Source organism: Salvelinus sp. IW2-2015, linkage group LG15 (genome assembly GCF_002910315.2).
Source record: "Salvelinus sp. IW2-2015 linkage group LG15, ASM291031v2, whole genome shotgun sequence".
Taxonomy (NCBI): Eukaryota; Metazoa; Chordata; class Actinopteri; order Salmoniformes; family Salmonidae; genus Salvelinus; species Salvelinus sp. IW2-2015.
Window position 1 is genome coordinate 12,016,558 of NC_036855.1, and position 72,089 is coordinate 12,088,646.

Genomic DNA, 72,089 nt, shown 5'->3' on the forward strand with positions numbered 1-72,089 from the left:
TGTCACTGGTCACCCCCAAAGCCAATTCTTCCTTTGGCCGCCTCTCCTTCCAGTTCTCTGCTGCCAATGACTGGAACGAACTGCAAAAATCTCTGAAGCTGGAGACTCTTACCTCCCTCACTAGCTTTAAGCACCAGCTGTCAGAGCAGCTCACAGATCACTGCACCTGTACAAAGCTCATCTGTAAATAGCCCATCCAATCTACCTCATCCCCATACTGTATTTATTTCTTTATTTTGCTTCTTTGCACCCCAGTATCTCAACTTGCACATTCATCTTCTGCACATCCTACCATTCCAGTGTTTAGTTGTTATATTGTAATTACTTTGCCACCATGGCCTATTTATTTCCTTACCTCCTTTTATCCTACCTCATTTGCACATGCTGTATATAGATCTTTCTACTGTATTATTGATTGTATGTTTGTTTATTCCATGTGTAACTCTGTGTTGTTGTATGTGTCGAACTGCTTTGCTTTATCTTGGCCAGGTCGCAGTTGCAAATGAGAACTTGTTCTCAACTTGCCTACCTGGTTAAATAAAGATGAAATATATTTATTTTTTTAATCATGCCGTGGGGATGTTTTTTCAGTGTCAGGGACTGGGAGGCTAGTCAGGATCAAGGCAAAGATGAACGGAACAAAGTATAGAGAGATTCTTGATGAAAATCTGCTCCAGAGTGATCAGGTCCTCAGACTGGGGGACAAGTTTCTGGCCAAGTTTCTGAATGTCCTTGAGTGCTCCTGCCAGAGCCATGACTTGAACCGATCGAACATCTCTGGAGAGACCTGAAAATAGCTGTGCAGCAACGCTCCCCATCCAACCTGACAGAGCTTGAGAGGATCTGCATAGAAGAATGGGAGAAACTCCCCAAATACAGGTGTGCCAAGCTTGTAGCGTCATACCCAAGAAGACTCGATGCTGTAATCGCTACCAAAGGTGCTTCAACAACGTACTGAGTAAAGGGTCTGAATACTTATGTAAATGTGATATTTCAGTTTTCATTTTTTATAAATTAGCAAACATTTCTAAAAACCTGTTTTTTGCTTTGTCATTTAGGGGTATTGTGTGTACGTTGATGACAAAAAATTATTTAATCCATTTTAGAATAAGGCTGTAACGTAACAAACTGTAGAAAAAGTCAAGAGGTCTGAATACTTTCTGAAGGCACTGTAATTTTTCTTCATATGACAAGGATTGAAAATATTTGCCAGTAGATTGTCAACGTGATTCATGACAATGACTGCTTGTGTAGCTTGYTAGCCTCTACTGCCTCAGAAACCCGGATCCGGGAGCACCCCCCACCCCCCACACACTGATTAGCATAGCTAGCATAGCTTCACAAGTAGATAGTAGCATCTAAATATCATTAAATCACAAGTCCAAGACACCAGATGAAAGATACAGATCTTGTGAATAAAGCCACCATTTCAGACTTAAAATGTTTTACAGGGAGACAAAATATGTAAATCTATTAGCTAAACACGTTAGCAAACATACACCACTATTCTAACTCCATCAGTTTCTTACTCCTTCAGGTGCTATCACCAATTCGGCTCAACTAAGATATTGATAGCCACTAACCAAGAAAAAACCTCTTCAGATGACAGTCTGATAACATATTCATGGTATAGCGATAGTTTTTTGTTAGAAAAAGTGCATATTTCAGGTAGAAATCACAGTTTACAATTGCACCGACCATCACAAATCGACTAGAATTACTAGATAGAGCAACGTGTATGACCAATTTACTCATCATAAACACATTTCATAAAAATGACAAAGCATAGCAATGGAAAGACCCCGTTCTTGTGATTTCAGACCATATTTCAGATTTTCTAAGGCGTTTTTCAAGCGAAAACACACATAAATCGATAAGTTAGCATACCACATGTGCAAACGTTACCAGAGCATCGATTCCAGCCAAAGAGCGCTATAACGTAATACCGCCAAAATATATTAATTTTTTCACTAACCTTCTCAGAATTCTTCCGATGACACTCCTGTAACATCATTTTACAACAATACATATACAGTTTGTTCGAAAAGGTGCATATTTAGCCATACAAACGTGGTTATACAATGGAAATAGTCACAAACTCAGCTCAAAATGAGGAACGATCAGCTTTCAGAGTGATTCTGTTTAATCGAAAGCTAATCATATACTTGACTAAAAATACAAGGGTTGACAGGAATCGAAAGACAATTAGTTCTTAATGCAACCGCTGATTTACATTTTTAAAAATTATCCTTACTTTTCATACAGGTTCGCCAAAGTGAAGCTATACCAAAAAATGGCGAAATAGCGTTTAAAATATTTCGACAGAAAAACTATTTATCATATTAAATATTGCTTACTTGAGGTTTCTCCATCAGATTCTTGGCAAGTGTAATCTTTCTATGTTATAAAACGTCTTTTGGTCGATAGATGTCCTCTGTCTTCGAAAATATCCACTAACGATCGAACGGGACCCCAAAACGTGTCCAAAGTTTCAGAGTGACATCAAAGAAATAATTCCCAAATCGCACTAAACGGATTAGAATTGCTATAAAACGTTCAAATTAACTACATTATGATGTTTTTTACCACTATAACGTACTGAAAACATGTCCGGAGATATTGCTGGTTAGAACGATTTGGAACGAAGGCAAGTCCGATGTCCTTCACGCCTTCAGGCGCGCGACGAGAAAGGGAGGTCCTATACATTTTGGTCTTTTATAATGGCTGTGATTGTCCAATCGATTCCATTCAAAACGTGATGACGTAAGACACCCAGAGGAGACGTAGGCAGTGTCGGTTCTTCATAGCATTCCTGTCGCCTTAAAAACAGACTCCAGATCAGGGGTAAAAATTTCTGAAATCTGAACCCTGTCATGAAAAGTGCTGTAGATATTGTTCTGTACCACTCAGAGACAAAATTCCAACTTCTATAGAAACTAGAAGGTGTTTTCTATCCAATAATAACAATAATATGCATATTGTACGATCAAGAATTTAGCACGAGGCAGTTTAATTTGGAGACCCAAATATGCTAATGCGGAACAGCACCCCCTATAGTTCCAAGAAGCTAGCTAAGATTTTGAAAGTATGATGTTGACATGATCAGTCCAATCAAAGCTACGGTAGATATAACGTGAATTTACATCATTTTAACCTTTATTTAACTAGGCAAGACAGTTAAGAACAAATTCTTATTTACAATGATGGCCTAACAAAAGGCAAACGGCCTCCTGCGGGAATGGGGGCTGGGATTTAAAAAAGTAAATAAAAATATATAAATATAGGACCCAACACACATCACGACAAGAGAGACAACACAACACTACATAAAGAGAGACCTAAGACAACAACATAGCAAAGCAGCAACACATGACAACACAGCATTGTAGCAACACAACATGACAACAACATGGTAGAAATACAACATGGTAGCAGCACAAAACATTGTACAAACATTATTGGGCACGGTCAACAGCACAAAGGGCAAGAAGGTAGAGACAACATCACGCAAAGCAGTCCAATGGCATTGAGTCTTCTTGGATGGGCATTTCTAATGTAAATCTATGGCATCACTCAAGGGGGTTTGAACTTTCAAGCTCTCCCTGTAGATTTTGCGGTGACGTAGTGTCCCCATGATTGGCACAACACTGAGCCAATCACGGCGCAACTAGAGAAGATTACCAAACCCTACACTCTGTATTTTCCACTGGCTACCCTCCACAACAGAAAGCACTGAGCTAGGCTGAAACACCTACATTTTGGAGCTGCCTTACTCAAGAAAGCAAAAAGGAGACCATGTTTGTATTCGGCTTTATTAACTAAATTTTTTTAAACAATGTTTGCAAACTGATATGTGACATGTATTAATGCCAAAATAACATGCAAAACAGGCAACAACAAGAAAAACGTTTTTTTGTTTTTTTTGCCAAACAGGTCGCCACTGGTGCCTCTATACTTAGGCCTGAGGAATGTGGTTAAAACTCACTTAGGGTCAAATGTTTGAGAGCCTTTCTTTGTCCAAATTGAATGAAAGTATTTTTTTCTGATATGTTCACCTTGAAAGTGGTCTAAAGTTGAGTTGAGTCCATTCTTCATTCCAATCATGCTCATTAGTTTCTCATATGGCTCATATACTGTAACAGGATCTATCATGTAAGAGATGGCATGGAGCCTTAACATGAAACCAGTTCAAATTTGAATTAATTTAATTGATTTATAAATTACTTGAGCTTATACAACTGTATTCAATCTGGGTAGCCTAGTGATTAGAGGAATTGGGCCAGTAACCGAAAGGTTGCTGGATCGAATCCCCGAGCTGATAAGGTAAAAATCTATCATTCTACTCCTGAACAAGGCAGTTAACACACTGTTCCTCGGTAGGCCGTCATTGTAAGTAAGAATTTGTTCTTAACTGACTTACCTAGTTAAATAAAGGTTAAATAAAAATCCACAGTCTGAGTTTTGTAAAACGGCCGCCCCACCACTTGTTTTGGTAAACAGTTGAGGGATGGGGCAGGAGAGATGTAACCACTCAAATTCATAGACGGAGCTTCGGATGCAAGGACTAATCAACCATGAGATGCTTTGAAGCTATACAATGTTTGTTTACAATTACATATTTACAAACAATGGAGTAAAACAAGTTTATTTTGGTTTCAGTTGGGTTTAGGCAGTTATGCTAAGCTTATGAGGCAAGTTACATTCTTCAAGAATCAGTCTTTGTAAACAGTGTATAGCTTAGAAATGTGTTTAAAATTATACTTTTTTATCTCAATCTATGAATTTGAAAGTGGCCACATATCTCCAGTCCCATCCCACAGCTTTGTACCAAACCAAGTGGGTAGGGCTGCCGTTTGGCTGAAACACGAATTAAGGATTGTACCTTTAATTCTGGAGAGAATGCCAGTGATTGTGACCAAAATAAAACAAAAACAAACTAATAATAACCACATACACAAACTTCCATCAGATTTTATTCTCAGTCGCACTTTTCAGATGCTAAATTAAGACAAAAAAGACTAACAAATGAAAAAATGTACATTTCACAAGACACGTGTTAACAGGCATCGTTAATATCGGATTTCAAAAAGGGGTGTATTGTCATCTGAATAAAGACATGTCTCTTAAATGGCTTCACTGCTGTGACATCTGTGGAATTCTTCTGGGAACATATACTGGCAATCAAGTTACAATAATGTAAGAAACAATTCTCATTCAAACACATAGTCATGGCTTTTCAGTGATAGTTTTATCTCATAAAATAGAACATCACAGCATCAAAATTAGAATTTTACAGACGTGTCTTATCTTTCATATTAACCTCTGAAAGAAGTCTGGTAGAATACAAAGACTGTGTCTAATATATTTTTTGAAATATATATATTTTTTAAAGGTGATGCTACTCGATCTCAGAGTATCACTGGCAACTACTTACAGTAGGAAGGGGAAAGGAGAGAGAAAGTGAGAAAGAGATCTCTTAAAACCCCGGAGTTACAGATGAAGAGGGGGGGGTGGAAGAGTGCGTTGAGTAGTAATGAACCCTGAGTGAACGCTGCATAGTGCCCAAGGCTCTGATCACTTATATAAAACAACACTTGCTCTATCCCTCCCTAAGCGTTTAGTTGAATTAATAACTACAGATAAGGATATTAATAAAAGGCATTTGTAATTATGTTTCACTTGATGAAGGTGGAAGGACCAATCACTGTCCCTAATAGTTAAAATAATACTGGGAATGGCCCTGTACCAATACCGTTTTCCAATAGGCATAGATATTCTAACATTACATGCATATTGAGATATCATAAAAATGCTAAGGTTACATATAGAATAGGTTTATCTTAAATATCTACAATAGGATATAACATACTTCAAATAAAATCTTAACAACTTCTAGGGAAATATCAATCCATTTGATGACCAATGAGGAAATGGATGTGAACAAATCCTTGGTTATGGCTACTTATACTATACTAATACTATTGCACACTTTGTACCGGCTTAACTCTGTCTTGACTCTTCACAGCTAGGAACTGTGTTTGTGTTTACAGTGGTAATGACGCCACTGCCAGGTAAAGATGTTGTGTTCAGTCTGTATAGTAAATATGTCTTGGTGTCTGAGTATCCATGGTTTCTGTGCGTTATGATGATGTGGGCAAGGTGTTGCCCAGTCAAGCCAGTTGTAGCCTTATTGTAGTTGGTGCCGTATGGCTTAACGGACAGGACGGATCTAGAGGCGTGACGAGACACTGATCCTGTAGGGGCGGGGCTTCATGGTGAGCCCAAAGTCGGTACTGAGGTCCAGCTCCTGTCCCGGAACATTCTCGATACACAGCCGATGGAGCAGTGTGGTCAGGAATACAAACATCTCCAACCGAGCGAACCCATCACCCAGGCAACGCCTTTTCCCCATCCCGAAGATCATGACCTTCTCTGTCAGGTCTTTGTTGAGCAGTCCCTCTTTACCCAGGAAGCGCTCGGGGCGGAACACGTCCGGGTCACCCCACAGATCTCTACAAATGAGGAAAATGACAGCCAACCATTCACAACCACAACAAAGTTGTGTTCATTAGAGCACACAAAGGAAAACGTTTCGTAACTTGGAAACAAAAATGAGCAGAGTCCAGATAGTCAGTCCCTCACTTTAGTCCCTCCCTGCTGGTTGGTGCCTAGTGAACATGACCAAGACCAGTTGAACACTCAAACACATGCAAATATATTGTGAGAGAGCTGACATCTCCAAAAGGTAATGTCACCTCCTCAGTGTTGGGGAGTAGTGAACTACATGTAGTTCAACTAGTAATATAGCTACATTTTGCTTTATCTTGGTGGTAGTTTAACTCAATTCAAATCTAGGTAGTGTTTTCAGTAGTTAATTACTTGTTTGCCATGTAGTGGTGTAGCTATAACTACTGGAACTACACACTACTTTTAAAAAAGGGGGGGGGAATTAGGCAAGAATTTTCTTTCTTTTTCGGCATCAGACCTGTTAAATTCTCACTTAAAATATAGTTTTTTTGTTTAATAGGCTAAATTACACAATCTGTTAACATCTAAACTCAGATAAAATCTGACTCCAGAGTGATCTGTTCTTACAATTTGTAGTCTATGACATTTCAGATTTAGATATGATAATTCTTCACAAAGTAGTTTGGATGTAGTGAACTACTTTTCCAAAGTAACTTCAGTTAAGTAAACTATATGTTTCTTAAGGGTAGCTTTACTGTAGCTTAACCTCTTCCATTCTGAAGTAATTGGTAACTTGGCCAGCTATACTTTCAAAGTAACTTCCCCAACACTGCACAAAGGACTAAAATGTAACATAAATTGAGATGTGTGCTTTAAAACATATACAGATAACACTCACATGTCATGATTAACCTGATACTGATTGATGAAGACACAGGTGTCCTTTGGAATGAAGTATCCATTGAGTGTGATGTTTTGTGTGGTGCTTAAGGGAAGAAAAGCACGGGGGAAAAATACTATGTAAATCTCAACTTTCCCAGAGATAACGCTTTGACCTGAACATGCTAACAGACAGGCACCATGCAGATGTAAATATTACAAATTGTTACTGTGACTGTTAGTCAGAGCCTCACCAGTGTGGTATGGTGAAAGGGACATAGGATGTGTGACGGAACACCTCGTATAAGAAGGACTCGGTAAAAGGCATCCTGGGCTTGTCTTCAAACCGAGGTAGTCTGGATGGGCCAATGTGGTCGTCTGAACCAGAGAAAGGCAAAAACATACAGTCACAATCAAAATACCTCGGTGAAGAAAGTGACAAGAAAATAATGTACCTGAAAGTGAAAATAGAGAGAAAAGGATCAGCGACATTACAGAGGCAATCAGAACAAGTGAGACCCAGGAAGAAAGAAAGACGATTGGATTATTGCCATCTAGTCTTACATTTCCATTCGCAAGTAAGGGGATGATTTGTGTGGCGTGATTCTCGTATGGTGCAATACCCCTGCGTGTGATCCCCTTTGTTCCTGTCAGAGTAGACTGTCCAAGTATCCAACATCTCTCTCTCTTTTCTCTCTCTCTGTCTCTGTGAATGTATCGTGCTTACTGAACAGACTGTACCAGTTTTCTCAGCCCACTTCAAAAATTGCTCCGGCGTTGGCGAATTCATGACCTTTTGCGTGTTACCATGGCGAGCAATGGTCTCTAGCCATTGAGGACGGAATGGGGGGGTAGGGTGGGGGGACGCGTCTCTCAAAGATTAGATCATTGTGTGGAACTGCACAGACGGCCTATCAAACTGGCAAACTGGCTGGTACTGTAGGAGACTCTGCTCATTAGGATGTGCTGTTTGACAACACAGGAAGTACTTTCATTCATAAAACTCCTGAACTCTCACCTATTTTTATAAAACAAAGTGATTATTCTTAACAAGTAAAGCAGACACACAAGCAGGCGTACAAAGAGACTAAGTATAAGGAGACAAGAAGTCCATTTAGCGCTACAAGGGCAGACAGTACAGTATTACAGTTTTCTATAGGAAAAGTACTGTTCAGTCATACAGGAAGAAGTATTACTACACAGGATGTACAGTACCAATCTCCTGGTGTATTTTGACCTGGATGTCAGGAAACTTGATGAGGTATAAGAGGCTCCACTGTAAACCAGCTATGATGGTATCGAATCCTGTAATGTAAAAAAAACTCATATGTAACGTTAGTTACAATCGTCGTTATCACCGTCGTATCTATGCTATGAACGCCAACTTAATGAAGTTGCTCTAGAGTTGGTCTGTTCAAACGTATTGTTCAACCCATCACTGCTGGGAATGGTGATCCTCCAGAAGAAAAATACATCTGGATTTGGAAATCGAGTCTCAGCAAACATACTACAGCCACAGCCCTGAAATCGCCATAATACCAAGGTCTGTTTATAAACTTCTTGTAAAGAATTAACGTACTGTGTAATAGCCTAGTGTTAATATGCTGTTTATAAGCAGAGCTTCAAATCATTTGTTGCCAAACTTCTCTGTTCCATCTCTCTCACCTGCTCCAAAGATGTCGATGACAGTGTGTATGATCTGGGAGTTGGACAGCACTGCGGTGTCTTCATCCTCTTGCCGCTCCTCACAGAGGGCAATCAGAGCATCTGTGATGTCACGTATACAGTCCTGGAAACACACACATCATCACAGCTTTAGTTAACACTTTACTTTACACTCTACTTAATACCTGCAGCTGTATTTGTATTTGTATTTATTAGGGATCCCCATTATCGCCAGCAGCATACCACCCTGCATACTTCCCTGCATTGCTTCTGAAGCTAAGCAGGGTTGGTCCTGGTCAGTCCCTGGATGGGAGACCAGATGCTGTTGGAAGTGGTGTTGGAAGTGGTGTTGGAGGGCCAGTAGGAGGCACTCTTTCCTCTGGTCAAAAAAAAAAAATCCCAATCCCAAAGTGTAGGGTGCTGTCTTTCAGATGGGATGTTAAACGGGGGTCCGTCATTAAAGATCCCATGGCACTTATTGTAAGAGTAGGGGTGTTAACCCTGGTGTCCTGGCTAAATTCCCAATCTGGCCCTCAAACCATCATGGTCACCTAATAATCCCCAGTTTACAATTGGCTCATTCATCCCCCTCCTCTCCCCTGTAACTATTCCCCAGGTTGTTGCTGTAAATGAGAACGTGTTCTCAGTCAACTTACCTGGTAAAATAATGGATAAAAAAAAAAAATCTGCTGCCAAGGCAGATAAAACAGTACATTGTATTACACCACTATATTTCTGCAATACAAAATGTATAATACTACTGTGTTGAGTGTGTATGCTAGCACTTGTGTGTGAATTCTTGTGTGTGTCTCTTCACTGTTCCATAAGGTGTATTTTTATCTGATTCTACTGCTTGCATCAGTTACCTGATGTGGAATAGAGTTCCATGTAGTTATAGCTCTATGTAGTACTATGCGCATTCCATAGTCTGTTCTGGACCTGGGGGTTGTGAAGAAATCTCTGGTGACATGTCTTGTGGGATATGCATGGGTGTCCGAGTTGTGTTCTAGTAGTGTAAAGAGCTCAGTGCATTCAGCTCGTCAACACTTCTTACAAAAACAAGTAGTGATGAAGTCAATCTCTCCTCCACTTTGAGCCATGAGAGATTGACATATATATATAATTAATGTTAGCCGCCTGTGTACTTTTAAGGGCCAGCCGTGATGCCCTGTGGTGAGCCAATTGTAATTTTCCAAAGTCCCTCTTTGTGGCACCTGACCACATGACTGAACAGTAGACAAAACTTGCACCCGTAGGACCTGCCTTGTTGATAGTGTTGTTAAGAAGGCAGAGCAGCGCTTTATTATGGACAGACCTTTCCCCATTTCAGCTACTGTTGCACCAATATGTTTTGAACATGACAGTTTAATGCTGTAATGCTTTAAAACGTATTAAAAGCACGTACAGTACCAGTCAAAAGTTTGGACACACCTACTCATTCAAGGGTTTTTCTTTATGCTTACTATTTTCTACATTGTAGAACAGTAGTGAAGACATCAAAACTATGAAATAAAACATATGGAATCATATAGTAACCAAAAAAGTGTTGAACAAATCAAAATATATTTTAGATTTTAGATTCTTCAAAGTAACCACCCTTTGTTTGATGACAGCTTTGCACACTCTTGTCATTCTCTCAACCAGCTTCACCTGGAATGCTTTTCCAACAGTCTTGAAGTTCCCACATATGCTGAGCACTTGTTGGCTGCTTTTTCTTCACTCTGGGGTCCAACTCATCCCAAACCATCTCAATTGTGTTGGGGTCGGGTGATTGTGGAGGCCAGGTCATCTCATGCAGCACTCCATCACTCACCTTCTTGGTGAAATAGCCTTTACACAGCCTGGAGGTGTGTTGGTTCATTGTCCTGTTAAAAAACAATTGATAGTCCCATTAAGCACAAACCAGATGGGATGGCATATCACTGTAGAATGCTGTGGTAGCCATGCTGGTTAAGTGTGCCTTGAATTCTAAATAAATCACAGACAGTGTCACCAGCAAAGCACCCCCACACCATCACACCTTCTCCTCCATGCTTCACGGTGGGAACTACACATCATCTGTTCACCTACTCAAAGACGCGCCGGTTGGAACCAAATATCTCAAATTTGGATTTCCTCCGGTCTAATGTCCATGGCTCGGGTTTCTTGGCCCAAGTAAGTCTCTTCTCCTTATTAGTCTCCTTTAGTAGTGGTTTCTTTGCAGAAATACTGACCATGAAGGCCTGATTTACGCAGTCTTCTCTGAACAGTTGATGTTGAGATATGTCTGTTACTTGAACTCTGTGAAACATTTATTTGGGCTGCAATTTCTGAGGCTGTGTCACGTTCCTGACCTGTTTTCTCTTGTTTTGTATGTGTTTATTGGTCAGGGCGTGAGCGGGGTGGGCATTTCTATGTGTTGTGTTTCTATGTTGGGTTAAAGGGTTGCCTGGTATGGCTCTCAATTAGAGGCAGGTGTTTGGCATTTCCTCTGATTGAGAGTCATATTAAGGTAGGTTGTTCTCACTGTTTGTTTGTGGGTGATTGTCTCCTGTGTCTTTCGTGTCAGTGTATGTGCACCACACGGGACTGTTTTGGCTGTTCGTTCGTTTGATGTAGTCTGTTCCTGTTCGTGAGTTCTGCGTGTAGTATGTAAGTTCCATGTTCAGGTCTGTCTACGTCGTGTTTGTTATTTTGTAATTTTCAAGTGTTTTCGTGTTCATTTCGTATTTCAATAAATATCATTTATGTCATCATACCTCGCTGCGTGTTGGTCCGACCCATGCTCCTCCTCTTCGGATGAAGAGGAGGAGGAACGCCGTAACAGGCTGGTAACTCTAATGAACTTATCGTCTGCAACTCTGAATCTTCCTTTCCTGTGGCGGTCCTCATGAGAGCAAGTTTCATTACAGTGCTTGATGGTTTTTGCGACTGCACTTGAAGAAAGTTGTTGACATTTTCCGAATTGAGTGACCTTCATGTCTTCAAGTAATGATGGACTGTCGTTTCTCTTTACTTATTTGAGCTGTTCTTGCCATAATAAGGACTTGGTCTTATACCAAATAGGGCTATCTCCTGTATACCACGCCTACATTGTCACAACACAACTGATGGTCTGAAACGCATGAAGGAAATAAATTCCCCAAATTAGCTTTTAACAAGGCACACCTGTTAATTGAAATGCATTCCAGGTGACTACCTCATGAAGCTGTTTGAGAGAACCACAAGAGTGTGCAAAGCTGTCATCAAGGCAAAGGGTGGCTACTTTGAAGAATAGAAAATATATTTTGATTTGTTTAACACTTTTTTGGTTACTGCAAGATTCCATATGTGTTATTTCATAGTTTTTGTGCCTTTGCTATTATTCTGCAATGTAGAAAATAGTAAAAATGAAGAAAAACCCTTGAATGAGTAGGTGTGTCCAAACTTGTGGCTGGTACTGTATGAGCCTTTATAATGTCTAATAATAAGGCTTATATGTTATGTCTCTCTAAGTAAGCCTATACATGTGGCTAGTCCTAACCTAGCCACTCCAGGTTATATCTGTGTCATATTCCAAATACTGATTTCAAATTAAATGTAATCCTTTCAAATTCACAAAACCCTCATACACAACCCGCCAATCAAATGTACCATCAAATTGTGAGAGTGAGACTGACAGTAAATGACAGCATCTTCTAGAAAACATGTGAGCCTGGGTCTTCCACCAGATTGATAATTCCTCATTAAAGAGTGCGTGCGAGCATTTTAGCCCCTGCGCAAGAACAAAGGTTCACTTTAGCCTCACCCGATATATATAAGCCTGGTCTGGCCTGTCCTCCTACCTAGAGTATAGGTCTCTTATATTGTAGCTCAACTATTTCAATATTTCAAATAACTACCTGTTCAATGTATTCCCTACTGTAATATACAACCTGTTATATGTAACCTAAAATCACAAGCAAAAACATGCTTTCCAAAAAGGAACTTTCCTTTCTACCTAAATCTACCTCTGCTCATGCTATATCTCCCTCACTCTATCCCATCTCTTCCTTTCTTTCCCCCCTGCATTATTCCTTCTCTCTCTGTCTATCCCTCTAGCACTGAAACAGATCCCTCAATGACTGGCTGGTTTTCTGTGCCTCTGTACCAGAATCTGATTGCACAGATCATATCTTTCTAACAGTTTACTTATCTACCAAATTCAGTCTAAATGTCATATGAAAATAGAGATTTCTCTACAAGTTGTCTGCAAAAATGATTACTGTCAACTTTCTGTTTCAGTGAATACACATTACAGAATATACGCCTCTAGGCAATAGTTTTAATAGCACATGTATCAACATATCTTACCTCTGTCTCAAGCTGTAACAGTAGAACGGTTGAATGTCAATTGGATATCTTATCATACATTGCAATATTATCATACCGTCTGCTTTCAGGGTCTGTTCATTAAACACCAAACAGAAGAAAACTGAAACAGGGAGGGACTACGTGGACTTGTCCCAAAAAGGACTAATTTTTAATTTTCCACTGAAAAACTTTATAAAACGTTTTCTGTGGCATGCTCTAATTTGCATGACCCAGGTGTGGCTCAAACCTTGTCAAAGGTCTCCAGGTGCTCCTCAATGTTGTGTTCCATGAAGCTGTTCATTCTCCTGATGTGCTGGACCATCTTACGCAGGGACGGGCTCGGCAGGTAGCGGAACACAGGGAAGAAGTCGGCCATGTTGCCTGCAGCGAAGATCCGCAACACCTCATTGTTGATGTGCACAATAGTGAGGAACTCCTTGTCATTGTAGTCATACCTCTTCCCGAAACACAGAGCACACACCACATTGGCCACCGACATAACCAGCGGGACCACAGGGTCCAGACCTAGCCCCTCGCTCGCCTCTGATCGCTCCCAAATGGCCTCCACCATCCCAGCTGCCTCAGCGCACACGTGCTCCTCTAGCAGACAGGTGGTGTCGGGACCCTGCGGCTCTGCCTGCGAGAAGGAGCGTAGGGCGTTCTTGCAGAGCTTCTTGTGGAGCACCCAGGCGGGGCCATACTTCTCACTGAAGGTCATGCTGGTGCCATTGGCCACGGCAGAGAAGGTGAAGAGGTCAGGGCGTCCAGCGAAAGCCTCACCCTGCCGAACCAGCGCCTGCCTAATGGTGGCATAGCCGCTAAGCACCACCACAACAAGGGAGCCCATACGCATCTGGAAGACGTCTCCGTACTGCAGCCGGAGATGCGTCAGTGACAGGTGGATCTGGTCGCCCATCTGGAACAGGTTACCCACCAGGGGCCAGGGGGTCGGCCCCGGTGGCAGGGTGCCTTTGGGGTGTCCCGCACCCTCTCGCTTGCGGCCCCTGAGAGCCACTAGAAGCAGGGTGAGGGTACAGAGAGCCATGGTGACTCCGGAGAGGGACATACTGAGGCCATCCTTGGGGAATATCCCAAATGTCAGCCTCATATTGCCGTCTGAGAGCTCCCCAGCCAGGACAGAAGCACTAAGACACAAACTAGAATCTGGAAGAGAGAGTGAAAACAAATACTTTATCACTTTCATAAACATGAAAGAAAAAGAAAGAAAGATAATCTGTTCAGAATAGTCCTGTATGAGAACACAACTGTTTAGGTTTTTATTTCACAGAAATAAGAATCTATGATTTTATGGCAATAAGAAAATAAAGTGGTATCTCCCAATGAACTACCAACATGTAGCCTACTTTTGTTTAACAAGTAGTCAATGCATAAATTTGATGACCAAAAGACAATGATATGTTACTCACCAGACGCGAGCAGTGAAAGTTCTCTTAAGTTGGAGACTGTCTAATGAGTGCAGTTTGACCTACTGCAATGCAAATTGCCGGGGGACGCAAAACTGGATACACTTTGCAAGAGGACTGGCGCTAGTCAGGGCCAAGTACCACGAGAGGCAGCGACAAGATCAGCCTATTTAAGCAGACACTGCAAACTGGTGAGCATTCAATTGAACAACTTCATAGAGCTTGATCTAGCATCCCAGCCCATTATCAGCCTGAAAATGTCACCCTGGCACGTTTTTGCAAAAAGTTAAAATGTCACAGTAGCTGATGTTTTCTCAATACAATGCAGTTAATGGAAAAAGATGAGTGTCACAGGGTTGATGTTTATCTCAGTACATTCAATGGGAAAAGATAAGCATCAGCCAATTTAATCTTGTCAATAAATTGCAGTCAATGGGAAAATATGAGCTTTAAAGAGTTGATGCCTAAGTGAAAACATTGCATTCAATGGGAGAAGATTAGCATCACAATATGGATACATAGAGAAAGGCCTCACAGAAAATACACACTCCTCTCTCGCTCTGTCTCTCTCTTTTTTAATCTATTTTTCCCTCCTGTCTATCTCTCTCTTCCCACCTCCCTTCTTCAACCTCTCCCTCTCTCTCTCCCCTCTCTCTCCCCCCTCCCCCTCCCTCTCCATTATACCTACCTTCATTCTTCCCTCTAACCTATTTCTGTCCCTCCTCTTTCTCCCTCTTCTCTTTCCCAACTCCACCTCTCTCTCCACTTTCCCACCTCCACAGACAGGATATTCACTCATAGATATGCATCAAGGGTATTGGACCATGAAGTGCATTTGGAAAGTATTCAGACCCCGTCCCTTTTTCCACCTTTCGTTACATTACAGCCTTATTCTAAAATTTAATAAATACATTTTCCCTCATGAATCTACACACAATAGCCCATATTGACAAAGCCAAAACAGGTTTTAAGAAAATAAAAACAGAAATACCTTATTTACATAAGTATTCAGACCCTTTGCTATGAGACTCGAAATTGAGCTCAGGTGCACCCTGTTTCCATTGATCATCCTTGAGATGTGTCTACAACTTGATTGGAGTTCACCTGTGGTAAATTCAAATGATTGGACATGATTTGGAAAGGCACACATATATAAGGTCCCACAGTTGACAGTGCATGTCAGAGCAAAAATCAAGCCATGAGGTTGAAGGAATTGTCTGTAGAGCTCTGAGACATCATTGTGTTGAGGCAACGATCTTGGGAAGGGTACCAAAAAATGTCTGCAGCACTCCACCAATCAGGCCTTTATGGTTGAGTGGCTAGACAAAAGCCACTCCTCAGGAAAAGGCACATGACAGCCCGCTTGGAGTTTGCCAAAAGGAACCTAAAGGACGTTCAGACCATGAGAAACAAGATTCTCTGGTCTGATGAAACCAAGATTGAACTCTTTGGCCTGAATGCCAAGAGTCAGGTCTGGAGGAAACCTGGCACAATCCCTACAGTGAAGCATGGTGGTGGCAGCATCATGCTGTGGGGATGTTTGTCAGTGGCAGGGACTGGGAATCTAGTCAGGATCAAGGGAAAGATGAACAGAGCAAAGTACAGAGAGATCCTTGATGAAACCTGCTCCAGAGCGCTCAGGACCTCAGACTAGTGCGAAGGTTCACCTTCCAAAAGGACAATGACCCTAAGCACACAGCCAAGACAATGCAGGAGTGGCTTCGGGACAAGTCTCTGAATGTCCTTCAGTGACCCAGCTAGAGCCCGGACTTGAACTCGAACGAACATCTCTGTTGAGACCTGAAAATAGCTGTCCAGCTCAATACCTTGACTTTGTTGTCCTTAAGCCACTTTGCCACAACTTTGGAAGTATGCTTGGGGTCATTGTCCATTTGGAAGACCCATTTGCAACCAAGCTTTAACTTTCTGACTGATGCCTTGAGATGTTGCTTCAATAGATCCACATAGTTTTCCTTCTCATGATGCCATCTATTTTGTGTGTGCACCAGTCCCTCCTGCAGCAAAACAACATGATGCTGCCACCACCGTGCTTCACGGTTGGGATGGTGTTCTTCGGCTTGCAAGCCTCCCACTTTTTCCTCCAAACATAACAATGGTCATTATGGCCAAACAGTTTTATTTTTGTTTCATCAGACCAGAGGACATTTCTCCAAAAAGTATGATCTTTGTGCCAATGTGCAGTTGCAAACCGTAGTCTAGCATTTTATGGCGGTTTTGGAGCAGTGGCTTCTTCCTTGCTGAGCGGCCTTTCAGGTTATGTCGATATAGGACTCGTTTTACTGTGGATATAGATAATTTTGTACCTGTTTCCTCCAGCATCTTCACAAGGTCCTTTGCTGTTGTTCTTGGATTGATTTGCACTTTTCGTACCAAAGTACGTTCATCTCTATTAGACAGAACGCATGTCCTTCCAGAGCGGTATGACGGCTGCGTGGTCCCATGGTGTTTACGCTTGCGTACTATTGTACTATTTGCGTATCAGTTCATGAACCATGTCAAAAATCTCTTCCCAACTATTTTGGAATCTATGTGGCACGGCTGTCAATTTTTTGGGTCCTTAAATTAAGCTGGTATACTTTCTTATTGATCATGATTTTCTTTAATCAATTATGGTCTTCAATGCAGGGCCGACAGACAAGTTCCTTACCTTTTCCCCTGTCCACTTTCCTCTTCCATTTTTGCAGTAATGCTGCAATTAGTTGGTTGTAATTCTGGGTAGAGCGGACATTTCCATATGTTTTTGTTAGCTGCATGTATGACATAACTCCACCAGTCGTAATTATGATATAATTTACGAAGAGTATACCTTTTAATTTTTTTTATTTCTAAGAATAATGTTTTTTTAATCAATTAGTATATTTGAGTTTAAACACGATATTTTTGTAGTATTTATCTGTCTTTACTGGTGGATTACATTGAAATTGCAACCAACTTTCTATGGATTGTTTTAAAAATAGCGATATTTGGGAGATGATTTCCTTTTCAAATAACTGAAAGTGAGAGGTTGTAAACTGAATAAAGGGGAAAAGGCCTTTCTTGAACATAGGGTACACATTTTCTAGAGAACCAGTTTGGATTTAAGTATAATTTTTGTATGACTGAAGCCTTTAGTGAGAGGACCAATGCTTTTCTGCCCTCCGAATTCATATTCATTATATAAATAGGCCCGTTTAATTTTGTCTGGCTTGCCATTCCAAATAAATTATAATCTTTTTTTCTCATATAATTAAAAAAAACTTCACTAGGTGGAGGCAAGACCATAAGCAAATTGTTAAACTAGGATATGACTAAAGAGTTAATCAGCGTGATTGTTTTATACAAATAGAAAGGTATTTGCCTTTCCATGGTAATAAGATCTTATCTATTTTTGCTAACTTTCTATTAAAATGTTTTTGAATGATATCATTTCTTTCTTTCGGGATATGTATACCAAGTATATCCATATCACCATCACACCATTCTATTGATAAACTACATGACAATGTAAAAGTTTTATTTTTTAGTGACCCAATATGAAATATAGTAAGTACACTTATCATAATTTGGTTGTAATCCAGAGAGGTTAGAACATTTTTCTAGATCCTCTATGAGGCTGTGGAGGGATCCAAGTTGTGGATTTAAAAGAAAACATGAATAATCAGCTTACAATGACACCTTTGTTTTTAAGCCATGTATTTCTAATCTCTTGATATTATTGTTGGATCTGATTTTAATAGCTAACATTTCGATGGCCATAATAAATATATATGCCGATAGTTTTACTCCTCTTGACAGTTTTCAACTTTCTGAGAAGTAGCATTATTTACTATTTTACACCTAGGGTGTCACACCCTGATCTGTTTCACCTGTCTTTGTGCTTGTCTCCACCCCCCTCCAGGTGTCGCCCATCTTCTTCATTATCCCCAGTGTATTTATACCTGTGTTCTCTGTTTGTCTGTTGCCAGTTCGTTTTGTTGTGTGAAACCTACTGGCATTTTCCCCCCTTGCGCCTGTCTGTTCTAGTTCCTGTTTACTAGTTTTTCCCGGTTTTGACAATTCTGCCTGCTCTGGCCCTGAGACTGCCTGCCGTTCTGGACCTTTTGCACCCTATCTGGATTACTGCCTTCTGCCTGCCCTTGACCTGTCGTTTTGCCTGCCCCTGTACTAGTAATAATCTTTTGTTACTTTGACACGGTCTGCATCTGGGTCTTACCTGAAACGTGATAGTACGAACTGGCCAGCACGTCATCCGGATCCATGGACTGCCAGTAGACGTGGTCTACGACCAGGGTCCTCAGTTCTCGTCCCGGTTCTGGAAGGCATTCTGCACACTCATTGGGTCGTCGGCTAGCCTGTCCTCCGGGTTCCACCACCAGTCCAACGGCCGGGTGGAGTCCCGCAAACTCCCCCCCTGCTTCATTGTCTCTTTCACCATCTCCAAGATCATTAGCCGCTCTGCTGTTTCTCTTCTGTTGCCCCATACCCTCCGTATCCATCCCACTTTTCATGTCTCTAGGATTAAACCTATGACTCACAGCCCTTTGTCTCCTGTTTCTGCCTGTCCTGACCCCGAGCCTGCCTGCTGTTCTGTACCTTATTGATTCTGCCCTGGATTACGGACCTCTGCCTGCCTTTGACCTGTCTTTTGCCTGCCCCCTGTTTGGGTCAATAAACATCTGTGACTCTAGCTGTCTACATCTGGGTCTTATCCTGAGTTCTGAGAGACAAAGTATTCTGAGGAATGTTCAGAGTGGTCTTTTTATGGATTATTTGAGAAATGATAAGTATTAAATCATTGCACAGGACTTGACTTACCCCTAACCAATAGAGCTAATAAATGCTTAGAAGATTTCCTCCACCCTAGTAATGCATTTTGAAATAAGACCATACCCTGTCAAATAGAACCAATGTTGAACATGATTTTCATTCAATGGGAGAAGATTAGCATCACAATATGGATACATAGAGAAAGGCCTCACAGAAACATGATTTTCTGTTAACTAAACTTAAAAGGCTCCAATCTATTGTACTCCCGATGGAGTTTTTTTAATATCCCAAATGATGACATTCTAAACCAACTCGTGAGTAGGCAAAATTGATACTGCATCTGTTTCCCTGTTATCTCAGGTGCCAAACTTATTATGGACCAAGTGCGACATCTCCTGGGGATGGAGACAGTGCAACCCAGTTACAGTTTTTCTCAATTGCTAAAACACTAAAACCCATTGGCTGAACAAAGTTCTCAGTTGCCTGGACTCATTTAGCTAATTATGCAGTCTGTTATGCAGTCAATACCTTAAACCATTTCACATGGTAAAACACAATTTGCAGATCTCACTTAGACTTTTCAGCAAAACTCTAAACACATTCTCATTCTCAAAACACATTCTGCACTCTAATGCACATGTCATCCATACTGGTAAACACAAGTGGCAACAATCAAATACAAATAGAGAACACATGTCATTGATTGAACACAACCACTCAAAATTGATTTAACTTGTTTCAAATGATGTGACACAACCAATATAAGCCAGTTCAGAGAGCAAACAGGTTGTTGAAGGTGGGAAGGAGAAATTCTGAGAATGGATAGAAGAAACAATGTGAGAGGACGAGGACGAGTTCGTATGCGAGGTGGGCGACGAGGAGGAAGAGGAGGAGGAGGGCAAGAAAGAGGAAGAGGACGAAGAGGAAGACAAAGAGTGGAAATATGTGATGAAATTCGAGCATTAGTTATAGACCATGTTCTTGTCCATGGACTGACAATGAGGGAAGCAGGACTTAGAGTGCAACCCAATTTGAGCCGATTTTCTGTGTCCACCATAGTAAGGACATTCAGAGAAGAGAACAGGTACAGTATACTACTGTATTTTTGTAATTGCAAATTTACTGTACTACACTATATGCAGCTGTTTCAATAGACATTTGTAAAGTTAATCACTATGTATTGTACTGCATGAATATGTTTTGTAACTGCACAACTACTTTTTGTAGAATTGCAAGGCTGCCACATGCAGGTGGAAGGACTGCTGTATTCACTCGGGAGCAAGAGGCCGTTATAGTTGGCATGGTCCTTCAAGATAATGCAATACGACTCAGAGAAATCCAGGAACGAGTGATACAAGACAACACACACTTCCAGGGAATCGACAGTGTGAGCATTTCCTCAATTGACTGTGTCCTCCATCGTAGCAGGATGCGAATGAAACAAGTATACAGAGTACCTTTTGAGCGCAACTCACCAAGGGTGAAAGAACTGCGAGCTCAGTATGTGCAAGTAAGTGTACATTCATAAACATTTACTGTAATCCAGATTGTCTACAGTACTAACATATACTATGTGAATGACATTACTCTTCAGTACATACAATGTATGTGAATCAGAAGCCTAATTGTACTCTACAGTATAGCACTGTCTCTGTATGACTTACAAAATCCTACATACAGTATATTGTATTTCTACACAGACAATATTTGACTTGGAATCCTTGGACAGACCCCATGAGTTTCCATCTTTGTCGATGAAGCAGGCTTCAATCTAACAAAGAGGAGAAGGAGAGGCCGAAACATGATTGGACAGCGGGCATTGTTGAAGTCCCTGGTCACCGAGGTAGCAATGTCACAATCTGTGCTGCTATCAGCAACCATGGTGTTCTACATCATGAGATATTTTAAGAGATATTTTTTTTGAGCAGCAGGTTCAAGAGCAGCAGGGTCAAGAGCTAAATGAGAATCCCATTCCACCTATGTGATTGTGTGGGACAATGTCAGTTTCCACCGAGCTGCTCAGGTAAGGGAATGGTTAAACATCAATGGGCAGTTTAGAACTTGTTCCTCCCTCATACTCGCCTTTCCTGAATCCGATTGAGGAGTTTTTCTCCTCTTGGAGATGGAAAGTGTATGATAGACAACCCTACACTAGAGTAAATCTGCTGCAAGCCATGGATTTAGCCTGTGGTGATATAGGTGAGGAATCATGTCAGGTGTGGATACGGCACACAAGAGGCTTCTTCCCCCGTTGCCTCAGGAGGGACAATATTGCTTGTGATGTCGACGAAGTGCTCTGGCCTGACCCAGCCCAAAGACAAGAAGAAGCACATTGATCACATGTTTACTCCTTTGATTTTTGTCCTTTTAGTATTGTATACTGTAGTACAGTGCATTGTAGGCTGTATACTGTACAATGGACAATTGTATGGCCCTGAACATTGTGCTTTCCATTTATTAACAGTACTGACTGCTCAATAGATTTTGACTGGTTGCGGGTTCATATCAACAAAGAACAAGAATTACAGTATCACAGAGACAAAGGACACGTTTGTGAGATGCAGGGTACAGTACTGTAAAATAGGGGTACAAGGGGGAGGAAGAACAAAAAATCTAATTGCAAAGAGCAAAGCAGAGTAGTAATTTCTCATCAATTTTGAGCTACTATGATAGAACATGTTTTCGTTCATCAAAAGACAATGACGGAAAAATATGAATATTTTTTTAGATTAAAAATGTACTTCTCCTGAGAATTGTATGTTTTGAACAATGTGTTTTCCATTTTTCGGTGTATTGTTTACAGACTGCTTGAGAGTGTATATCATTTTGATCACTTTGTTTTATGATTTGAGAGCAGTGTTTGATTTTGAACACAGGTAAAACTGTTTTGAGGCGAATGTTTCATTTTGCGAGAGGAGTCAGAGGTTATGTAAATAGTGCTTGAAGATGAGGTTTTGTGTTTAACGTTTTCAGGAAATGGAGCAAGGTTTCAGAAATTGTGTTTTAGCAATTGAGAAAAACTGTAATACATAATGGTCCCTACAAGGAATTACATATGAATCTTAAAATAATAGACATTTAATAAATATTGAAGAATATCCAACAGAGATTGGAAATAACAATATAGAGTAACTTTTTGAAGGTATACTAAAATGAAAACAATGCTTTCCAATATGGAGAAAGTTATCATGTTTGTTTTGTTTTGTCTTAACCCTTGCAATATGGGGAAAAGCTACATGTGGTTTGAGAGTGATCTGTGTGTTTAAGCAGTAGTGATGAGGTATTCCTATTGGGAAGAAGGGAGTCCTAGTTGAAGGAAAGATTATGGAGACTAGTGAAAGTAACAAAGACTGGTTATTGGCTTTCAGATAGCAATCCAATAATGTAATATCTTAGTAATTTGAAGGAGTAAAACAGAGGGATTGAGCATTGGGCCTGATATCAAATTAGAGGCTGCTCACTCTTCCAGGCTAGGTCCATTGCTCTCGTGTTTACGTCATCTGTTGTTTGGATTAGAGATAACCTTCCTGTGGAACAATAGATAGCTGCCAGTACACACTGAACTCAAAAAGGCTGTGAGAGGCACAGTGGGGAAATTTGGGACAGTTTGTAAATAATTGTATGTCAACGCAACAGGTCAAAAATATTAAGATTACAAGAGAGCAGTAAATTCGATTAATGATGAAGAATTTTTGGGACTGATTAAGATGTAGCATAGTGAAAACGAAGTACATGTTTATTTGATTTTTTCCAGGACTGATGGAATGTCCGCTACCAAGTTTTCTTTTCATGTTTATCAATGATTCTGTATCTCTCCCTTTGAAAGGACTTCCTGAGGCAGGTGTCTTGGGAGAGCAGTTAAAAGTTTTAAGGGTCCTCCAAAATTAAGCAAGGCCTGGCCATGTTGTTTGTGTTTACCCTACAATTTTTGCCACACACATGCCAGCATCCACACACAACCCACCTGTTAATGTATATTTGTTAGTGGTTCGTACTCTGTTTGATTTAGGAGTGTGGGCTCTTTTTATTTTGTTTTAGTGGGTTTTTCACGGGTTAGAAAGGATGCTGTACACAACTGAAAGTTTCTATTGTCAGAGTTTGGTCAGAGTTTTGGTTGCGCACATGTAAATTCTCTTGATTAGAAGAAATGTACTGAAAAACCTAATGTAAACCTGATACACACAATGTTTGAAATGTTTGAAATATCTTTAAATAATGTCTGAGGTACAGGGAAACAAACTCTCACTTAAAAGGGCTGACTGACCTCTGACCTCTGTTCTGACTTCCTGGTGAGGCCTGATCACCCCTACTAGGAAGACAGGATACGTTTTTTTATGGGCTATGTAAAAACAAATAATTAAGAAGAAGTTTATAATTTATCAATAGTCCTATGTGTGATTCGAACCGTAAGAAGGACAGAGAGCTGTCTCTAGTCTATTTTACCATTACCTTATGGGATACAATTATTTCCTGATGGAGTTATCAATAGATAATTCAATTTGATTTATTCTCATTTGTTTATTTTTGATTCAACAGCCAGTGTTGTTGTTTTTTTTAGACGCGTGAATCATGATGTGAGTCATGTGTCCAAAGGGGAATTACCGGTCCCCTGGGGCCCTTTGGTAAATATGTAAATTGATTTTATTCACATGCATGCCTATAAAAGGGAAAAAGAAATGTTGGTAATGGATGAAAGTTACGACAAATGAATTGAAGTTTTCCCCCACCTCGAGTGATATATGTGTATTGCTGTTGTTGTTTTCTTTACTTTGATTTTGTCCTGCTTCAATAACAAGTCTCACCAGATTGGGTCTGCTGGATGGTCAGGATTTTTCCCTAAGGATTAGCCCTCTGATTCCCTGACCTGTAATGCCTCAGTGAGATCGCCAAGGTGATAGGGGTGCATTTAAATAATGCATTTAAATACCAATCTGTCATTACCACAAGTGATGAGAAAAGTGAGGATCTTAAATTAAAGTGATAGAACCAACGTGAAGCACTAAGGACTGTCATTCTAAATTTGGGTTGGATAATATATCAATAATTACAATTATGATTTGGAAAGGCGTGGCTTCTAGAGACAGAGCTGTCCCCTAAGTACGCGAGGAGAGACACTAGATTGTAGCTTGGGCTAACCTTGCCCCAATCTCATTCTTAGAAAGGTTGGTGTGAAACTGTTATAACATGTGTTCTCTCTCTCTTCCCTGTGAAATGTTATTAACATGCTGTAAGTTTATGTGCCTCTCTGGCTGATAGGATTTTGGCAGCTATCTTGTTTTCTACTCCTCCAGAGGATGGTGAAACAGTTAGATGCCAATTCTGGATGAGCCCCCATTTCCCCCTGTAGATACGGACAATGAGTAATGATTGAAGGTTGTTTTATTTTAACAAGTTGAGGGTAAGGTCATCTAAACCCTTAACCTGTTTACATTATGTGGAACACTGAGCTGATGAGCAAGTTAAACAACTGGGTTTTATATTTTGACTAGGTGGATGTCCCAGGGACAGTTAGTGAAAACATAGGTCAATGCAATCCGACTGTGGTAAGAAATATGGAAACAATGGTTAACATTGACAGATTTATTCACCTCTGAATCTACAGATCCATTGTGTATTTTTGATTCTCAATCCAATTAATAAATTATAGCCTTTATTATGATTATAGTATTACCATACTAAGTGGATTGTCAAACCCAGAATGAAGGTTTTGAAATTATGAAGTGTCTGGTTTTTTTCTGTGTTGATTTCCCTTACTTTAATAGAGTATAGAATATTTTGATATAGAAGCTAAAATCAAAATGCTTACATTAAAATGTAATGATTATTATCACACATAGTGATAAGAGGATGGAATGTAATGGGAATTTTAATGTTTGTGCTTTTCGTATAACTAATTTCTGTGTTCTATTCATGTTCTGTTCTATAAACCAATTTCTGTGTTCATGCAAGTGGTTCACTGAACAAATCCTCCTCTTATCAGCAGCTGCAATTTGGCAGTACACCCAGACCTTGTTTTGAGAACAAACTAAAGATATCTCAGTTTCAAGGTCTCAGCTTAGAGAGGAGAAGCCTTGTGAGGTGTGAATCTGTCACATGTTATGAAACAGAATTGGTCGATCGCATGAATGAAACAAAACGGTAATGTTTTAATTAATTATGCTAAATCATGCAAATATAACTTGTCTGTGTATAGCGTATATAAAACAACTGCTGGGTCTGCTGAGGAAGAGCTCCTGATTGACATGTGTACTATGATGCATTGAGTTGGTTGGAACCTCTCCAGCGCGCTGACAATAAACAATGATTCATTTAAGATTGACTTTGAGTGTCCCTGTGCAAGAATTTTCCAACAACATTCCTACCCTTACAACTGCTGAAAACTAATATTTATGTTACAATGCACGTTAGTAGCCTTGAGAATCTTTTCAAGGATACTAATAAAACAAATATTAAAATAAGTGCCTTTTTAGAAGACTATTCTGTTCAAGTCTAGCCAGGTAACATGGCATGAACTATACATTTACAAAAAAAAGATCAACTGTGCAAGACAGCTAGACCAAAACAATGGCAAGCTCAGCTTTTATTGATGGATATTTTGTTTGCTAGTGACATTACCGGAATAGCTTGCTACAGTGCAGGACTTTTTTGGTTAGTCTCACAACTAGCTGCAATTGATTTGATATTAGTGGGCACTGTTAACAACTCTACATGTCTGTAGGTAACTCTTTTAGAACAGACACCTAGATAGCTAGGTTGCATCAACTGAATACTAGTTATTCTAGCCAGTTGTTTCTAGCCCAGCTCGATAGCTAGCCTCTCCTAGGTCAGCACCTGGTAAAATCAGGATGTAACAACTTCAATTACTAATTTCTCGGAAACAAGGGAAAAAAACTTCACCAAAATCACTGAGAATACATTACATAGGATGAAGAAACAATACTCCAAGCCGCAGCTCCATACTACTTGTCAGACATAGAGAACTGATACTGTATACTCATTGTTAGGGTGGGATTGGTGTGGAGGGTCCGTGGGTAGCTTTTGACAATTTTTTGGGATTCCTCATGTCTTACTCAATGTTAGAAACAAGTTTTGTGTAAATCGGATGTTAGGTACTATATTTATTGAATATTATATGAATCCTATCAATTAAAATGGCCAATTTGGGTGCAATCAATTAGCTTAATTTCTCAGAGATCTAATTATATTTCAACCAAATAATGTTGCAGGAATGTTAATCTTATCTGTTTCTAACTACAGGACAATCTGAGATGGTGGGTGTCATGGGTTGCTGAAATGACATGGAACGGCCCTTGCGCTAGGCATTGGATAAACGTATAATATTATGTTCTAAAAGCATTTTCAGAACATCACGTTCAACAAGGTTACCCAACATCGCCGTGTAAAACAATGTTGCATGTTGATTTGAGCGTTTCAGTTCAACTTTAACACTAATGTAGAAATATACTTCAAACACGCATACAACATTGTGTAAAAGTATTATAAAGTCTAACACATTTGAATTACCCACAATCCTCTACAAACGGAACCAAATGGCAAGTTGTTGCAAAAACGTAGAATTGTTAAGTTGATAGAAATATTATGAATATGGAGTAAATTAAACCCAATTTCCTTTGTTGTAGTTTTCACTCACAAATAGTCGTTCAGATGTTGCAGTATATTTAATTAAATTAACATTTCTGAATATCATGCTTTTTGAACACATAAATAAGAAGTAAGTTATTCAAATATTGAAGCTAATATTTACTAATGTTTTACAGCGTGCTGTGACACTCAGTAGTCTAAATAAGCTTTCTCTAAATTGGTCACAGACAATCTGATCATCTGTTTGTCTATAAATAGGATTTAGGATGCTGTTATGTCATGATTGTGAGGGTGTTACAAATACTGCCTACAGGCTTTAGACTTTTGGCCAGATTCCTAGGGTCTTTTTCATTAGAACATGCAACACAAAACGTTTTGCAAGGGAAAACGGCAAGAAACTTTTCTTAAGTCCGAGTGTTTTAGTCCGTTTTCTTGCTTTTGTAAATCCTGATTTGTGAGGGTGGTGTGGACATCTTAGCACCCTGTTTTTCACCTAATTAGCATCTAGGAGGAGGTGCACCCCTCCCTCTGCCCCTTCCCGGCCCTGGGGGTGGTCCTCTGGCGTTTCCAGGCGGCCCCCTTGGGCCTGGGGGGCGGGTCACAGCCACTCGGGAGTTTGGTGCAGCCAATGAAACATCCTTCTGAAGGTTAACCCCCTTGACATTGACAGCTGCTCCTGGACGTTTTGTCACTTTGGGAAATGTGCTGCCCTTCTCGCTCATGTTGTCTGAAAAAGCAAAAGAGAAAAACGGGGTGTATGTACAGCTACTTATTCCACATATTATTGTGTTACAACCTGAATTCAAAATGGATCAAATATTTTTTTTTCTTACCCACCTACACATAATACCCCATAATGAAAAAGTGAAAACATGTTCTTAGATTTTTGTTTTCCATTAAAAAAATTAAATACATAAGTATTCACGCCCCTGAGTCAACGCATGTTATAATCAGTCTTTCTGGGTAGGTCTCTAAGAGCTTTGCACACCTGGACTGCACAGTATTTGCACATTATTCTTTCAAAAAATATTCAAGCTCTGTCAAGTTGGTTGTTGATCATTGCTAGACAGACATTTTCATATCTTGCCATAGAGTTTCAAGCTGATTTAAGTCAAAACTGTAACTACGCCACTCAGGAATATTCAATGTTGTCATGGTAAGCAACTCCAGTGTATATTTGGCCTTGTGTTTTAGGTTATTGCCATGCTTAAATGTTAATTTGTCTCCCAGTGTCTGTTGGAAAGCAGACTGAAACAGGTTTTCCTATAGGATTTTGCCTGTGCTTGGCTCTATTCCATGTATTTTTATTTTTTATTTTAACTCCCTAGTCCTTGCCAATGACAAGCATACCCATAACATAATGCAGCCACCACCAAAAAATAACAAAGAAAAAAATAACAAATACATAAAATGATGTACCTTTTGTCTCTCTGTGTTTCAGAATGTCCCTTCAATTCGTAAGAGGCTGAATATATCTCATCGGAGAAAGCATCCAAGCGAGCGAAACATCTCCCCTTTGTCTCTGTATGTGTAGCCCAGCTATCTGATGCTGTCTGGTCAAAAAGAGTAGGATATTGTTGCCACCAGTAGCATTGAATGCAAGGGAAGCCAGCGAGCATGTGGCCTCCCTTGATTAAAAAAGTATAAACTAATAGCCAATCAGCATTTAGCTAAACTGAGCGAGCTCAACTGTGAATGGTCTTGGCGCACCAAAAAAAAGTGTCATGGGAAATCCGTTTGGATTTGGCTTCACACCAATCATATTACAGACGTAAAACATCAAAAGCAAAACATCATTGACAGAAAAAATTTGAATTGTTGCATCTCGTTGTGTTGTTGTACTCTGGTGGATAGCTAGCTAGTTAAAATTGTCACTTTCCTAAATTAGCCATGAATGGAGATAGGGATTTGGACTTGTAGTTTTACTTAATTCTCCATAATGGCCAATGATTATAACGGCGATTGGGAACCAACTATAAAATCATACATTATGCCCCTGGCCTGAGAGGATAGAAATTCTATATGTAGCTAGATGTAGTAGGCTAATGTTAACTAGCTGGCTCATCGTTGCCCATGAAGGAAAGTTAGGCTTGCGAGCAAGCATTTTAGTCAGGGAGTCTAGGACAACACGAACTAAAAGTGTGTCCTGTATGACAGGGTAAAAGACCATTTTGGCAACATGAAGGAAAGGAGGATGGCATTGGCATTTCTCTACAAGTAGGGTGAGTCAACATGTTTTTTCTACACACACACACACACAGAGAAATCAGTAACATGGACAGCCACCTGATATTTAGCTTACATCAATTGGACTAAATTGTTTTGGGAATCTAGTTGTCACTGTATTAGACTAAGCATAAGTCATTTGATTGATGATGTTGAAGTTGAAATAGTGCTATTTTCTTTGCGACTTGTGATAACTCTGTTCTAAATCAATAGTTGTCTGAAAATGTCGGAGACATTAACTTGATTGACCTTCCTGTAGGCCATGTAACTGTTTGTTACATGCAATATGCATATGCATTGTGGACTCCACCTGAACGATGTTGCTCTCCGTTTTGTGATTAAACAAAGGTGTTGTTGAATTCATTCTCCCTCTGTTTTCTTATTGTCTCGACCTTAGGCCTATATATCACGGTGGCAAGGCATACAGTGCCTTCAGAAAGTATTCAGACCCCTTGACCTTTTCCACATTTTCTTAAGTTACAGCTTATTCTAAAATTGCTTAAATAAATACAAATCCTCAGAAATCTACACATAATACCCCATAATGACAAAGTGAAAACAGGTTTTTAGAAATTTTAGCAAATTTGTTAAAAAAAATTAACAGAAACAGCTTATTTATATAAGTATTCAGACACTTTTCTATGAGACTCGAAATTGAGCTCAGGTGCATCCTGTTTCTACAATTTGATGGGAGTCCACCTGTGGTAAACTCAATTGATTGGACATGATTTGGAAAGGCACACACCTGTCTATATAAGGTCCCACAGTTGACAGTGCATGTCAGAGTAAAAACCAAGCCATGAGGTCGAAGGAATTGTCCGAAAAGCTTCGAAAGAGGATTGTGTCGAGGCACAGATCTGGGGAAGGGTACCAAAACATTTATTCTGCATTGAAGGTGCCCAAGAACACAGTGGCCTCCATCATTCCAAAATGGAAGAAGTTTGGAACCACCAAGACTCTTTCTAGAGCTGGCCGCCCGCCCAAACTGAGCAATTGGGGGAGAAGGGCCTTGGTCAGGGAGGTGACCAAGAACCCGATGGTCACTCTGACGGAGATGGGGGAAGCTTCCAGAAGGACAACCATCTCTGCAGCACTCCACCAATCAGGTCTTTATGGTAGAGTGGCCAGACAGAAGACACGCCTCAGTAAAAGGCACATGACAGCCCGCTTGGAGTTTGCCAAAAGGCATCTAAAGACTCTCAGACCATGAGAAACAAGATTCTCTGGTCTGATGAAACCAAGATTGAACTCTTTGGCCTGAATGCCAAGTGAAGTGAAAAAGTGAGTGAAAAATGAAAGGAGCAAAGTACAGAGAGATCCTTGATGAAAATCTGCTCCAGAGTGCTCAGGACCTCAGACTGGGGTGAAGGTTCACCTTCCAACAGGACAGCAACCCTAAGCACACAGCCAAGACAACGCAGGAGGGGCTTTGGGACAAGTCTCTGAATGTCCTTGAGTGGCCCAGCCAGAGCCTGGAGTTGAACCCGATCGAACATCTCTGGAGAGACCTGAAAATAGCTGTGCAGCAACGTTCCCCATCCAACCTGACAGAGCTTGAGAGGATCTGCAGAGAAGAATGGGAGAAACTCCCCAAATACAGGTGTGCCAATCTTGTAGCGTCATACCCAAGAAGACTCAATGCTGTAATTGCTACCAAAGCTGCTTCAACAAAGTACTGAGTAAAGGGTCTGAATACTTATGTAAATGTAAAATTTCAGTTTTTATTTTTAATACATTTGTACAAATTTCTAAAAACATGTTTTTGCTTTGTCATTATGGGGTATTGTGTGTAGATTGATGAGGGAAAAAAACATGTAATCTATTTTAGAATAAGGCTGTAACGTAATAAAATGTGGAAAAAATCAAGGGGTTTGAATACTTTCTGAAAGCACTGTATAAACTAACAGGTGAGAGAGCAAATAATGCAATTATCACAACCCATAGGTTGCAATATGGCTTTTTTTCTGTCTTGCCTTGCCTTGGATTTGCCCCAAACATTACGCTTTGTATTCAGGACATAAAGTAAATTTATTTGCCACATTCTTTACAGTTTTACTTTAGTGGCTTATTGCAAACAGGATCCATGTTTTGGAATATTTATATTCTGTACATGCTTCCTTCTTTTCATTCTGTCGATAAGGTTAGTATTGTGGAGTAACTACAATGTTGTTGAGCCTTCCTCAGTTTTCTCCTATCACAGCCATTAAACTCTGTAACTGTTTTAAAGTCACCATGGTGAGATCTCTGAGCGGTTTCCTTCCTCTCCGGCAACTGATTTAGGAAGGACGCCTGCATCTTTGTAGGGACTGGGTGTATTGATACACCATCTAAAGTGTAATTAATAACTTCAAAATATTCAATGTCTGCTTTTTATTTTTACTAATCTACCAATAGGTGTCCTTCTTTGCGAGGCATTGGAAAACTTTCCTGGTCATTGGGGTTTAATCTGTGTTTGAAATTCACTGCTCGACTGAGAGACCTTACAGATAATTGTATGTGTGGTGTATAGAGATGAGGTAGTCATTCAAAAATCATGTTAAACACTATTATTGCACAGAGAGTGAGTCCATGCAACTTATTATGTGACTTGTTAAGCAGATGTTTACTCCTGAATTGATTTAGGCTTTCCAAAACAAAGGGGTTGAATACTTACTGAAGTGAGACATTTCAGCTTTTCGTTATTAATTAATTTGCTTTAAAAAATGTAAAACATAATTCCACTTTGACATTATGGGGTATTGTGTGTAGGCCAGTGACACAAAATCTCAATTTAATTCATTTTAAATTTAGGCTGTAACACAACAAAATGTGGAAAAAGTCAAGTTGTGTGAATACTTTTTGACAGCTCTGCTTCGGAGCGATATTATGATATAATTCACTCAAAACAAACGGTTTCTTCTATTGTTCTTTGAAGTGGGTTCACATTTTTTTCTTAATGCCAAAAAAACATGGTGGTGAGCTGAGTGGAGATGGTAGGAAGGTAGAGTAGGCTATGTGAACTGACCTGGTGGGGGTGCTTCTTCCGCAGGAGGGGGGATTAGAGAGCGGTTGGGAAGAAGGCCAACCAGGTCATGCATCACCTGGTTGGTACTCTCCTTGTTGTTCCTCCGGTTCTTCTCCTCATCCCTAGCCTAAACACAACCACAGATTATACTGTTGGTGTTGCTGCATTCATATTTACACACCACTTCAGCATTACGTACATGCAGTTAACTTACAGTACTGAATAACATGTCATTATTTACAGTATAGGATTTAAGTCCTGAGAGACGGCAGCTCAGTTGCTCATGGTCATTTACCATTTGCATCTTCCTCTTCAGTTCCAGGTTGGCATTTTGATAGTTTTTGGAGGTCGCATTCAGATAGTAGATGGCCAACCTGAAACAGGTTCACAGAACTCTTGATATGATGAGCTGTGGTATAGTTACGTATACCCATATACGTGTGTGTGTGTGTGTGTGTGTGTGTGTGTGTGTGTGTGGTGTGTGTGTGTGTGTCTGTGTGTGTGTGTGTGGTGTGTTGTGCTGTGTTTGTGTGTGTGTGTTGTTGTGTGTGTGTGTGTGTGTGTGTGTGTGGTGTGTGTGTGTACATACACCATCAGCAGCACAGCTGGTATGATCAGCCCAGGATTAGTTGCGGTAGGTGAAGATATTACCAATGAACGCTGGTAGGTCCTTCTCTATAGTCTCCATGACAACATCATACATTTGCGCCGCTTCCACTAGTAGACCAAGAGACCAGCATTAGATGTGTGCCTAGTGTGTATGGTGTGCGTGCGTGTGTGTGTGCATGAGAAGACACCTGAAGGGGCCACAGTCAAGAGGGAGGGCGGCAGGTGCATTATGGTGTGTAAACCACAGCAGAAGGCTGAGGAAGAGCACCAGGAGGAGGAGGCCGATGTAGAAGTTGTTGATTTGGAGGCTTGAAGACCCTCTCATGGGAACGTTACAGCTGCATCACGGCCCGAGCCCCACTGGGTTAGTACATCGAGGAGAGGAGACGCAGGACGTTCAGCCCTACCAGGCCAGGGGCGTAGAACGCACCCATCCTGAAACAAACACAGATACAGAAATATGTGATAAACACAACTTACAGGGTAAGTGGAAATGTGTTGATGGTTTATGTGGTGTCTCATATTTACTCACCAAATCATTCCTTGATTGAAGATTAATCCAAGCACGTTGCCGCTGATGTCAAACTCTCCATAAGACGGCTAGAATCACATATAAATATTTTAAATAGTGCAATGCATAATATAAATAATGTAAACGTAATTCTGTTCATTGTCCCCCCTTTCTCTCTCCCTCTTTCTCTCTCTCAGTAATTAACTTCCCAGGGCAGTGTCCTGTGTCTTGGTGAATGTGAAGGATCACCTATCGTGCCAGATGTCGCTGTGTGGTATCAAGTTTACTTGTTCTCACACATACAATAAGCAAAGAAAAACAAAGTAAAGAGCAATATAGCAGTGCTGGATTGTATTGATAGTGAGTAAGTATACCTTGTTACCATACTACCATACATGTTATTACCACTTTATCCCATACTGTAATGTAAAGTGCTACCAAAACACACACACACACAGTAGAACAGTAGTTATGTTATGCTTCGGAAGCCTAGCACGTACAAATCCAGCCTCCAGGTCCCAGCACCAGCAGTAGTTGAGGAAACGCACAATCACGGCTCGCACAAAGTCTCCAATGAGGATGGTCAGATATGTCACCTGGATGTCAGAGACGGTGAGCTTCACAAACTCCTAGAGGGCAGCACAGAAGGGAAACTAAACATGAAACGCCCAGCATGTCACACAGCCTCAGTCTCATCACTGGTGCACAATGACAGGAACTTTATGGGCTGCCCAGGTCAGGTGGAGGAAAACCCAGGAGGAAAAACAAAATAATAAAAAACGGTGGTCTGCCACCGCTATGTTTAGTAATAAAGGGAAAACGGAGGAAGAACAAGGGTAATCCTCACTATGCCAACGTCGGTCTCCCAGCACGGCCCTCTGATAACATCAGCAGGCGGGATCTCCGGAGGGGGGATGTCAGTAGTGTTGTGGTAGGTGCTGTAGTTGGCATAGTACTCCTTCAGACCCCAGATAGTGGCATTCTTAATATACTTCTCCTGTTCCAACTGTACACATGTTAACACACAAAGACAGGTTCAGGTGAGTAAGTAAAATATACATTCATACAATATGTACGGAACACACACACACACACACACACACACAGGTGAATAAACACACAAACATGCATTTGCAGGTACATAACACTGACACATTGTCTGGTACCTTTTCGTTGACATCATCAAACAGGGCGAACAGGAAGGTGTAGAGGTTCCCAAGGAACAGGGCAAAGATGCGGCCCAGCTGCCACTTGAGGGCGATACGAGGGTGGTACTCCTCCAGCTCAGCGATAGTCTCAAAGAGAGGGGGGCACACCAGCCCCAGCAGTGACATCACAACCTCCACCTGGAAAGTAAAACACATCCAATCACCAGGATGAAGACTGAAAAACTATTTTAATGAATAAGCATTAAATAGTGAACATACTATTATTAAATTAGTATTTCTTTATAAAGATGTATTAGCATTTATAAGCATTATAAGCATTACATTCATAAACATGTATAACATGTATCATATAATTTATAAACATGTAATAATTTTTTGTGGCTTATTCATGAAAGTTATTAAGTGTAACCAAAGTGTGGTATGATATATATATTTTATAAATGTTATAATTTTGACTATCATGACAACCCAGATAATAGCACAACAACCTACAACTGAAGAAAACAGGACAAACACCAAATGTACATTTCTGGCTCACTCCTTTTGACTAGACGAACCATAGCACAGCATCATAACAACTCAACCTGCCTCATTCTTTTCATACCAGGAGAGCGTATTCTGATCTAGTTTTGCAAAGTCCTGAGACCTCTTGACCACAAAATAGATGAGGAAGCCGCTGCCCCCCAGGCTGCAGAGAATGAAAAGATTGGCTAGAACCCGCAGGAACCTCCGCAAGTGGATGTTCTCATCCTTCTGGTTCTCCTGTTCGTCTACTATGGATTCCTACCGAGAACAGTCGATTAGTGAGAAACACAGTGGATACTATGGTTGAAGATAGTAAGTGTACATGTATGGAGATTTGTAGAACAAATGGATATTTGTAGAACAAAGTTATGCATAAACAACAGTATCTTGTGCCAAGCTAGTGGAAGGTCGTTCTACTAGCTATGGATAGGCCTAAGTGTTAGCTGCTACTGTGTTTACCTTAAAGCTGGTGGTGATGGAGGCATACTTGTTGTCTGCTGTCTCTGGGTTCCCAATGAGGTAATCCCAGCTGGTGAACATCTTAAAGGTGAAGGTAAACTGTCCATCGTCCCCACCATCTCCTCCCTCATCCGAGTTACGGGCCATCCTGGGGGGGGGGGGGGGGGGGGTTGCTGGCATCAATATTTCAGATACTGTTTGTGTGTATGTGGATTAGTATGTATTTACTGTGTGCGTATGTGTATGTTCACGTGTGTGTGTTTTACCCACGTTCTAATGACCACCATCAGGCTGTAGCCGAAGATGCCAACACCGACCAGTAGGTAGGACAGTGGCAGTCTGAACTGGAGGAGTCCGATGGTGCGTTCGTCATTATAGTAGCCATAGAACATAATAGAGTACTTGCAGTAGCCCTGGTGAAATTAAGAAAAATAATCATGTTCATATGCAAGTCATTCATCCGAAATTAAGCTGACAGTGACAAGTACAATTGATGTACTGAAAATGTGTAACATTTTAAAGGACCCCCCCATAACAAGTTGCCGCCACTATTCCGATGCCATTTCCTGTCCGAAGAATGACGAAGGCTACATACACATATTCACAAATTGAAATATACATATTCATTGATTTGACAGGCTACAATAGCTTTGCTTATAATCATTCATGCCGCAAATGACATGTAACATGTAGCTAACTATAAGTTCGTTGAATTTTCTTTTGCGGGTTCCTTTGCATTATCTGAATAGACACTTGTGGGTTCTAGCTATCATTACACCAATCAAAGCATTCATCTTCGGGGGAGGAGGGGTGAAGACATCAAAACTATGAAATAATACATATGGAATCATGTAGTAACCAAAAAAGTGTTAAACAAATCAAAATATATTTTATATTTTAGATTCTTCAAAGTAGTCACGCTTGGCCTTGATGACAGCTTTTCACACTCTTGGCATTCTCTCAACCAGCTTCACCCGGAATGATTTTTCAACAGTCTTGAAGGAGTTCCCACATATGCTGAGCACTTGTTGGCTGCTTTTCCTTCACTCTGCGGTATAACTCATCCCAAACCATCTCAATTGTGTTGAGATCGGGTGATTGTGGAGGCCAGGTCATCTGACACAACACTCCATCACTCTCCTTCTTGCTCAAATAGCCCTTACACATCCTGGAGGTGTGTTGGTCGTTGTCCAGTTGAAAAACAAATGATAGTCCCATTAAGCGTAAACCAGATGGGATGGCGTATTACTGCAGAATGCTGTTGTAGCCATGCTGGTTAAGTGTGCCTTGAATTCTAAATAAATCACTGACAGCGTCACCAGAAAAGCACCCCCACACCATCACACCTCCTCCTCCATGCTTCACGGTGGGAACCACACATGCGGAGATCATCCGTTCACCTACTCTGCGTCTCACAAAGACACGCCGGTTGGAACCAAATATCTCAAATTTGGACTCATCAGACCAAAGGACAGATTTCCACCGGTCTAATGTCCATTGTTCGTGTTTCTTGGCCCAAGCAAGTCTCTTCTTCTTATTGGTGTTCTTTAGTAGTGGTTTCTTTGCAGCAATTCGACCATGAAGGCCTGATTCATTCAGACTCCTCTGAACAGTTGATGTTGTGATGTGTCTGTTACTTGAACTCTGTGAAGCATTTATTTGGGCTGCAATCTGAGGTGCTGTTAAAACTTCTTATGGCTGCAAACCCGTTAACGGGATTGATATGACAACAGCCAGTGAAAGTGCAGGGCGCCAAATTCAAACAACAGAAATCTCATAATTAAAATTCCTCAAACATAAACATGTATCTTATATCATTTTAAAGGTAATCTTGTTGTTAATCCCCCCAAAGTGTCCGATTTCAAATAGGCTTCTCAGCGAAAGCACCACAAACGATTATGTTAGGTCACCACCAACTCACAGAAAAATTCAGGCATTTTTCCAGCCAAAGAGAGGAGTCACAAAAAGCACAAATAGAGATAAAATGAATCACTAACCTTTGATGATCTTCATCAGATGACACTCATATGACTTCATGTTACACAATACATATATGTCTTGTTCGATTAAGTTCATATTTATATCCAAAAAACCTCCGTTTACATTGGCGCCATGTTCAGAAATGCCTCCAAAATATCCGGAGAAATTGCAGAGAGCCATGTCAAATAACAGAAATACTCATCATAAACTTTGATGAAAGATACATGTTTTATATAGAATTAAAGATACACTTGTTCTTAATGCAACCACTGTGTCAGATTTCAAAAAGCTTTACGGCAAAACACAATATTCAATAATCTGAAAACAGCGTTCAGCCACAAAAGCAAGCCATACAGTTACCCGCCAAATTATGCAGTCAACAAAACTCATAAAAAGCATTATAAATCTTCACTTACCTTTGCTGATCTTCGTCGGAATGCACTCCCAGGACTCCCACTTCCACAAGAAATGTTCGTTTTTTTTCGGTAATGTCCATCATTTATGTCCAAATAGCTATTTTTGTAGCATGTTTGGTAAACAAATCCAACGTCAGGGAAGCGCGTTCACTAAAACCTGACGAAATGTCCAAAAGTTCTGTAACAGTCCGTAGAAACATGTCAAACGATGTATTGAATCAATCTTTAGAATGTTTTTAACATAAATCTTGAATAACGTTCCAACCGGATAATTACATTGACTTCAGATGAGTGATGGAACAGAGCTCCCTCTCATGTGAACGGTCAAAGAATGGTCAAAGAATGGTCAGGTCATGGCAGACCTGACTAATTCCCCTCTCATTCGGCCCCCCTTCACAGTAGAGGCATCAGACAAGGTTCTACAGACTGTTGACATCTAGTGGAAGCCGTAGGAAATGCAAACTCATCCATATCTCGCTGTGATTTCAATGGGATCTTGGTTGAAAATCGACCAGCCTCAGAATTTCCACTTCCTGTTTGGATTTTTTCTCAGGTTTTTGCCTGCCATATGAGTTCTGTTATACTCACAGACAGAATTCAAACAGTTTTAGAAACTTCAGATTGTTTTCTATCCAATACTAATAATACTATGCATATATTAGCAACTATGACTGAGGAGCAGGCTGTTTACTCTGGGCACCTCTGTGCACCTTTCATCCAAGCTACTCAATAGTGCCCCTGCAGCCATAAGAAGTTAACTCTAGTGAACGTATCCTCTGCAGCAGAGGTAACTCTGGGTCTTCCTTTCCTGTGGCGGTCCTCATGAGAGACAGTTTCATCATAGCTCTTGATGGTTTTTGCGACTGCACTTGAAGAAACTTTCAAAGTTTTTGAAAATTTCCGGATTGAATGACCTTCATGTCTTAAAGTAATGATGGACTGTCGTTTCTCTTTGCTTATTTGAGCTGTTCTTGCCATAATATGAACTTGGTCTTTTACCAAATAGGGCTATCTTCTGTATATCACCCTAGCTTGTCACAACACAACTGATTGGCTCAAACGCATTAAGATGGAAAGAAATTCCACAAATGAACTTTTAGCAAGGCACACCTGATAAGTGAAATGCATTCCAGGTGACTACCTCATGAAGCTGGTTGAGAAAATGCCAAGAGTGTGCAAAGCTGTCATCGAGGCATTGGGTGGCTACTTTGAATAATAACTCATATCAAATATATTTTGATTTGTTTAACACATTTTTGGTTACTGCATGATTCCATATGTGTTATTTCATAGTTTTGATGGCTTCACTATTATTCTAAAATGTAGAAAATTGTAAAAATAATGAAAACCCTTGAATGAGTAAACTGTGTCCAAACTTTTGACTGGTTCTGTATATATAACCATTTTATAAATGGTATTATATGTATATATTTGTTTTGTTTTGTTTTTTAAATAGACCACCAAAGAAAAGTGAAAATTTACAAATTATTCAATGGATTGTGATAATTTTCTGAAAAAAGATTTTTAAAAGTAGACTTGCAAAAACATACATTTGCACCGCCTATTTTAATTTGCTCCATAGCTCAGGCAGCCAAGTGGACACAAGGCTGTTTGGCTCATCTCAGGAGCGAAGAGGAATAACTTTGCAGCTGTTTCTGATTAATAAATAATGCCACGCTGGTGGGTGGTAACATTCAAGTAAAACCCAGCCCTGAAACTAAACGTAGGCTGAAAATAATTTGATTGTCATATAGGATTTGCACAAAGTTGGCAGTTCGGATTTGTCACTTCAAGCCCGAATATATAATACTTTGACTAAAATGATGACTTATTGACTTAAATCGCTGTGCAACATCATGGGTAAGCTCTGGCCATCGTCTTTCAGCTTGAAAAAGTGGATTTCTACTGGTGTGGGCGTTTAGTTACAATGCAGGTACAATGCAATATGATGCTGTTATTCATGAACATGTATGACCCCTAATGTCTTAAAATCTACTTTTTACCCTTTTTTTTACCAGTAATTTAAAGTACTGTATGACATCACATTTTATGTATGTTTGTTTCATTTGTACAATCATATGAAATAAACCTGAACCTTAAGTAAACAAAACAAGGTGCTATAAATATGGCATCACTCCAAAGATCCTCACTCCAAAATCAAGGAGGACGGAGTAGTCCATGGCTTTGGCCTGCTGCGCTCTGGGAACAGTTTTCCTGGGTATAGACCCATACGGAAGACCCATCATCACCTCCGGACAGAAAGAAAGGAAAAATGAAAGGGAAGTGGGGAAAAGATAGTAAGAATGAGACAGTGAGTCCCTCCTTCGATATCTCTCCATATGCTGACCAAATGTACTGCAAATATTTTGCAAGACAATGGACTATGTGCTTAAGGTAAAAAGCTGCTCACCTCTGGGAGAACAACAAGCCCAAACATTAACCCAAACAGGACCAGGTTTAGACCGTACATCCACCGCAAGAAGATGAAGTAGGAAGCCACAGATGACCCAAAGTGACCTGAGGGTTAGAGTTCAAACTCCAAAAGTTACATAATGAATAGATAGAACTACATTACATGAACAAGACAGAAACTCATAGCTTTAAATAATGGTACCCACTCTCAACCTCTTTAATCTTTCTTTCCCATGGAATACAGGCTGTTTTGAAATTGTCAAAGTCACGGTTGAACTTGATCATTTTCTGAAACGAAAAAGGTTAAGAGAGAATATTTGAAAATAAAAGTTTATCACAGAAGTACTGTGTAGTTCCTGATGAGAAAAAATCATGAAGATTATGGTGCACTTATGATTTAACCCTTAGCCTACAATCTCTGTGCTCCAGCGGAAATCAAATTAACATAATAAAAAAATCCCCATCAAAATCCGTCTCTTTAAGGTAGAGATATCAGTTTTTGCATGGGCTGCGTCTCAATCCACCACATCTGCCGATATAACCGTTCCACATCTTCAGTGAAAGGTGGCAGAGATAGAGTGGTGTTTGTCAGACCATGTGACATCCCTAAACTTCAGAACATACTTCCTTTTGATTTTCTTTTTCAATGTTTCATCCAATATATATATATATATTTTTTTTTTAATAAAACCCCGAAATAAATAGCTAAATGATCTTTGGTATAACCATCTTAAAACAATTCCATATGTTAGCGTAGACCCCCTGTCCCCCCTTCCCGCATCCCTGTCCCCTGGTTTAGACAGGGCTTAGACTCTAGAGGGTTAAATGTGTATTTTACATGCCATGTCAAATAACATCAAATAACAGGTGTAGACCTTACAGTAAAATTACTTACAAGCCCTTAACCAACAATGCAGTTTTAAGAAAAATAAGTGTTAAGTAAATAATAGATAAGTAAAAAACTAAATAGCAAATAATTAAAGAGCCGCAGTAAAATAACAGTAGTGAGTCTATATACAAGGTGTACTGGTACAGAGTCAATGTGCGGGGGCACAGGTTAGTCAAGGTAATTGAGGTAATATGTACATGTAAGTAAAGTTAAAGTGACTATGCATAGATAATAAACAGAGAGTAGCAGCAGCGTATAAAGTGGGGGGGACAATGCAAATAGTCTGGGTAGCCATTTGATTAGCTGTTCAGGAGTCTTATGGCTTGGGGGTAGAAGCTGTTAAGAAGCCTTTTGTACCTAGACTTGGCTCTCCAGTACCGCTTACAGTGCGGTAGTAGAGAGAACAGTCTGTGACTAGGGTGGCTGGAGTCTTTGACCATTTTTAGGGCCTTCCCCTGACACCTCCTGGTATAGAGGTCCTGGATGGCAGGAAACTTGGCCCCGGTGATGTACTGGGCAATAAGCACTACCCTCTGTAGTGCCTTGCGGCCGGAGGCCGATCAGTTGCCATACCAGGCGGTGATGCAACGAGTTAGGATGCTCTCAATGGTGCAGCTGTATAACTTTTTGAGGATCTGAGGACCCATGCCAAATCAGTTCATTCTCCTGAGGGGAAATAGGCTTTGTCGTGCCCTCTTCACGACTGTCTTGGTGTGTTTGGACCATGTTAGTTTGTTGGTGATTTGGACACCAAGGAACTTGAAGCTCTCAACCTGCTCCACAACAGCCCCTTCGATGAGAATGGGGGCGTGCTCAGTCCTCTTTTTCCTGTAGTCCACAATCATCTCCTTTGTCTTGATCACGTTGAGGGAGAGGTTGTTATCCTGGCATCACACGGCCAGGTCTCTGACCTCCTCCCTATAGGCTGTCTCATTGTTGTCGGTGATCAGGCCTACCACTGTTGTGTCGTCGGCAAACTTAATGACGCTGATGATGGAGTCGTGCCTACAGCAGAGGACTGAGCATGCACCCCTGAGGGGTCCCCGTGTTGAGGATCAGCGTGGCAGATGTGTTGTTTTTTATTTTTATTTTTTATTTAACCTTTATTTAACTTGGCATGCCAGTTAAGAACAAATTCTTATTTACAATGACGGCCTACCGGGGAACAGTGGGTTAACTGCCTTGTTCAGGGGCAGAATGACAGATTTCTACTTTGTCAGCTCGGGGATTCGAGCCAGCAACCTTTCAGTTACTGGCCCAACGCTCTAATCACAAGGTTACCTATCCTTACCACCTGGGGGAGGCCAATCAGGAAGTCCAGGATCCAGTTTCAGAGGGAGCTGTTTAGTCCTTAGCTTAGTGATGAGCTTTGAGGGCACTATGGTGTTGAACACTGAGCTGTAGTCAATGAATAGTATTCTCACATAGGTGTTCCTTTTGTCCAGGTGGGAAAGGGCAGTGTGGAGTGGAATAAAGATTGCATCATCTGTGGATCTGTTGGGGCGGTATGCAAATTGGAGTGGGTCTAGGGTTTCTGGGATAATGTTGTTGATGTGAGCCATGACCAGCCTTTCAAATCACTCCATGGCTACAGAAGTGAGTGCTACGGGTTGGTAGTCATTTAGTCAGGTTACCTTAATGTTCTTGGGGACAGGGACTATGGTGGTCTGCTTGAAACATGTTGGTATTACAGACTCAGTCAGGGACAGGTTGAAAATGTCAGTGAAGACACTTGCCAGTTGGTCAGCTCATGCTCGGAGTTCACGTCCTGGTAATCTGTCTGGCCCTGCGGCCTTGTGAATGTTGACCTGTTTAAAGGATTTACTCACATCGGCTATGGAGAGCGTGATCACACAGTCATCCGGAACAGCTGATGCTCTCATGCACGCTTCAGTGTTGCTTGCCTCGAAGCGAGCATAGAAGTAATTTAGCTCGTCTAGTAGGCTCGTGTCACTGGGCAGCTAACTTAAGTCTTAACATATTGAAGTTATACATGCATAATTTGTTTGAATTATTCATAATGATTCAGTAGGACATAACTAATCTTTAAGACTGTGGACTCAGTTGTAAAGTTAACACTTGGCCTAGGAAAAGTTACCTTAGCCATTATGACTTTGTAGGCGTAGAGCTTCCTCCCTTTGCCCTTTCCCAGAGCCCCCTCAAACTTCTCCACAAACGCCTGGCATTCCCTACAATTCAAACCCACAAAAAAGAATGACCATCAACCAACAAAAAGTATCAATCACTGGTTTGATAAACCACCCACCAATAAATCAGTGAGAAGCTGGTCAAAGAACATCAATCAGCAAAGCCAATGCACAAAACTCGTAAATAGTTCAAAGGGTAATGGACAATCGATCTACTTTGTCGTTCCATAAAGTAATTAAAGTATTTCACAAAATAAATGGACATTTGATCAGGCAATGTAGCATCAAAGACACAATTATATTTTAATTTAATTTAAAAATAAATAAGATGACATCACAAGTAATACATTAGTTATTGTGTAAGCCTTAAGGAATGTGTAAAGTACTGTAGTTATAGAAAAAAGAGAAAACAGCACAGCAAGAGCAAGTCCCTATGTGAAGGCAATCAGCCAATGGGAAATCAGTGGAGGATGACATATGATGGTGGCCATTTTGTTTACTTGAGGAGTTTAAGCCTCCTCTTCATGCGCCACGGTTTGTTCCTTAGAGTGGCTATCAGCTTCTTCTTCTCCTCCACCTCTTCCTTCTGAGCAGCAATCTCCCCCTCTGACAGAGAATCCTCGTCCCCTGACTCGCCCGAAGAAGAAGAGCTATCAGAAGAAAGAGCTGTTACCAGGGCCAGGGGTCAAGTCAGGGTCAACCATGTGTCAACCAGGGTAGAGTTATAGTTTCGGTCAGACTGTCTTTGCTAAGAGTGGGCAGTGTGGCCAGAGGCTTTACACAGTGCCCAATTATCATGGTACAAACTTTGAACTTGTCATATTATGTTGAAAAACATCTGGCAGACCAACAGAAAATACAAAAAGAGAACATTGCTTTGGCAATGTAAGCATATGTTTCCCATGCCAATAAAGCCCTTAAATGTAATTGAATTGACACTATTTTTCAGATGTTGCCCTACCAGAGTTACACAGTATTGTTGAAACTCACATCCATGAGCTTCACTACTGACATTTGGACCAGTGATGTCAGCCCCATGAGCATTATGATTCTGACAGCACAGTGGGTCGACGAGGATTTCGTACTGAGGAAAGTCGTATTGCATGCTCAAGAATGTGTTGGTTCTCGTACCGCTGCTGCCATTTCCATGGCATTTGAGAACATCTTTGAAACTTGGAAAAATGAACACTCCTAACTCCATTCGAACAACTGACTCGAGAACTAAGCTCAACTGTGTCTGCAACAGACGTGATATCCTCTGTCATGGCATTGAAACGCCTGCTCAACAAACTGCCGACAGACCGTGGGGTTAAAACTTACAAAAGTACTCGAGGCTGTGAACAAGCGATTCGGTGGCATTCTCTCTGAGCCTCTCTACTGTGTCACCGCCATGCTCGATGCTAGGTACAAGGACAGTTACTTCGATGCAGACAAGAAACAGAGTTTACGTGAAATGTTAAATACACAGCTGGACAAGATGGAAATGGACACAGTGACAGTGCGCACCGAGGAGGATAGGCCACGGACAGACAGAGCTGAAACTTCACTGCCCCACAGTGACTGTACGTACATACCCCAACCAGAAGCCATGGATTACAAGAAACATTCACACTGAGCTATAGGGTAGAGCTACCGCTTTCAAGGAGCGGGACTCTAACCCGGAAGCTTATAAGAAATCCCGCTATGCCCTCCAACAAACCATCAAACAGGCAAAGCGTTAATACAGGACTAAGATTGAATCATACTACACTGGCTCTAACGTTCGTCGGATGTGGCAGGGCTTGAAACTATTATAGACTACAAAGGGAAGCACAGCCGACAGCTGCCCAGTGACACGAGCCTACCAGACGAGCTAAATACCTTCTATGCTCACTTCGATGCAAGTAACACTGAAACATGCATGAGAGCATCAACTGTTCTGGATGACTGTGTGATCACGTTCTCCGCAGCCGATCTGAGTAAGACCTTTAAACAGGTCAACATTCACAAGGCTGATAGGCCAGAGGGATTACCAGGACGTGTACTGCGAGCATGCGCCCGACTAACTGGAAAGTGTCTTCACTGACATTTTCAACCTCTCTCTATCTGAGTCTGTAATACCAACATGTTTCAAGCAGACCACCATAGTCCCTGTGCTCAAGAACACTAAGGTAACCTGCCTAAATGACTACTGACCCGTAGCACTCACATCTGTAGCCATGAAATGCTTTGAAAGGCTGGTCATGGCTCACATCAACACCATTATCCCAGAAACCCTAGACCCACTCCAATTTGCATACCGCACCAACAGATCCACAGATGATGCAATCTCTATTGCACTCCACACTGCCCTTTCCCACCTAGACAAAAGGAACACCTATGTGAGAATGATATTCATTGACTACAACTCACCATTCAACACCATTGTGCCCTCAAAACTCATCACTAATTTAAGGACCCTGGGACTAAACAGCTCCCTCTGCAACTGGATCCTAGACTTCCTGATGGGCCGCCCCCAGGTGGGTAAGGGTAGGTAACAACACATCCTGCACACTGATCCTCAACATGGGGGCCCCTCTGGGGTGCGTGCTCAGTACCCTCCTGTAATCCCTGTTCACTTATGACTGCACGGCCAGGCACAACTCCAACACCATCATTAAGTTTGCTGATGACACAACAATGGTAGGCCTGATCACTGACAACAATGAGACAACCTATAGGGAGGAGGTTTGGCATCAACAGCAAACTAACATGTTCCAAGCACACCAAGACAGTTGTGAAGAGGGCACGACAAAACCTACTCCCCCTCAGGACACTGAAAAGATTTGACATGGATCCTCAGATCCTCAAAATGTTTTCCAGCTGCTCCATCGAGAGCATCCTGACGGGTTGCATCACTGCCTGGTATGGCAACTGCTCGGCCTCCGACCACAAGGCACTACAGAGGGTAGTGCGTACAGCAAAGTACATCACCGGGGTCAAGTTTCCTGCCATCCAGGACCTCTATACCAGGAGGTGTCAGAGGAATGACCTAAAAATGGTTAAAAAAACTCCAGCCACCCTAGTCATAGACTGTTCTCTCTGCTACCGAACGGCAAGCGGTACCGGAGTGCCAAGTCTAGGTCCAAGAGGCTTCTAAACAGCTTCTACCCCCAAGCCAGAAGACTCCTGAACAGCTAATCAAATGGCTACCCAGACTATTTAGTGTGTTACTAATGGTTTTCTTTGAGACTGTGGTCCCAGCTCTCTTCAGGTCATTGACCAGGTCCTGCCGTGTAGTTCTGAGCTGATCCCTCACATTCCTCATGATCATTGATGCCCCACGAGGTGAGATCTTGCATGGAGCCCCAGACCGAGGGTGATTGACCGTCATCTTGAACTTCTTCCATTTTCTAATAATTGTGCCAACAGTTGTTGCCTTCTCACCAAGCTGCTTGSCTATTGTCCTGTAGCCCATCCCAGCCTTGTACAGGGCTACATTTATCCCTGATGTCCTTACACAGCTCTCTGGTCTTGGCCTATGTGGAGATGTTGGAGTCTGTTTGATTGAGTGTGTGGCAGGTGTCTTTTATACAGGTAACGAGTTCAAACAGGTGCAGTAATACAGGTAATGAGTGGAGAACAGGAGGGCTTCTTAAAGAAAAACTAACAGGTCTGTGAGAGCCGGAATTCTTACTGGTTGGTAGGTGATCAAATACTTAATGTCATGCAATAAAATGCAAATTATTACTTAAAAATCATACAATGTGATTTTCTGGATTTTTGTTTTACGTCTCTCACAGTTGAAGTGTACCTATGATAAAAATGACAGACCTCTACATGCTTTGTAAGTAGGAAAACCTGCAAAATCGGCAGTGTATCAAATACTTGTTCTCCCCACTGTATATGTATATATGTATGTATGTATATATATATATACAGTGCATTCGGAAAGTATTCAGACCCCTTTTTTCAACATTTTGTTACGTTACAGCCTTATTCTAAAATGGATTAAATAAATAAAAATCCTCATCAATCTACACACAATACCCCATAAAGACAAAGCGAAAAAAGGTTTTTGTACATTTGTAGAATGTCGATTTGAAGAAATGTATAAAACATTTAAAACAGAAACACCTTATTTATGTAAATATTCAGACCCTTACGCTATGAGACTCAAAATTAAGCTCAGGTGCATCCTGTTTCCATTGATCATCCTTGAGATGTTTCTACAACTTGATTGGAATCCACCTGTGGTAAATTCAATTGATTGGACATGATTTGGAAAGGCACACACCTGTCTATATAAGGTCCCACGGTTTACAGTGCAAGTCAGAGCAAAACCCAAGCCATGACGTTGAAGGAATTGTCGATAGAGCATTGAAACAGGATTGTGTCGAGGCACATATCTGGGGAAGGATACCAACAAAATTCTGCAGCATTGAAGGTCCCCAAGAACACAGTGGCCTCCATCATTCAGGCAGCCTGGCGTGTAGGAGAGTTGGCCTAGTAACCGAAAGGTTGCTGGATCAAATCCCCTAGCTGACAAGTTACAAAATCTGTTGTTCTAACACTGAGCAAGGCAATTAACCTACTTTTCCCCGGGGCCGAAGACGTGGATGTCGATTAAGGCAGCCCTCCGCACCTCTCTGATTAAGGGGGGTTGGGTTAAATGCGGGAAGACACAATTCAGTTGAATGTATTCAGTTGTGCAACTGACTAGGTATCCCCCTTTCCCATTCCTAAATGGAAGAAGTTTGCAACCACCAAGACTCTTCCTAGAGCTTCCTAGAGCTTGCCGCCCGATGGTTACTCTGACAGAGCTCCAGAGTTCCTCTGTGGAGACGGGAGAACCTTACAGAAGGACAACCATCTCTGCAAAACTCCACCAATCAGTCCTTTATGGTAGAGTGGCAAGACAAAAGCCACTCCTCAGTAAAAGGCACATGACAGCCCGCTTGGAGTTTACCAAAAGGACTCTCAGATCATGAGAAACAAGATTCTCTGGTCTGATGAAACCAAGATTGAACTCTTTGGCCTGATTGCCAAGCGTCACGTCTTGAGGAAACCTGTCACCATCCCTACCGTGAAGCATGGTGGTGGTAGCATCATGCTGTGGGGATGTTTTTCAGTGGCAGAGACTTGGAGACTAGTCAGGATCGAAGGAAAGATGAACAGAGCAAAGTACAGCGAGATCCTTGATGAAAACGTGCTCAGGACCTCAGACTGGGGTGAAGGTTCACCTTCCAACAGGACAACGACCCTAAGCACATAGCCAAGACAATGCAGGAGTAGGGACAAGTCTCTGAATGTCCTTGAGTAGCCCAGCCAGAGCCCGGACTTGAACACGATCTAACATCTCTGTAGAGAACTGAAAGTAGCTGTGCAGCGACACTCCCCATCCAACATGACAGAGCTTGATAGGATCTGCAGAGAAGAATGGGAGAAACTCTCCAAATACAAGTGTGCCACGCTTGTAGCGTCACACCCAAGAAAACTCAAGGCTGTAATCAAAGGTGCTTCAACAAAGTACTGAGTAAAGGGTCTGAATACTTATGCAAATGTGATATTGCAGTTGTTGTTGTTTTTTATAAATTTGCAAAAAATTCTAAAAGCCTGTTTTTGCTTTTTCATTATGGGATATTGTGTGTAGCTAGATGAGGGGAAAACAATCTATTTTATTATAAGGCTGTAACATAACAAAATATGGAAAATGTCAAGGGGTCTGAATGCACTGTATATATATATATATATACAGGCTGAGAGGAAATGTTGCCTTTTTATATATGTATCTTACAAATCAGTAATACACTATTATAACTCCTTGGGTAAAATAGTGTTATTGTATGAAATGTATTGTTTTGGTGCTTGACAAATAGTGAGCTAAGGTCATTGTCGTAGCATTTTGTAACACTTTTGTGCAACCCTATAACCCATTTTCATGACTCAACTCCCTGACCTAATTAATCAATACTTTGAAGGGGGATATCCGAACAGAGTCTGTCAGACTCCTCCTTCATACATGATGGTGTGTGCAGCATGGAGATATGTGAGAGAGATGGCCCTCTCAAAGGATACTGCACCTGCTGTACTTTGCGTTCTTCTTTTTCTTGTCTTTCTCGTTCCCTTTGTCCTTCACTCCTTTGCCTTTGGCGTCACTTTTCCCTTTGGCATCGCCCTTCTTCTCCTTGTTCTGCCCTTCTTTCTGGTTCTTGCTAGTCCCTTTTCTGCCTTTCCTTTTCTTCTCTCGTTCTTCCTCCTCACTCTCCTGCTTGACTGCCTTTTTCTTTCTGCCTGCAGCCTTTGGGCCCTTCCGCTTGACGCTCTTCTCCTCTTCCTCATCCTCATCCTCTTCCTCGCTGTCCTGGACCTTGGCCTTCTTCTTATGAGCCCTCTTCCTCTGTGCCTCGTCATCCTCTTCCTCATCCTCTTCCTCGCTGTCTTGGACCTTGGCCTTTTTCTTATGAGCCCTCTTCCTCTGTGCCTCGTCCTCCTCCTCTTTCTCTTCCTCTTCGCTGGTGACCTGTTTGCCATTCCGTCCCCCGGCTCGTGGAGAGAGTTTGACTTTCCTGTTTCTGTCTCTCCACCTGACCTCATCTGAGACACACCAAACACATTTACACATTTACACCACACACACACACACACACACACACACACACACACACACACACACACACACACACACACACACACACACACACACACACACACCACACACACCACCACACACACACACACACACACACACACACACACACACACACACACACACAAACACACACACACATACACATACATACACACACACACACACGATACACACACATTGTCACTTACTGTATATATTTCATGGAAATAAAAACAGACAGACAAAGGCTCCGTATATCCATAAATGACATTAAAACCTGAACAATTAAACAAACATCTAAATCAGCCAGGTTGCCAGCCTCCCCATGGTTATTGCCAGTGGTGTAATGGAGGGTAAATGCAAGACAGTTGGGTAGAGGTCACGACAACGCCTATTCCCCCTCAGGAGACTGAAAAGGTTTGGCATGGGTCCTCAGATCCTCAAAACGTTCTTCAGCTGCACCATCGAGGGCATCCTGACTGGTTGCATCACCTCTTGGTATGGCAACTGCTCGGCATCCAACCACAAGGCGCTACAGAGGGTGTTGTGTACGGCCCAGTACATCACTGGGGCCAAGCTTTCTGCCAATCAGGACCTCTATACCAGGCGGTGTCAGATGAAGGCCCTAACAATTGTCAAAGACTCCAGCCACCCTAGTCATAGACTGTTCTCTCTGCTATCACACGGCAAGGTGTACCCGCGGGGCTAGTCTAGATCCAAAAGCTCCTTAACAGCTTCTACCCCCAAGCCATAAAACTGCTAAACACTTAGTCAAATACTATTTGCATTGACCCCCTTTTTTATGCTGCTGTTACTGACTGTTTATTATCTATGCATAGTCACTTAACCCCTACATACATGTACATATTACCAAAATTATCTCGACTAACCTGTACCCCCGCACATCGGTACTGGTACTCCTGTATATAGCCTTGTTATTGTTATTTTATTGTGTTACTTTTTTTCTTACTTTATTTTATTTTACTTATTTTTTAGCAAATATTTTCTTGCTTACTTTTAAAAAAATCGACGTTGTTGGTTAAGGGATTGTAAGCATTTCACGGTTAGGTCTACATCTGTTGTATGTGACAAATAACATATTCTGATTTGATGATTTAGTTTACCCACCTTTTGTGGAAAAATGCATTGGAAGTACAGATGTAGGATCTTAATTTGAGTCGGTTTGCACCATCATGAAAATAATCCTGCAGCAACAGGAAATGTGAATTATTATGTGGATTTAATGAATGGACATTTTTGTAGGAAAAGTAAAGACAGAAATTTCTAAGTGGAAATTACAAACTTCATAAGCATTTTTAAACCTCAAATACACTACACATTTTAAACCACTACATCACTGGTTTATGACTATCCTAAAAGACCCACTCCAGCCTCCCTAGAACATGATTTATCACCTATTTTATATAACCTTTATTTAACTAGGCAAGTCAGTTAAGAACAAATTCTTATTTACAATGACGGCCTACACTTACTTAACAAAAAGCACACCTCAATAGGTGGTCCAGGTGTCCTCTGACATGGTACAAGTGGGGGGGTTGGGCCGTTCCTCTTTTTAGCCGTACATTTTTCCTCTATTGTTCCCGCAAGCAAGGGGGGAGGCCAATGACATCAGAGTGCACCATCAAACCAACTCCTTGAACTGCCAAATCCAATCTCGCAAACATGTCTAAATAACACTATTTTGCTCAAAACATAACTTTATATCCTTAAGTGCGTGTACTTTACTGTATTGATATGTTGAATATCGTTATTCAACGGGAAAAGTTCAAAATTAGCTGGAGTGGGTTATTGCGTCCTTAAACTCATCATTTAGAATAGTAAATGTCATAATTTTTTACACCGTTTTTTTACCCCTTTAGAACCACATATTTGCAGAATAACACATTATTCCAAAATCCGACATTTGCAGCTGTTGGACAATTAAACAAACAGGTAAGCTCAAACACACATAAACACACACACATCAAACACTTTCTCCTTCTGATGACTTACCCTCACTCCCACTGTCTAATTGTCCATCGATATCCATTCCCACTATAAAAAATATATATATATTGTCAGTCAAAAGCTCTACAAATATTGTACTTTGTCTTTGAACCATGAAAAATCTCACAATCTTACAGTTTCATGTTTAAGAGTATGGATTATGTTCCATGTTATAGTACATCTACAGATAGGATCTTAATTTGAGCACTCTTTTGTTGCTGAGAAATGCAAACTTGTAGTGTATTTGAGGTTTAAAAAGTATTTTAATGTTTGTAATTTCCACTTAGAAATTTCAGACTTGATTTGACCAAAGGAAAAATGTATCAACCCCTTCAAAAATGTCCATTAATTATAATCCACATAATAATTTAGATTTCTTGTTCATGTAGAATTATTTTCCTGTTGTAGAAAACTGGCTCAAAGTAAGATCTGTAGTAGTTAGTACATCTGTTCCATATTTACTACAAACACATCAAAGAAAGAGAAAAACTGAATACTCTTCAGTATTCAAGAGAAATCCAAAAGAAGGAATATTTCCACTCTGGAAAACAAAAAGGATAAATCCTACCCACCCTCTTCCATTTTAATTGCAATGTCATTTTTCTTCCGAGGAGGCATTTTGGCTCAGTGTTGTCCTCTTATTAATAAGCTCTTCAGTTCAGCCTGCTCTCTCCCTTCCAGGCCATGTAGATCTCAGGTAAGCAGACAGCTGTCACACCTGTGCAGGTACTCACACAGTCTGACAGGTGCACCAGTGTTTGGGCTACTACACTTGCTGTCTCCCTGACAACCACCAATGATATTGCCCAAGAGATTATAATATTTAGGCCTGAAGAAGAAAGACTAAATCTAAAGGGACAATAAAGTGGTACAAAAAGTGTGTCAATCAAAAAGTCAGTTGATCTCTGACTTACAGCATGTGTGTAGACACAGATACAATACACTCCCACACACACACACAAGCACTTATACTCACACACCTAGACACTTGAATTAGTGCCTTAATGTGTACATTTAAAACATTAGTCACCGTTTTGCAGCAATAAATAGTTTTGACAAACAGTTGGAAAACTCACACCAATAAATTCCATCATATACCTACGTAACTCTTACCCAGAAATGTTAAACTAGAGCAATTTTAAAATTTCACCTTTATTTAACCAGGTAAGCTAGTTGAGAACAAGTTCTCATTTACAACTGCGACCTGGCTAAGATAAAGCAAAGCAGTATAGTCAATAACACAATAGGAAAAAAATAAAGTCTATATACAGTGTGTGCAAATGGCGTGAGGAGGTAAGGCAATAAATAGGCTATAGTAGCGAAGTAATTACAATTTAGCAGATTAACACTGGAGTGATAGATGAGCAGATGATGATGTGCAAGTAGTGATACTGGTGTGCAAAAGAGCAGAAAAGTAAATAAAAACAATATGGGAATGAGGTAGGTAGATTGGGTGGGCTATTTACAGATGGACTATGTATAGCTGCAGCGATTGGTTAGCTGCTCAGATAGCTGATGTTTAAAGTTAGTGAGGGAAATATAAGTCTCCAGCGATTTTTGCAATACGTTCCAGTCACTGGCAGCAGAGAACTGGAAGGAAAGGCGGCCAAAGCAGGTGTTGGCTTTGGGGATGACCAGTGAGATATACCTGCTGGAGAGCGTGTTGTTATGGTGACCAGTGAGCTGAGATAAGGCGGAGCTTTACCTAGCATAGACTTATAGATGACCTGGAGCCAGTGGGTTTGGCGACGAATATGTATCGAGGGCCAGCCAACGAGAGCATACAGGTCGCAGTGGTGGGTGGTATAAAGGGCTTTGTAGAGACTGCCAGAGGTCCGGACAACAGGCCCTCTGATTTGACACACTGAACTCTGTCTGAGAAGTAGTTGGTGAACCAGGCGAGGCAGTCATTTGAGAAACCAAGGCTATTGAGTCTGCCGATAAGAATACGGTGATTGACAGAGTCGAAAGCCTTGGCCAGGTCGATGAAGACGGCTGCACAGTACTGTCTTTTATCGATGGCGGTTATGATATCGTTTAGTACCTTGAGCGTGGCTGAGGTGCACCAGCTCGGAAACCGGATTGCACAGCGGAGAAGGTACGGTGGGATTCGAAATGGTCAGTGATCTGTTTATTAACTTGACTTTCGAAGACTTTAGACAGGCAGGGCAGGATGGATATAGGTCTATAACAGTTTGGGTCTAGAGTGTCACCCCCTTATATTCCTACGGAAGTTGCCAAAATGAACAGAAAAATATGAAAAGTTGGTGCTAAGAACAAAAAAAAATAACTACTGAGGCACGCAGCTCAAACAGCTTCCCTATTGATCTTCTTTTGGTACAATGCAATTATCCTACCTAGACTAGACTACCCTACAACACCACACATTCGTCCAAAATATAAGTCCAGCATCCAAACTGTGCAGCGGCCATTTGATGAATGGGAAGAGACATCTGTTACAAAACATCTAAAAGTGTAATGACATTCGGAGATTGTCAAGCCTTCGAAACTGGGTTGGCCTACAAGGTAGGAAAGGATGCAGGCCTATTTTCAGATTTTTTGGGGAGATTGACATAGTCTATTTGATTGTGGTGTTAAAAAGGAAACCATGATATTGAAGCGCCCGAAGTTGGTATCCTTTGCTTGTTGGTTGTGTGGTGCATTGGCACAGAAACCTGTTGGTGTAAAATTAATTGCATATATTTGATAGAATTATAAATATAGCATAAAAATTTTGAAAATCTGATTTCTACCTAGCTGATCATTTTCTGCAACCGGCTCTGATCGTAGTGTAATGAAACGGGCAGGGAGAGTTAGTCCCTGCGTGGCATCAACTGTGCCACAAAGCATGCGGAAGTGGCAAAGTCGATATCCACATTTATAAAAACAGGATTGCTACAGTTATTGTTATTTGTGGTTGTGAACATTATTTTCAGTTAATTCTATGAATATGAGGATGTGCATTTTTTGAGTTGAGTTGAAATGACAGAGCCTAATTTCGTTCCCAGTACGTCACTGCTTATGGTGCTTATGGTGCTTATGGTGACATGTCAGGGCTGACCTGGTGAATGATGAATGGCAACTGCCACACTTCTTCAAATCAAATCAAATGGCATCAAATTGTATCTGTCACATGCACCGAGTACAACAGGTGTGGACTTTACCGTGAAATGCTTACTTAGGAGCCCTTTCCCAACAATGCAGAGTTAAAAAGAACATGTGCAAATACAAATTTTAAATAGTAACACAATAAATAACAATAGTTTGAAAGAACTTGACGGTCATAGGTTATAATGGTGTGAGTTTTCGCAACAAAAAAAGTAAGGATAAACATGAAAAAAGTCACAAGAAAGCCAAGTCGGTTGGAGCACGTAAGATGTCGACCATCTCCGTCGGCGCCATCTTGAAAAAACTCCTGGAACCGCCACACTGTCTGGAACTATGAGGGTGTGATGCTGAAACCCAAGCCCTGCTGTATCTTTCCTCCTCTTCTTCTCCCACCCTCTGTCCTTCTCAAGTTCCCTTCAAGACGCCACTGTAGCTGTACAGTACACACAGTGACTTATGCTCCCTGTAAGATCAAAGAGAACAGCAAAGCATATTTACAGGGGGAAATTAGTTACTGTGTTTACGATTATATATTCTTTATTATTAAGGACAGTATCTATCAAGTACTGATGATGATGATGATGATGATGATGAGTGGGAAACAAAGTAAGGTGTTTGCCAGTGTTTGTTGAAGTCTGCGGATTGATCTCTAAAAGTGGTTCCAACTCCCGAGTTGGATCATGGTTCATTATGATTTGATTGAGAAGTTGAAAATGCTTTCCTGGACCAGTTGATCTGGAGACCAATGTTCCATTTACCAGAAGTTCTTCACAACTACTATTCATGGCCCTGTTGAGTCATGGACCTGTTGAGAATGTATACAATTCTACACACAACCTCTGATAATATCAAATTGGGCAAGAAAATAAAGTTGACTGGTGGCAAGGAGGGAAAGAGAAATCAGTGCCCTTCATTGCCGGTGGTTAATAAGTGATGCCTGTCTGTAGTACTATAACATTGAGATATCCGGTAATCGAGAACCATGCGGTCATTGTTCAGATATCCTGTCCAAGGCAAACACAGTCCTCTCTCACTAGGCGAACAATTCAAGGGGAATTACACTCAAAAATCTAACATTTTCCAGACCTCAAAAATGTAGTTTTTTTCTGTGATGTTGCATTAACATGGACCCAAAGAGCATCACATTTTGTTCATCTATAATTTAAAAAAGGTGTAATTTTGAGTGTTACAAACTGAAAAAAATCTTAAACCTTGGCAATGAATAAATTGATGTAGGCCTAGGATCTAACTGATTAAGCCTATTCAGACTAGGGTGGGATGATAGAAAGTGTTTCAATTTGTGGTGTTTTATTGCTGTCTAATTGCTCAGTTTGTGTGTTCTAGCGCTGTCTACTATACAGCCTATTGCATATGTCTTATGTCTCAGTAGCAAATACTATTTATATTTTGAAGCAATAATCAGTAACCACAAGGTGTTTGTAATGTTATTGTCATAACGCTAGGACGGTAGAGGGCGGGTGGGGGAGGTGGCTGGGGCTAGGGCTGGGGTGGTACAGCAGTAGTGGGCCAGTGTGGCTGAAATGCCAGAGCCTAATTTAATTCTCAGGGCTGACCTGGTGAATAATGCAAGATAACCAGAGACATGGGCTCTATGTAGTTAACACAGCTAACGCCACACTTCCTGCAATTATAAGGGCATGATGCTGAAACCCAAGCCTCGCTGTATCGCTCCTCCTCTGGGTAGCTCTTCTTCTCCCACCCTCTGTCCTTCTCAAGTTCCCTTCAAGACGCCACTGTAGCTGAACAGTACACACAGTGACTTATGCTCTCTGTAAGGTCAAAGAGGACAGCAAAGCATATTTACAGGGGGAAATGAGTTACTGTGTTTATCATTATATCCTTTATTATTAAGGACAGTATCTATCAAGTACTGATGATGATGATGATGATGAGGTTGATGAGGATGATGAGGATGATGACAACGAGCGTGAAACAAACTAAGGTGTTTGCCAGTGTTCGTTGAAGTCAGTGGATTGGTCTCTAAAAGTCGTTCCAGTTCATTATGGTTCGATTGAGAAGTTCAACATGCTTTCCAGGACCACTTGATCTGGGGATCATGGTTCCATTTACCAGAAGTTCTTTACAACTACTTTCATGGACCTGTTGAGAATGTATGAAATTCTACACACAACCTCTGATAATATCCAATTGAGCAAGAAAACGTGTGAGAGAAATATCAGTGCCTGTGATGCTCTGTCATATCACGTCACCCTTCTTTACGGGTGGTTGATATGTGATGCCTGTAAGTAACAAGAACATCAGCCACGCTCAAGGTCCTAAACGATATCATAACCGCCATCGATAAAAGACAATACTGTGCAACCGTATTCATCGACCTGGCCAAGGCTTTCTACTCTGTCAATCACCACATTCTTATCGGCAGACTCAACAGCCTTGGTTTCTCAAATGACTGCCTCGCCTGGATCACCAACTACTTCTCAGACAGAGTTCAGTGTGTCAAATCAGAGGGCCTGTTGTCCGGACCGCTGGCAGTCTCTATGGGGGTGTCACAGGGTTCAATTCTCGGGCCGACTCTTTTCTCTGTATACATCAACAATGTTGCGCTTGCTACTGGTGATTCTCTGATCCACCTCTACGCAGATGACACCATTCTGTATACTTCTGGCCCTTCTTTGGACACTGTGTTAACAAACCTCCAGTCCAAAATTAAATCTAGAATCGGCTTCCTATTTTGCAACAAAGCATCCTTCACTCATGCTGCCAAACATACCCTCGTAAAACTGACTATCCTACTGATCCTTGACTTCGGCGATGTAATTTACAAAATAGCCTCCAACACTCTACTCAGCAAATTGGATGCAGCCTATCACAGTGCCATCTGTTTTGTCCCCAAAGCCCCATATACTACCCACCACTGCGACCTGTATGCTCTCGTTGGCTGGTCCTTGCTTCATATTCGTCGCCAAACCCACTGGCTCCAGGTCATCTATAAGTCTTTGCTAGGTAAAACCCCGCCTTATCTCAGCTCACTGGTCACCATAGCAGCATCCACCTGTAGCACGCGCTCCAGCAGGTATATTTCACTGGTCACCCCCAAAGCATATTCCTCCTTTGGCTGCCTTTCCTTACAGTTCTCTGCTGCCAATGACTGGAACGAATTGCAAAAATCACTGAAGCTGGAGACTCATATCTCCCTCACTAACTTTGAGCATCAGCTGACAGAGCAGCTCACAGATCATTGCACCTGTACATAGCCCATCTGTAAATAGCTCAACCAACTACCTGATCCCCATATTGTTTTTTGTTTTTTTGCTCCTTTGCACCCCAGTATCTCTACTTGCACATTTATCTTCTGCACATCTATCACTCCAGTGTTTAATTAAATTGTAATTACTTCGCCACTATGGCCTATTTATTGCCTTACCTTCCTAATCTTACCTCATTTGCACACACTGTATATCGATTTTTTATATTGTGTTATTGACTGTACGTTTGTTTATTCCATGTGTAACTCTGTGTTGTTGTTTGTGTCGCACTGCTTTGCTTTATCTTGGCCAAGTTACAGTTGTAAATGAAAACTTGTTCTCAACTGGCCTACCTGATTAAATAAAGGTGAAATAAAAAAATGAATATAAAAAATTTCCCAGGACATAGACATATCTGATATTGACAGAAAGCTTACATTATTGTTAATCTAACTGCACTGTCCAATTTACAGTAGCTATTACAGTGAAAGAATACCATGCTATTGTTTGAGGAGAGTGCACAATTTTGAACATGAAAAGTTATTAATAAATAAATTAGGCACATTTGGGCAGTCTTGATACTAAATTTGAACAGAAATGCTATGGTTCATTGGCTCAGTCTAAAACTTTGCACATACACTGATGCCATCTAGTGGCCAAAATCTAAATTGCACCTGGGCTGGAATAATACATTATTGCCTGTCTCTTGCATTTCAAAGATGATGGTACAAAAGAAATACAAAAGAACGGTTGGTTTTTTCTTTGTATTATCTTCTACCAGATCTATTGTGTTATATTCTCCTACATTCCTTTCACATTTCCATAAATTTCAATGTGTTTCCTTTCAAATGGTACCAAGAATATGCATATCCTTGCTTCAGGGCCTGAGCTACAGGCAGTTAGACTTGGGTATGTCATTTTAGGCAAAAATTGAAAAAAGGGGGTAATCCTTAAGAGGTTTTAAGTGAGCAGAGCAACGCTTTAGTATGGACATACTTCTCCCCATCTTAGCTACTGTTGTATCAATATGTTTTGACCATGACAGTTTACAATCCAGGGATACACCAAGCAGTTGAGTCATCTCAACTTGCTCAATTTATTCCAAGATTTTATTGAGGTTTAGGGTTTAGTGAACGATTTGTCCAAAATACAATGCTTTTAGTTTTAGAAATATTTAGGGATAACTTATTCCTTGCCACCCACTCTGAAACTAACTGCAACTCTTTGTTATGTGTTCCAGTCATTTCAGTCACTGTAGTAGCAGACGTGTGTAGTGTTGAGTCATCCACATACATAGACACTCTGGCTTTACTCAAAGTCAGTGGCATGTCGTTAGTAAAGATTAGCAGTCTAAACACTGAGATGCAGTGCCTTAGACCGCTGCGCCACTCAGGATCCCCAAAATAAGCGTTTGTTGTGTTTAGTGATTTAAGCAAATAAACACCCCAGTCTATCAATTGAAGTTTTAAGATATTGCATCTATTGCACCAAGGCCGGAGATAGAAACACAATCATGTATTGACAAACAAAACATTGAACAACAATTCTCATTTTGCATAGAATTGTGGGTTGTATGCAGCATTTATTTTTAAATTGTGCAATTTTTTTTTTATACATGTATTCATTTGCCAGGTCATTCCTACAATGCGGTGCCATTTGGACCTCAAAACATGTTTTATTTTTTTGTATTCTATCAGAAAACTGAGTTTGGCCAAAATGTTTTTTGGGTGCATTTTCCAATTTGTTAGGTGCCTAATCCTAACAGGGTGGAACCTAACAGGGTTGACATTTTGAGCCTAAATTAGCTCTCTGAGTGAGCAAGATTGAGCTAGCATAATACAGTGCATTCAGAAAGTATTCAGACCCCTTGACTTTTTCCACATTTTGTCACAATAAAGCTTTATTCGAAAATGGATTCAATTGTTTTTTCCCCTCCTCAATCTACACAATACCCCATAATGACAAAGCAAAAACAGGTTTTTAGAATTTTTTGCAAATGTATTAAAAACAAAAAACTGAAATATAACATTTATATAAATATTCAAACCCTTTACTCAGTACTTCGTTGAAGCACCTTTGGCAGCGATTACAGCCTTAAGTCTTCTTGGCTACGACGCTACAAGCTTCACACACTTGTATTTGGGGAATTACTCCCATTCTTCTCTGCAGATCCTCTCAAGCTTGTCAGGTTGGATGGGGAGCATTGCAGCCCAGCTATTTTCAGGTCTCTCCAGAGATGTTCAATCAGGTTCAAGTCCGGGCTCTGGCTGGGCCACTCAAGAACATTCAGAGACATGTCCACTTCTGCGTTGTCTTTGCTGTGTGCTTAGTGTCGTTGTCCTGTTGGAAGGTGAACCTTTGCCCCAGTCTGAGGTCCTGAGTGCTCTGGAGAAGATTTTCATCGTTGATCGCTCTGTACTTTGCTCCTTTCATCTTTCCATTGATCCTGACTAGTCTCCAAGTCCCTGCCATTGAAAACATCCCCACAACATGATGCTGCCACCACCATGCTTCACCATAGGGATGGTGCCAGGTTTCCTCAAGACGTGATGATTGGCATTCAGGCCAAAGAGTTCAATCTTGGTTTCATCAGACCAGAGAATCTTGTTTCTCATGGTCTGAGAGTCCTTTAGGGTCCTTTCGGCAAACTCCAAGCGGGCTGTCATGTGCCTTTTACTGAGGAGTGGTGTCCGTCTGGACACTGCCATAAAGGCCTGATTGGTGGAGTGCTACAGAGATGGTTGTACTTCTGGAAGGTTCTTCTATCCCCACAGAGGAACCCAGGAGCTCTGTCAGAGTGACCTTCGGTTTCTTGGTCACCTCCCTGACCAAGGCCCTTCTCTTCCGATAGCTCAGTTTGGCCAGGCGGCCAGCTCTAGGAAGAGTCTTGGTGGTTCCAAACTTCTTCAATTTAAGAATGATGGAGGCCACTGTGTTCTTGGGGACCTTCAATGCTATATACGTTTTTTGGTACCCTTCCCCAGATCTGTGCCACGACAAAATCCTGTCTCGGAGCTCTACGGACAATTCCTTCGACCTCATGGCTTGGTTTTTTCTCTGACATGCACTTTCAACTGTGGGACCTTATATAGACAGGTGTGTGTGTAACAATTCCTTAACGCAAGCCTATCAATAAACACTGTAAGGTGTTTAAGGGTAGCATGTGCTTACAACAAGCCACACTGCAATGTATGATGCAATGATGTCTTGCAAGAAAAATCCTACCACACCGTAGTATGGCAGTGCAATTTCAGTGTTCTCCAAGGAAAGGAAATCTTTGCATGCAAATCTTCTTATCGATGTCCTGGGTTCGGGCGGCTCACCATCCTTGGTGGAATTGAATCCATACTCAAAAAATCCCAGCGTCAATCTTTCCCTCAATCCCTTCACAGCACGTTTGTATAGATATGTGAGTGTTAATATCCAGTTCTGTCTTCTTAGTTCAGTTTTATACAACTTCTCAAGGAATTGAAACTTAGTTTTTCTTCCATGGAATGGCGGTAGCTCTTCACGTTCCGTTCTAGCTCTTTTTCAGCATGTTGGCTCCGACTGGTGTATATTGTGAAGTTAGTAGAGGGACTAAGAGAATATTGAGTTTTGATTGGCTCAAAATAAACTGCTCGTCATGCATCTTCTGACGGCTGATTTGTAATATCTGTCAACTTAAACATATTAATAGCAATATTATAATATGATTGGTTACTGGAATCTCACTAGTAACGATAGGTATTCAACATTAGCTGACCTGCGTTACATGTGCCTTTCCAAATCATGTCCAATCAATTCAATTTACCACAGGGGGACTCCAGTAAAGTTGTAGAAACATCTCAAGGATGATCAATGGAAACAGGATGCACCCGAGCTCAATTTTGAGTCTCATAGCAAAGGGTCTGAATACTTATGTAAATACTGTATTTCTGTTTTCTAAAAACCTGTTTTCGCTTTGTCATTATGGGGTATTGTGTGTAGATTGATGAGCATTTTTATTTATTTAATTCATTTTAGAATAAGGCTGTAACGTAACAAAATGTAGAAAAAGTCAAGGGGTCTGAATACTTTCCGAATCATTGTGTTTTATCTTTTTTTTTTCTTTTTCTCTACAATTTAGTCTAACAGGGTGGACATTTATGAGTGAGACCTACAGAATAACAACATGAAATATAGACAAATAGATAAAACTGAGTGTTTATTTTTATTTAGCTTTGCACCATAGTTTTTCCACCAAAAAAATGATGACACTTGCTGCATGTCAGGTCATTATAGGAAGGGGTTGTTTTTTTAAATGGAGAATGACAACAAACTAACAGGGTGAAAAGTGGTATCAGGGACATACAGAAAATCTTTAATAAAATTTAAATAAAGATGATAATCATGAAAAAAACGTTATTGATGATAGGACTAAAACATAATGATGAAACATTTTATTATTATATATTTATGGCTTATAAGTTGATAAATAAGTTGATAAATAACACCTGGGGACATTGCAAAAACGCCTACATCCACTGACAAAAAGTGTTTAAAATGCATAAAATTCCCTTTCAGGATCCATATTTTGGTGTTTTTAAGGTAAAGCATGCCTGACCTTATATTTAAAGCCTTTTGGAATCCACATTTTACATTAAATAAGAACAGATATTTCCTGGGGACAGAAAAGGCACAGCATCGAAGGAATGGCCCTATCGGTAGAAATGTGTTCAACATCCACTGAAGTAGCTAGCTAGCAAGTTTATACAGTAGTTGCATTGGTAACAGTCTTAGCTTGCTATTATGAAAATGTAATTCAACAATGCCAATAATGCCAATTCCACTTTTGCTTTAAAAAGCAGCTCAAGCATAGAACATGCAGAATGGAATTCATAGCCATTGAATTATACCATGCATAATAGGGAAATAACGCACGCTCTAGAATGCCCTTAAAGCCAATCAGAAACATGTTTTCAACAATGCCATGGGGGTCAATAAGAAAGAATGTTTGTTTTGCCCAATTTGTGAGCATGGTCAAGGGGAATTCCTTACTATCACGTGAATATCGAGTATTGGAGTATTACACTGTATAATGTATTACCTTATCATAATGTAAAAAAATATTACATTTTTTATGTCATAGAACTGGATAATAATAAATTGCCGGATAATGTAATAAAACTGTTGAGAAGATAACATAATATTTGTTTCCATAATATAACAACTTGATAGATTCATTAGTTAGTATAATGTTATCAGGTCAATAACGTTTTGACCTGTCAGCGTCAAATAAATGTTATGTTGCTTAGTGTGCAGAATAGTTAGAACAAATTAATAAGAAATTAGAAAGCAGTACAAATGAATTTAGCACCAATTCAAAAAGTAACACTGGTACAGTCACAGTTCACATAACACTGTTTGAAAAAAATGTCCACTAGAACTGTACCTGGTAATAAGGAATCCCTATTACCAGATGCAATATCTCTGATTTCAGTCTGGTCTTATAGACTAGACGTAACATAGTAAAGTAAATCCGGGACACTCAAATTAGTATGATATGTTACGTTTGGTATGGTTACATAAGAGAGAAGGTTACTTAAGGCAAAAAGGAAAGGAGGGTGGTTGGTCGGGCGTATAACGCAAATGTCTAGTAACCCAAAAGTTGCAAGTTCGAATGTCATCACGTTCAACTTTGGGATTTTAACTAATTAGCAACTTTTAAACTACTTTTTAGCTACTTTGCAACTACTTATTATGTTAGCTAACCCTTCCCCTAAACCTAACCTTAACCCTTTTAGCTAACCCTAACCTTATCCCTTTAACCTAACTCCTAACCTTAACCCAGCCCCTAACCCTAACCTAGCTAACATTATCCATTTAGTTAACGTTAGCATTAACCACCTAGCCATCTAGCTAACGTTAGCAACAACAAATTGGAATTTGTAACATATAAATAAAGGTTAAATTAAAAATTAAAAATAAATATCATACGTTTTGAAAATCCGTAGCATATTGTATGAATTGCAATTCGTAACATATTATACGAAATGTAATTCGTAACATATCATACAAAATGGACGATGGACATCCACAAATGAATACATACCATACTAAATGGAATGACACGGATTTATGTACATAATAATACGAAATGCTCTGAGAACCGGTTGCTGATTTTAAAGTCTTTTCTCTGCACTACGGATACCGGTACCGGGTTTAAATTCGACAACATACGGTGATCGCCACATAAAGTCATATTAAACATTCCTGAAAATACAAGTGTCTCACATGCTTCAAAAGCCTAGAATCTTGCTAATCCAACTGCGTTGTCAGATTTAAAAAAGGATTTCCTGCGAAAGAATACGATGCGATTATCTGAGCATAGAGCCCCATACCAAAATACTATTTCAACCAGCACAGGCGTAACAAAATCACAGATTGCAATGAAATAAATAATTTACCTTTGAAGATCTTACTCTGTTTGCAATCCCAAGGCTCATTGTTACACAATGAACGGTCTTTTGTTCGGTTAAATCCATTTTTATAGCCTAACACGAAACATTTTGTGAACGCTTATCTCGTTGAATTTCGTGTCATTCAATTTTCGACGAAACATTCGACGTAAATACACAGACTAAACCTGACTTTATCCAGTCATGTTTGGTTTCCTTGCAATCWACTGTTTGTTTGTAACACAACCAAACTTGATGGGTCATTTCGCGGGACGTATTGACCCRAARAAAMCGATTGGAAGACAACAAGTAACGACCTCATTGTGCACCAATTATATGACCGCTGTTTCGTTGATTGACTGTATTTTAACCCAATGACCACTGATCGTCCCTGAAATCTAGCTGGGTAGATAGCCAATGAGCAGAGGTAAACGGCAATATGTAATGTTTCTGTGTTGGAAGACCAACCCATGTAGTAAACTCCGGCGTAAAGACGGTCATTCGCCATTGAAGATTCATACTGGAAGGAGCCAAGCTCGTTACGCACAGCACTATTCCGGTAACACGCATCTTCAGCTGTTTATATATCGAACATCATGGCGAATAAGTCAGGGAAAGCTAAATCTAAGACTAGATATACGAATGTAGACAAAATTATAGAGGAAATTGATCGTGAAAGTCAAACATATGCTTTTGGAAGACGACTCAGTTAGTGACCATGACTCAAATGGAAGCATATTTTTTGAACGGAGAGGACATTGTTTTGGACTGGTAAGTTCTTCTCATGCTAATGCCGTTGTTTGAAATTAATAATATAAAATATTATTTGTGATTGTTTTTACATTTTATTTGCAATATATAAAAATGTAATGAAATGTGTAAAGTACACTGTTCATATTTACTCTTGAGGTGCTGTCCTGTTGCACCCTCTACAACACATATGTCAGAGTCAAGGCCCGCGGGCCACATCCGGCCCGCGAGAAGGTTTTTTACGGCCCCTGGGATGATCTTGATTTATTATTAGAACCGGCCCGCAGACCGCAGCAAGCCGGCAGCCCGCAGATCTTTTACACGCACCAATACTACATTTCCCACAATGCAACGGTGACGCACCGAGCAGTAGGCTGCTTCATTTCAATATTTATTGGCACAGCAGTCGTCAGCATCACAGTAAAATTAACTTTCAGATACCCATCAAAAATGGCAAAACGGGAAGGTGAACACTGAGAACCGGGGTTTTCAAACAAGGTGGGAGTCGGAGTATATGTTTCACGGAGGTAGCTGGAAAACCTGTGTGTCTTCTGTGTGGAGAAAGTGTGGCGGTACTGAAAAGAGTATAATCTGAGACGACATTATGAACGAAACACGCGGACAAAAAAACAAGAATATGGACATGGAACAAAGGCTACAAAAGGCAGAGGAATTAAAACGAGGCTCAAATCTCGACAGGCTCCTGTTCAAAAAAGCCAAATCACAAGGCCAGGCTGCTGTCAAGGCCAGTTTTATTTTGGCAGAAGAGATCGCTAAATCAGCCCGGCCATTTACGGAGGGGGATTTCATCAAAAACTGCATGATTAAAGTTTGTGACGAAGTTTTGCCCAGAAAAAAAGGCACTCTTTTTAAATGTGAGTCTGAGCAGAAACACCATTGCCGAGAGAGTAGACCAGTTGTCCATCAATCTAAAAGAGCAGCTTGTGAAAAAGGGAAAAGATTTCATTGCAATATCCTTGGCTGTGGATGAGAGCACCGACATTTCTGACATTCGCCAGTTGTCAATTTTTCCCGCGGAGGTGGACTCCAGCCTAAGCGTGACAGAGGAGTTTTTTGGCTTTACGCCTATCATGGCACAAACTACGGGGCATGATTTGTATGAAGAGGTGTCAAGATGTGTAAATGAGATGGAGCTGCCTTGGGAAAAACTCGTGGTTTTGACAACCGACGGAAGCACCTGCGATGTGTGGACACAGGAGCGGACCTGGTGGCGAAGATACCGGGAAAAGATGCAAGAGGAAAACGCGACAGGTGAGCTGACAGCTAATCATTGTATCATACACCAGGAAGCGTTGTGCGGTAAAGCCCCTTGAAAATGGAGCATGTAATGACCATCATCAACGCGCACAGTTAACTTTTTATCAGAGCCAAAGGTTTGAATCACCGCCAGTTCAAAGGCATTTCTGACGGAGTTAGAAACGGAGCATGTGGATTGTGCCTTTTATCACACAGAGGTGCGATGGCTAAGCCAGGGAAAGGTGCTTCAAAGATGTTCCGAGCTTCGTGAGGAGATTTTTTGTCTTTCTGGGACAGCAAAGGGAAAGACACAACACAACTCCGAGACGAAATGTTTCTGTGTGAAATGGCTTTTCTGTGTGACATTTACGAGTCATTCTGAAATGCAATGAAAACTTTGCAGCTGCAGGGTCGGGAATCATGTCTATCCTCTGGATATGTACAGTTACAGGTGAAGGCATTTAAAACCAAACTGACTCCTGTGGGAAAGACGCAGATGGCCGAAAGAAAATTTGAAAGCCACTTCCCCACCTGCCAGACCATCGAAGGAGAAAGCTTCTTCTACCAGTGCGTGTTCCCGAGCACACAGTTTGGCTGAATAAAATAGGTACTGGCTTGCCGCTGACTTTCGACGCCGATTTGCTGACTTTGAAGCACAAAAAAGCAGTTTGGAACTGCTTCGGTAACCCATTTGCTGTTTGACGTGGAAAGCTCACCACAACTTCCAAATGGAAGTTGATTGACCTCCAATGCAATGATGCACTGAGGGCAAAAATATGCGGCAGTGGGTGCTGCGGAGTTCGCCCGTTTCCCCCCGAAACAAATGCCCCAGCCTGCGCATCCAGGCTGCTCAAACGTTGGTCTATGTTTGGCAGACATACCTGGTGTGAAACAACTGTTTTTCTTGAATGACCTGAACAAAACATCACACAGAAGTCGACCTTACTGCTGAACACCTCCACTCAATTCTGAGGATTTTCCCTCAGCTCAGAGCCTTACCCCGAACATTGTGAAACTTGTGGAAAAAGATGGGACAACACCAAGTATCACCCCTCAACCTCAAACAGTGAACATTACTGTGCAAATCACATTATTTAGTTTTTTTACTCAGTTCAAGTTTAAAAGTTAAAGTTTATTATTTGTTTTTCACTGCATGTTACTGTCTCCTTAAACAAAGTGTTGTTTTTGATTAATAGATTTTGCACTTTATTTTTATTTTGTATTTCAATCCAAATTATATTTTAAAAATTATTTCAGTTGAGTGGATGATAGAAAATTGCTATTATTGTTTTTTTTCTTTGAAGTAAATTTAGCCACCTTTTGCTAAAAAATAGAAATATATAGGCTACTGATGGTGCTTGAATACCGGTTTCTTTCATTTAATGTTCATGTTTATGGGGATTTTTATATAAAGGAAAATTTGTCTTTTTGTGTCTGTTGAAAAATGTAAAGATTACTGACAGAGCCATAAGAAAATATTGCTTTATTTATCTGATATATTGGAATATATTTGTTAGGTTTCAGTAGGTTCAATTAGGTTCACTAGACTATATGCGTCATTTAAAAATTTTCAATGAACATTCGAACAGTCGGCCCTCGCTTGTAGCTAAATTTTTTATTTGGCCCTCCGTCCATTTGACTTTGACACCCTGCTTCTACAACACTGTGATTATTAGTGGTCTGACCCTGCTGGTCATCTATGAACGTTTGAAAATCTGTTCTGTTATAATCTCCACCGCCACAGCCAGAAGAGGACTGGCCCCCACCCCTCATAGCCTGGTTCCTCTCTAGGTTTCTTCCTAGGTTTTGGCCTTTCTAGGGAGTTTTTCCTAGCCACCGTGCTTCTACACCTGCATTTGCTTGCTGTTTGGGGTTTTAGGCTGGGTTTCTGTACAGCACTTCGAGATATTAGCTGATGTACGAAGGGCTATATAAATTGATTTGATTGATAGAGACTGAGGTCTTCCAATATTGAAAGTGTGTAAATAGTTACCCATGTTATTTTGTAAATGTATATGGTTTTTTTTCAATCTTTTTTTTCTTTTTTTTTCTTCTCCTCCATTTTTTTGGGGGTGGGTGTTTGTAGAATACCATTTTGGTATTTTGTATATAGTTATTTGTTTCAAAATGTATACCTTCACCAATTTGGCCACTTGGGTACATTTGGGCTACTTGTGTGGGACCTGGGTGACTTCATGATAAATGTCATGTAGCACACTCATTTTGGAAGTTATCATTCTGAAACTTTGCACAAGTACTGTTCCCTCTTATGTTTTTCACTGAAATTGTCCCCATATTCGTATCTGAATGTTTTTGTTTTATCTTGTTCATTTGAAAGATGATGATACAACAATTAAAAGAAAAAACGTATGGTTATCTAAACCAGATCTATTGTGTTATATTTCCCACATTCAATTTCACATTTTACACAAACTTCAGAGTGTTTTTCTTTCAAATGGTACCAAGAATATGCATATCCTTGCTTCTGGGCTAAGCTAGAGGCTGTTCGATTTGGGTTATGTCTTCAGGCGGAAATTGAAAGAAGGGGTAGCTGTAAGAGGGTAAGTGTCTTTTACTTTCTGTCTCTGACATCAGAGAATGCAGGGCGGGTGTGTGTGTGTGTGTGTGTGTGTGTGTGTGTGTGTGTGTGTGTGTGTGTGTGTGTGTTGGTGTTGTGTGGTTGTGGTGTGTGTGTGTGTGTGTGTGTGTGTGTGTGTGTGTGTGTGTGTGTGTGTGTGTGTGTGTGTGTGTGTGTGTGTGTGTGTGTGTGTGTGTGTGTGTGTCTATAAAGTACTTGCCATTTCCACATTTGTGACAGCAGTCATACTCTGTAAGTGTCTCTGTGAGTTTGGGACCCTCTGAACTCTGGGTGCTGGTTGCAGTTGATTACCTGGTAGGGTCCCAGGCATTCTGTGGATCTGGTGGCAGGAGGGGGAATATGATAGCTGCTCTTTCTCCACCCTCATTTTCTCCTCTATCTCCTTAGAAAGGAACCGAGGAGAGGAAAGGAGAGGACACGAATCATGTAATAACTTGGCGTGAATCAAAGTTTCAGAAACAAAAACAAAACCGCTAATTAAGCATTTTTTCACAATTCATTTTTCCATCTGGGATTTTAGAACTACTTCATGTAAGGTCTGTGTTTCGTGTAGGCTTACCCTGGCGTGATGTTTTGATAACCATGCAAATCTCTGTCAGACAAGGTAACTTTTATCAATAATTAGCATTATGAATATTTGAAAGTAAATTGAGACGAATATATTTATAATAGTCACCGTGTCCGAGAGAGAATTACACGGCTATCAAAATGTCACGCCAAGGTAAGCCTACAGCAAACACATAATTAATTCAATTTTTTTGCTAAATTCGCAATGTGGAAAATGAATGGCAGGAAAACCATTGGAACCATTTCCATGTTTTTATGGGTATTATGACATGTCCACTGTGGCGGACTATTCTTTTCACCCCTATGAGATTGCTGAGGCATTGTTGTTTCTCTGTCGCCGTGGCGATTCTAACCCAGCTTTTCAAGCCTCCTTTCAGTGCTGCTATTTTACTCTTCTTCTTGTTCTCTTTATTTTGCTGGAGGGCAGAAGCAGCTACTGTACAGGAATGGCACCAAACTTTATGACCGATATTACAGGGATCACGTAATGTTTTGTTTACCCAGTGGCTGTGGTTCCGTAACTTCCTCGAATTCCCCACCTAAAAAAATATATGTCAAAATGCTACTTCAAATCAAATCAAATCAAATTTTATTAGTCACATACACATGGTTAGCAGATGTTAATGCGAGTGTAGCGAAATGCTTGTGCTTCTAGTTCCGCCTGGTACGGCAACTGCTCCGCCCACAACCGTAGGCTCTCCAGAGGGTAGTGAGGTCTGCAGAACGCATCACCGGGGGCAAACTACCTGCCTCCAGGACACCTACACCACCCGATGTCACAGGAAGGCCATAAAGACATCAAGGACAAAAACCACCCAACCACTGCCTGTTCACCCCGCTATCATCCAGAAGGCGAGGTCAGTACAGGTGCATCAAAGCAGGGACCGAGAGACTGAAAAACAGCTTCTATCTCAAGGCCATCAGACTGTTAAACAGCCACCACTAACATTTAGCGGCCGCTGCCAACATACTGACTCAACTCCAGCCACTTTAAAATGGGAATTGATGGAATAATGTAAAAATGTACCACTAGCCACTTTTTAACAATGCCACTTAATATAAGTTTACATACCCTACATTACCCATCTCATATGTATATACTGTACTCTATTCATCTACTGCATCTTGCCATCTTTATGTAAACATGTACCACTAGCCACTTTAAACTATGCCACTTTATGTTTACATACCCTACAGTACTCATCCTATATTATACTACGTACTCTATACCATCTACTGCATCTTGCCTATGCGTTCTGTACCACCACTCATTCATATATCTTTATGTACATATTCTTTATCCCTTTACACTGTGTGTGTTAAGGTAGTAGTTGTGGAATTGTTAGGTTAGATTACTTGTTGGTTATAACTGCATTGTCGGAACTAGAAGCACAAGCATTTCGCTACACTCGCATTAACATCTGCTAACCATGTGTATGTGACTAATAAAATTTGATTTGATTTGATTTGAAGTAGCATTTTGACATATATTTTTTTAGGTGGGGAATTCGAGAGTTACGGAACCACAGCCACTGGGTAAACAAAACATTACGTGATCCCTGTAATATCGGTCATAAAGTTTGGTGCCATTCTGTACAGTAGCTGCTTCTGCCCTCCAGCAAATAATAGAGAACAAGAAGAAGAGAAAATAGCAGCACTGAAAGGAGGCTTGAAAAGCTGGTTAGAATCGCCACGGCGACAGAGAAACAACAATGCCTCAGCAATCTCATAGGGGTGAAAAGAATAGTCCGCCACAGTGACATGTCATAACCCATAAAACATGGAAATGGTTCAATGGTTTTCCTGCCATTTTTTCCACATTGCGAATTTAGCAAAAAAATTGAATTAATTATGTGTTTGCTGTAGGCTTACCTTGGCGTGACATTTTGATAGCCGTGTAATTTCTCTCGGACACGGTGACTATTATAAATATATTCGTCTCAATTTACTTTCAAATATTCATAATGCTAATATTGATAAAAGTTACTCTTGTCTGACAGAGATTTGCATGGTTACAAAAATCACGCCAGGGTAAGCCTACACGAACACAGACCTTACTGATAGTAGTTCTAAAATCCCAGATGGAAAAATGAATTGTAAAAA

General features: G+C 40.8%; 1 protein-coding gene and 1 pseudogene across 1 annotated transcript; both read right to left on the reverse strand.

The window, feature by feature from the left end:
* Positions 1 to 4,976: 4,976 nt before the first annotated feature.
* cyp1d1 (cytochrome P450, family 1, subfamily D, polypeptide 1) lies at positions 4,977 to 14,431 on the reverse strand. The gene is made up of 6 exons (XM_024001455.2): positions 13,571 to 14,431; positions 9,013 to 9,136; positions 8,563 to 8,652; positions 7,602 to 7,725; positions 7,367 to 7,453; positions 4,977 to 6,512 (listed from the first exon to the last, which is right to left on the reverse strand). The coding sequence occupies exons 1-6, from the start codon at positions 14,429 to 14,431 to the stop codon at positions 6,230 to 6,232; spliced, it is 1,569 nt and encodes a 522-aa protein (XP_023857223.1). The 3' UTR covers positions 4,977 to 6,229.
* Positions 14,432 to 27,122: 12,691 nt separating this feature from the next.
* Positions 27,123 to 52,720, reverse strand: LOC111973979 (transmembrane channel-like protein 2-B; annotated as a pseudogene).
* Between the last annotated feature and the right edge of the window lie 19,369 nt (positions 52,721 to 72,089).

Coding starts and splice junctions, on each gene's coding strand:
- cyp1d1 (XM_024001455.2), bottom strand. CDS start 14,431: ATGAGGCTGACATTTGGGATATTCCCCAAGGATGGCCTCAGTATGTCC. Junction 8,653..9,012: donor CATCGACATCTTTGGAGCAG/GTGAGAGAGATG, acceptor TTTACATTACAG/GATTCGATACCATCATAGCT. Junction 7,726..8,562: donor CAAAATACACCAGGAGATTG/GTACTGTACATC, acceptor TCTCTGGTTCAG/ACGACCACATTGGCCCATCC.